General features: G+C 33.4%; 2 protein-coding genes across 10 annotated transcripts; both read left to right on the forward strand.

Moving 5' to 3' along the window:
* The first annotated feature begins 12,749 nt into the window (after positions 1 to 12,749).
* On the forward strand, positions 12,750 to 45,916 carry LOC112727717 (uncharacterized). Of its 9 annotated transcripts, XR_003165960.3 has the most exons (14): positions 12,773 to 13,808; positions 13,912 to 13,992; positions 21,427 to 21,544; positions 24,241 to 27,020; positions 27,769 to 28,023; positions 28,206 to 28,922; positions 29,676 to 30,497; positions 32,902 to 33,639; positions 35,268 to 36,098; positions 36,283 to 37,026; positions 37,225 to 38,052; positions 38,595 to 38,671; positions 39,594 to 39,642; positions 45,559 to 45,916. XR_003165960.3 is itself a non-coding variant. In XM_025777588.3 (13 exons), exons 5-13 carry the CDS (start codon positions 24,267 to 24,269, stop codon positions 45,727 to 45,729), a joined length of 7,860 nt encoding a protein of 2,619 aa, XP_025633373.1. In that variant the 5' UTR covers positions 12,767 to 13,808; positions 13,912 to 13,992; positions 18,840 to 19,129; positions 21,427 to 21,544; positions 24,241 to 24,266; the 3' UTR covers positions 45,730 to 45,916. The 9 variants fall into 9 exon arrangements, 7 of the variants coding, with proteins under 7 accessions (XP_072065585.1, XP_025633374.1, XP_025633373.1 ...); XR_011868723.1 differs by lacking the exon at positions 21,427 to 21,544 and having other exon boundaries at positions 12,750 to 13,808; XM_025777588.3 differs by lacking the exons at positions 38,595 to 38,671; positions 39,594 to 39,642 and adding an exon at positions 18,840 to 19,129 and having other exon boundaries at positions 12,767 to 13,808.
* Positions 45,917 to 66,191: 20,275 nt separating this feature from the next.
* LOC112729322 (single-stranded DNA-binding protein, mitochondrial-like) lies at positions 66,192 to 67,968 on the forward strand. Its single transcript, XM_025779575.2, has 5 exons — positions 66,192 to 66,395; positions 66,866 to 67,074; positions 67,156 to 67,256; positions 67,770 to 67,829; positions 67,928 to 67,968. The coding sequence occupies exons 1-5, from the start codon at positions 66,195 to 66,197 to the stop codon at positions 67,942 to 67,944; spliced, it is 588 nt and encodes a 195-aa protein (XP_025635360.2). The 5' UTR covers positions 66,192 to 66,194; the 3' UTR covers positions 67,945 to 67,968.
* The last annotated feature ends 4,121 nt before the right edge of the window (positions 67,969 to 72,089 follow it).

Here is a 72,089-nt window from a genome sequence, read left to right on the forward strand (position 1 = left end):
TGATGACTATGAAAACTTGAGAGTTGATGACATGTTTGTGAAGTCAAGGAATTGATGATGGTTATGACGGGTCGGGGACTCGGAGATGAATGAGACAATTATTGAATACTGAGGGTAATTACTAAGAACCATTGATATACATTGATGTACACTGATACTGTTGAGACGCAATGTGCCTGGCAGGGACAGTAGGTTAATCCCGTCTATCGAGGTCGCGGCGGCGGTGTAAGGGTGGTGGTTAGTCTCGCTTACGTTGAGATGTGAGGTCTGTGGCTGAGTATCCCGCTCGTATCCTTTCGGAATCACAAGAGTGTGCAGGCACTATATCCTGTACCGTGTGCCAGGCATGATATCCCAGGGGGTTCCCATTTATTCATGACCGAAAGGCGACATCTCCATGGGGATGTGTCAGATTGGCAGTTGAACCAACAATGTGATATCACAGCCAAATAGGACAGGCATTCATCATGTGCATATTCTATATGTTTGCTTGCTTTGCTGACTTGTATTATTTGCCTAATTGTATAACATGCTTAATTGCTTCTTGTATTACTTGATATACATGATTATACTTGTGTTTTACTTGCATTGCTATTACTTGTACTTTCTACTGGGATTGAGGAGGCTCGGAAGGTAGTGGCGATGGGATTGCATGGTGGTTAGGCTGGTGAATGCAATGGGACAGCGGTGAACTAATAGTTTAGAATTCCCAAATTTAGATTACCCTTGTTTTATTATGGTTTTAAAGTTATGGTTTTAAATCTAGTTATACTTAAGTTTGAATCTTACATTTGATTGAAGTTCTAGGATTGCCTCTGATGTCCCGAAATATTATATCTTACATTACTGGGCACTGTTACCATACTGAGAACCTCCGGTTCTCATACCGTATTCTGTTGTTGCTTTTTTTATGTAGGTTGTAACCCACCTCGGTGAGTTGCGTGATGGTGACAGAGCGGGGGATCTTTATCATTTGATCTTGATTTTATCTTGAATATTTTGTTGTAGTTCTCTCTATCTTTTGTATCTTTATTACTGTGTTGTCTTAGAGGCTAAATTTGGTGAGAGACAGGTTGTTTATGGTTGTACCCTTATAAAACTCTATTATGTCTGTATATAACTAGTCGGCCTAAACTCTGCAGGCTGCGGCTAGTATTCTATGACTATTATGCTTATATATCTACATATACTTTGTTATCTTGTACCGGTATCTTATCCTTTATGGTTTTAGTTATCATGTGAACGCCTCGCACTTTTGTATAAAGATTTTTGAGCTGTAATTCTTCATCGGGCTTCTCGTATTATTATTATTCCTTTCTATATATATATATATATATATATATATATATATATATATATATATATATATATATATATATATATATATATATATCGTATAAACCTTAGAACTATCATGGCACTTACTTATCCTTTACTTTACGGCTAGAAGTAAGCCTTAGGGTAATTAGGGTATTACATATGTCCCATATCAAAATTATATATAAAAAATGACTAAAATTTTATATAATTAAGAACATTAATATATTGTAAAATAATTAGGGTATTATATATATATATATATATATATATATATATATATATATATATATATATATATATAATCAAACTAACTCATTAGCTAATGACTTGAGCTTATCCAGGCTCAAACTCGATTCATTTAATTTATGAGCTTAATTCCAGGCTTAAACTCGGCTCACCAGTTCACGAGTTCAACTTATCGAGCTATTAACAAGTCGAGCTCGAGTTGGCTTATGAGCTTGCTTGACTCACTTCCAGCCCTACTTTTAGGCAGTAAATTAATCGCTACTCCTCCATCAACTAGGAAGCAATTGATCATAAGTCCTTCGTGTAACAGCCCAGACCACCCGCTAGCACGATATTGTTTGCTTTGGCACACAAGGCCTTACGGTTTTGCCTTTGACTATAGGGATGATATCTGAAGCCCCCTAGACTCACTCGTCAAAATGCGTCATGCTAGGGAGAGATATCCACACCCTTATAAGGCATGCTTCGTTCCCCTCCCCAACTGATGTGGAACCTTACAATCCACCCCCATAAGGGAGCCCAGCGCCCTCGCTGGCACATCGATCCGAGCTCCGACTCTGATACCATCTGTAACAGCCCAGACCATCCGCTACCATGATATTGCCTGCTTTGGCACACAAGGCCTCACAATTGTACCTTTGACGATAGGGATGATAGCCGAAGTCCCCACACTCACTCGTCAAAACGCATCATGCTAGGGAGAGGTATCCATGAAGCATGCCTTATAAGGGTGTGGATACCTCTCCCTAGCATGACGCGTTTTGACGAGTGAGTGTGGGGGGCTTCGGCTATCATCCCTATCGTCAAAGGCAAAACCGTGAGGCCTTGTGTAACAAAGCGGATAATATCGTGCTAGCGGGTGATTTGGACTATTACAGATGGTATCAGAGCCGGAGCTCGGATCGATGTGCCAGCGAGGGCACTGGGCTCCCTTAGGGGGGTGGATTGTAAGGTAATACATCAGTTGGGGAGGAAAACGAAGCATGCCTTATAAGGGTGTGGATACCTCTCCCTAGCATGACGCATTTTGACGAGTGAGTGTGGGGGGTTTCGACTATCATCCCTATCGTCAAAGGCAAAACTGTGAGGCCTTGTGTGCCAAAATAGACAATATCGTGCTAGCGGGTGGTTTGGGCTGTTACACTTCAACCTCAGGTTTAATGTGCAAGGGTCGAAGAAGACATTTGGTGATTTCATCAGGTTTCTTGAACAACCCCTCTTTAATCAATCCATTCTCGACGAATCTGTATTCGTCTCCTGGAATGACATCATCACAATCTCCTTCGAGACAATCTTAAAGCCCTATAGGGTTACCCTAGAAGTCGAAAGGGAGAACAGACACTGTGGCCAGATATCCAAAACTAGTTTCTCCAAACATCAAATCTAGGCCATTCTCGAATCCGGAATCGAATGTTTCTGTCAATGCCTGCTCCTCTTCTTTCCCTTTGGGACCTGGCTTGGTTAACGAGGTTTCTTTCAACTTGTCTTTCAACTCTTGGCTCTTAATCATCGAGGACCCTTTATCCTCTTCCTGTTCTTGCTTTTAAGGCGACTTGTTCTCTTTGCTCAACTTTGGATATGGACCTTTGAGTCGATATAAGCACCCTGTGCTTGAGCAACAACTCTTAGAATGAAGGAAGCCCCATCCTGAAAGTTGCGTCGAGATTGTACTCGACCACCGCCTCTTTTGATGCCCCTGTCGAGAAGCACCTCTCTTTTGGTTTCCAGCCTAATTTTCGAAACCTCCTCTAGGAATGTTGAAATTATAATTACTTGAGTAGTTTGGAGCGTTGTTCTGAACCCATTTATTATTCGACATGTTCGCAAAAGGAAATCTAGTCCGGTTGATACTCCTTGAGGTTTCTGATTGACCGTGACAACAGTGCGCATCTATTGCTTAATAGGCACGATGGACGAGTCTCGACTCTTACCTCCCTGGTTTAATTGAGCTTGCCTCCATTCCTCTTGGTAAACCCGCTTTCTTCTCTTTTTATAAGAGTCGAAAGCCTTAGCAGTTGATGTGTCAAATAGAGCACTGCATCAAGGACATATGGCGACATTCCCTTTTTCTTCCCTTTACCTGAGCAAAAAATCCAACAAGTCTTCTCTTGCTTTTGGATAGATTGGTCTTTCTATTTCGTACATATCTAGTTCGAACTGATTGTTTTTCCCCAAGGGTTTAACAGAGGCCATATTAATCGAGAAAGTTATTTTCTCTGTTTCAGCAAAATTCGACCTGACCTGAAAAGGATCAGAGTCGACTTTCATTTTAGGCTTCTCTGCAAACGTTAGTCGACCATCCTCAATAGCCTTTTGTATCAAGTCCTTAAAATGTACACAATCATTAGTATAATATCCAGTTGCTTGATGGAATTTACAAAACCTTTTATTTCTGATTTCAGAAACAGATGGCATTTTCTTCCTTTTAGGGAGTACAAGCTATTTGTCTTTCAATAACATGTCGAATATTTGTTCAACTTTTGTCAAATCAAAAGAATAGTTTCTCCCTCCCGACAAAGAAGTTTTGCCTTTTGCTGGATTAAGAGATTGAGACACATATGGAAGTCCATCTTTTAATGTCACAGCGAAGGCAAATTCATTGTGGGACTCTTCCTCACTCATACAGTTGACATAATTTACTTTCTTGTTAAAGAAATGTTTTCTTTTACTTGATTCTAGTTCCTCTTTTTCTTTGTTTAATTTTTCAATTTGCTGTATTTTTTCATCTAGTTAGGCCAAATAAAAAATTGCTAATTTACTAACTTCTTTCGAATATTAAAATCGAGACCATAGATGGCCATTCTGACCACTTCAGGTTCAAGAATAAGAGTGAAACATTTGTTTCTCATATTCTTGAATCAAATTAAGTAATCATTGATTGGCTCTGCTTTTTCTCTCTTTATTGTGAACAAATTGGACAATGTTACTTTCATTTCTCTTCTAAAGAACTGATCATGAAAATTTCTTTCTAACTGAGCCCAACTATGGATTGAGTTGGGCTGCAAGTTTGAAAAACAAGTAAAGGCGTTCTTTATGAGAGAAGAAGGAAAGTATCTCATTTTTAAATATTCATTACTAGCTATTTCTCCAATTTCGATTGTGTATCAAGCTACACGCTCAATAGTCGATTCCTCACTCTCATTACCTCTGCAAATTTGGTGAGTGACTTTGAAGTTTTGACTCCTTTGGAGAGTTCATCTTGTAACATAATCGGAAAAAAGGAGATATAAAGTAAGGTTGATTTGTCACCTATATTTAGCCCTGCTCTATTTAAGATTTGTTCGACAACTTGAGTTATATTTTGACCATAAGCTTGAGCAGCATTATTTACTCTAGCCTCATTCAATACCCTGTTTGGGTTATCTCTCCTATTTAGTATTATAGGAGGATTATTGGCATTCATCCCATTTATGGGTGCTACAAAAGGTCGATTGGTTGCTTCTGCAATACTATCGACTCGTCGAGCGACTTGCTCTATTCTAACATTGTTATTCTCTATCATTGGATTCAACACTGTAGCCATCTGCTGAGTAAATATATTAACTAAATCATGATAAATATCCTCGATTTGCTGTCTAAACACGGCCAAGGATTTGACCGTATTAGGAGACGACGTTCCGACAAAAATTTGTCTCGACATTTTCTGGAAAAATCAAAGTACAACCTACGGGCAACCATGTTGCCCCTACGCCTTGTGTCGAAAAGACATTTTGCATTGTTGAGGTAGGTTGTGACATAAGAACTGATCCTAAATATGGAGGGTTCTTCAAATATTGATAAGCATTGTAATTTACCACATTAGAGTTATAATTAGTTGATTTTCCTACTGGAGGGTAACCTAGAGGAGGTGTATGATTGTACAAGGGATTGTTTCTTGTAGTGATTGTGCCTCATAAATATCCCATATTAGAATTTTTTTAATGGTGGGGAATAATTTGGAGTTAACCCATATGGGGCCAAGTAGCGAGTGTAGTCGATAGGATTCCCTCTGTGATGACAGGGTTGATCCTTCGACCTAAAGTACCTACTGACGGAGCAACCTTTGTCTCGGGGCCTTTCGTAGGTTCTCCAGTATCATTATTCGACGTATCAGTCAAAGTTGAGGCTCATCAGACATTATTAATTTGTCACTGCGTAATCGCATACACAGCTTGATTTGTTAGCTTAACCCAGGGACCCACTAGGCGTGCTAATTTGTTTAACTTGATTTTAGGTAACCTCGACAGGGTGTCAAATCAAGATTGTATCAAGATCTCAGTTCGGAGAGCAGATACGACTCCTCTAAAAAAGAGTGAGCTCGACCCAGAAATTACTTAACGTAGGTATCAAAACTATGTATGTCGAAATATTTGTGATAGATTGTAAAATAAGAAAAATAAATAAAACTTAGTAAAAGTTTAAAAATAAAATACTTGAAAGAAAATCATTAAAAATAAATGACGTAAAATAAAATAACAAGAAGAAACAAAAATGGAATAAATAAGAACTAGAACTGAAATAACAAGCAAATTAAAGTTTAAAATAAAAGAACAAAATAAAAGGAATTACCAACGATAAAATAAAATTAAAAAATAAATTAAAATAACGAAGATAAAATGAACAAAGAAAAATGACCCCACACACTCACATGCACTTGCACTCCATAAATCTCTTTAGCGTGAGCGTGACTGTGGATTTACAATGTTTTGTGTGATGTTGTGGTATTTTCAATTGAAGTTCCATTTCACTTTTACTTTTCTTCTATTTATAGACCATAAAGATATATTTGCAAAATATTTCTCTCTTCCGATGATCTAGCTTCCCCCTATTTCTCAGGCCATGACATTGCCTAGATCATGAAAAATTTTGACTCTCAAATTTGATGTCTTATGTCTTCTCTTTACATAAAGTGCTTTGTGGAATTATTTTATTCTAATTTTTAGAAATTATTGACTCGGCTCCTTCTAAGATAAGTTGAACCACCCTTGTGCTAGCATTCTTATAGAATAACCCATGTTATGATATATCGACCTACATTCTTGTAGAACAGTTCACGTGCTATGACATTTTGACTTGCCTATTTATCAAATGATCATGGTCGAATTATTTGAATTGTCGAATTTTTTTTGTACTATAATAGTATATCCTAACAAATGCCTTTTACAAAGTTTTGATTGCACAAGAATTTGAAGTTTTTAATAAAGTTAAATATATTAGCTCTCTTTTTCAATAGAAACCTTTTATTTTTATATCCCTAACAAATGCATTTAACGAAACCATAAATTAAAATATAAGGAAGTGATTATTATACACTTCTAATCTTTTTATATATAAACTTATAAAAGAGTATTGCTTACCCAAATTATAATTTACCCAATTCGTTTTATCTATTTTCCATCCAGTAATGAGTAACTAACAAACAATTGAAGAAGATTGAAGAGGAGTTCTTACCTAAGAAGCTGTCATGTGAAACATAAAGGTAATGCTCATCAGAATCCATCTTTCTAATATGATAATATCAATTAAATCACCAAACCACGTAACACAATCACTCCCTTTACCACTACTATTTACAAGAGAAATTCTTCAAGCACTTGCCTCTGTACTCCTCTAAACCAATTCTCTCTCATCCAACCAAGAATTATATCCGGCACCTTTAGCCCCACCATCTTCACAAACCCATCAGTTATATCTTGTTCTCCCACCTTAATTAGCCCTTCATTGCAAACACAACCTTTGGACCATGCCGGAGTGCTCCATGCCTCTGGCAACTTAGGCCTAAACCCGTTCAAGCACTGACAAACCGCTGTTTGAGTAATTAACAGTTTCCATTAGCTCCACAATAATCAGTTGGCTTTGACGATTACACAACTAGTGTCTCCAATTGCAGGCTCATTGTAACTCTTCCAAGTTTCATTCCCGGAAAAGCATATCGAACATCTAATTAAAGCTTTGCCACACCTAGATGGAATTAATGATCTGCCATAAAAGAAGTCACGCTTATGTCATGTGAGAACCTACCATAACATTATGATTAAGGGGATATAAACTAAAATATCAACCTATTAAATTAGCATCTCACGTACGTATGATATAATAGGACAACTAAAGAGTGAGTTAGTTATTAACTCTAAAATTTATCCTATAATTGAGATTATTCTAAACGATCCTCTATTCCTTTAGAATTAAGAATGGCTTCAGAATTAGGTAAAAATTCATTTAATTTTTCACACATTACTGTTCCTAGTCAAGAATCCATAAAAATTTCTAAATTATTTAAGTTCCCACTTTAAGTAAGTATGAATAACATATATAGGATATGTATATATATATTGAATCTTTTATTTTTAACTGACTTCAATCTTGAAGAAATTACTGGAAAGTGGAAACAAGAAAATAGAAACAAGTTGGCAACACTAGTTGCTTTCGCCATTAGCAATATTAACAATGATGAACTATATATATCTAATTGATTGTTTTCATTTGCTGCACGGAGATTTGAACGAAGCATGCTTATCATTTATCAAGGTTTTTTCTAGCTACAACTTACACGGAATATTTTATACACACAATTATATCTGATATCACGCGTAATATTTATAAATAACATTAAAATATCTTGTTTTGGATACTAGTAATAGGAGAGATGAAGTAATATTGTCACTCCAAAATTATAAACTTTCTAAATTATATATAAACTAATAAATTGTAGTAAAAATATTTTTAATGTCCTAATAGTTATAGTTAAAATTAATTATAACAAAATATTGATACCCCTATAAAAAAACTATAGAATGGCAGTTTTGATACTTTCGATATCCAAATTCTAAAGTTATTTATTTCACAAATTTGATCGAAAGAAATACTTTACGAAGAATTCTTGATGAAAGCAAATAAATGATTTCAAATTTTAAGTAGTTTTAAGTTTTAACGCTATTTTCACTACCGCAAAAATAAGCTAAGAGAGAAATAAAGAGAATTTTTTTTATGAACGGATATTATTGAACATGTGTAAAGCTTTTTGTAGAAAACAATAAAGCTAAGAGATCAATGTGTTTTGTTTTCTTGTAATTATTTTCTTCACTGATTGATTTTCTTTCCACGAAAGGGATGAAAAACGTGTTGGAGAACTATGTGACCACTGACCAATGACCATTCACCAATGTGGAAATGTGTTTTGTTTTCTTTCACTTATTGACTTTTCTTTTCTTGCATGCTTTTTCTTAACAGTTATGAATTATGATAAGAGTATACTATCACAGTACTTAGATTTGTTTTTAGTCTTCTTGATGAGTTGCTGACACAAACACTTATCTATTTATTATCTATTACAAAGAATCAAAGATATCCATTCTCATCATCATTGTTTTAATTTGTTTTCTATTACACTCCTATCACTTTGCTTATTTTTCTTCTTCTTCACCGCTTTTTTTTTTCTATTTTTCTTTGTCGTTGTCCCCACCATCACTATTTCTATCTCTTCATCTTCTTTTTCATCATTTTTTTTATTTAAATTTTTTTATTCTTCTCATTTTTTTTTTCTCCTCCTCATACACTAAAATCTTTTAATGATGACATACAAATAAATTTAGTAGAAAATAAATTCAGACTAAAAATACACTTTATTTAAGTTCAAAATGCACCGAAATTACTTAATAACGACGAGACAAACAAACTCGATTCAAAATAAGTATAAACCAAGTACACTTTATTTAAATCTAGAATATAATACACTAAAAGTACTTAATAATGACAACACACAAATAAATTCAGTTCAAAACAAACACAAACCAAGTGGACTTTATTTAAATTCAGAATGCACCAAAATTATTTAATGATGATAACACACAAACAAACTCAATTCAAAACAGACAAAGATCAATAATACACCTTATTTAAATTTAGAATGTAATAAAATTATTTCTTAATAAATTTTATATAACTCAAATTCTTCCTTCTCTTTCTTCTTTATCATTATGATCTTCTTTTTTTTATTTATTTTTTTTCTCTTATTTTATTTTTTTATAATTTTTTTTATTTTATCTTCTCATAATATATTTTTACCGATTTTCCGTAGCCGTTGTAATAATCATCGATAAAATTAAAACAATTAAACGTAACAAATTTTAATAGATATGTACCTAACTCAAAAAAGGGGAAAAAAAAAGTGGCACTCACCGGCGGTCTTAGGGAAAATAGGTGTCCTAACCTATTTTCAAAATTTTGAATTAAATTTGATTATTTTATCAAGGAATCATAAAACTTGTTTACATTTAAAAAAAAATAAAAAATAAATTTAAATACATTATCTTCTTATAAAAATTGAATTTGATTAATTAATTATTACAACATAAAAATTCTACATTCATATAATTTTTTCATCCAAACTATCCAAGTAACTTCAATCAGACGCACCTCCTCAACCCTCTTACGTGTTTGTTATATACGCGCCTTATATAAAGTAAACCTTGTTCTCTTCTCACTTCTTCTTCTTCTCGTCGTTCTCCTCTGTCCACGTTTTTCTTCTCTGCTCGCATTCTTCATTATTGATCTGCATTGAATTCAACGTAATAAGCTCTGTCGTTCTTCTTCTTCTTCGTTTTCTTCTTCGATCTACACTTCTGAATAGAAACAATAAATGATTCAACTTCAAATCAGTTGAATGAGGTTATTACGTTGAGATAGCTAGGAAATGATTGTTGCATGCTATCACAATAATATTAAACACTGAACAAAGTAAAAGGAGGCCACCAAACCGAATAACATTCATTTGGTAAATCAAAATCACAAAGGCCACCGAACCGAACAATGTTCATGTGGTGAATAAATGATGATCAACTTTCAATCAATAAGAATAGTATTTCTCCTCCTCTTCCTCCTCCTCCTCCTTCTTTTAAATTCACGCACGTATGTTCTTCTTCTGCTTCTTCTTCTTCGCGCACGCAGATTCTTCTTCTTCTTCTTTCGTTATAATCATCACCAACAACAGCAACATTTTGCTCGGTTAAGTGGAGTTGCTCATTTTGATTCACTTGATTGTTAATGTATTCAGATGAGTCCTTGTGCATGCAGAAATATTTTTTTTACTGATTGAATGTTTATCACGTTTTATTCAGCACATGATTGGTGTTCAGTTCAGTGGTGTTGGTCATTTCGGTTCACCTGATTGTTATGTGTTCAGTTGACTTCTTTTGCATGGAAAAATGCTATTCTTGATTATTGAATGTTTATGACGTTTTATTCAGCACATGAATGTTGTTCGGTTAAGTGGAGTTGCTCATTTTGATTTACTTGATTGTTAGTGTGTTCAATTGAGTCCTTGTGCATGTAGAAATATTTTTCTTGATGAATAAATGTTTATGACGTTTTATTCAACACATGAATGATGTTCGGTTCAGTGGAGTTGGCCATTTCGGTTCATTTCTGTTCTGCACAATTTAAAACTCTTCCTCCTCACCTTCTACTGCTTCTTCACTAGGGAGAGAAAGATGAAAAGACAAAAAAATAATAGCAATAACAACAAAAGAATGAAGATACGGAGAACACATGTGAAGAAGAAGGAATGTGAAAAAGAAGGAGGAGAATGAGGAGGAGGATGAAGGCGAATCTCTATTGCTGTTTTCGTTTATTTATGGTTGTTCCTTGCCAAATCTTCTCGTGATTCTTCTCCAGTAGTGATTTTCGCAGAGAATGTGGCTGAAGTTTGAGTGATTTTGAGAGAGATTCGAAGAGAAGAAGCGATTTCGTGTTGAAGAAGAAGTAACGTTTTTTCATAATGAGCGCGAAGTAACGAAGGGTTTTCGAGCGCGTATTTTCACTCATCATTAATGCGCGTGACTCTATATGAACTTTGCCAACTTGGTTACATGGTTACATGGATGTGTAGTGCGTTCGGACGGAAAGAATTATTTTACTTTAATAGGATTCTAAATCTAATAGGTTTCTTTAGCATATGATGAATAAAGATCGAATGATATTTAAATTTATTTGTCATAATTTTTTATAGTTTAATAAAAATATTTGACAAACTAAAGAAATGAATTATATGTCTTTTGAAATTTTAAAAATGTAAAAACTCAATAATACCTGTTTCAAGAAAAATTAAAGATTTATTTAACTATTCTGAAATTTAAAGACCAATTTATCAAGTTTTTCTGTTAAAAACTGATTTATCATATACAAAAAGGCTAATTTAAAATATCAACCGAACAAATAAATTTCAATTAGTTTGTTGGTCTTCTCAATTCTTTTATTAAATTTTTTGAATTTAAAAGCTTATAATTAAATTTATATTCTAAAAAAGTTTAATTAAGTCCTTATTATTGTTATTTTAAATGATAAAATATATAATAATTTTAAAATAATTACTTCTAAATTATTCTACTGTTTATTTTACATCAATAATAAAAATAAATATTTAAAGAATATTTCTTATTTTTTATACAAAATTATTAAAAATCTAATTGAAATTTTTTTGCAATATAAAAATCTAATTTTAAAATTTTAAATTATAAAAATTTAATTAAAAATTTAATAAAATTATAAGATTCATTAACCATATAGTTCTTGCAAACTATTTATAAAGGACTGAAATCCACTCTCATTCTCATTCTTGAGTCTCTTATTTAAGACTATAGGTGAAAATGATACGAATTGAACCGAGTTTTGCTTTAATTTTAACGAGCCATACCTATGTTATAAATTGATGGTTTAAGTTTAGGTCTATTATCTCTCATAGATTTTTTTTAGGCCTGTTTACAATCTGACAAGCCCACAAACCTATTTAAAAAATTTATTTCGTGAACTAGAACTCAAAATAATACACTCAAGATATCTAAATTGACATTAAATGATTCTAAAATTTATAATTTATAATATGTAAAGCATAATTCATTTATATATTAATCGTTAGTCACATATCATAACTTTATTTATAATTTATAAATTTTTTAATAAAAAAATTACAATATTAACTAGTCTTGAATATTGATTATTTTTTTTATTTTGTTTTATATTAAATATAAGTAAATAATTAAAAGTATAAACTAAGAATAATTTATTATTACAAAAAAATATTTTGATAAGCCAATCCAATAAATTTCTAAATTTTTTTAAATCTATAACTTAACTTTTTTTAACTAATAGATTTTTTAAAAAATTCAACGTTAACTTAATAATTTGTTTAATAAAACAAACCGAACTGAACCCACAACAAGCCGAGCCATGAAAATCCCGGCCCACTTCCAACCATCTCGAGCTTATTAAGATCTCCACTATTTTCCCACTTTAGTCTCATATTCCACATTTTAGTAAAAATCACCGAAAAAGAAGAACGTTTGCTGCTGAGTGTTGTGTTTTCCGTTGCAGTTTTCAGTATTCATAACTTTCCTTTTCAACTTGGGTGTTCCGCTTACAACCCAAAATCCCCCTTAAAAAAAAATTAAATGCAATCTCTGGTGTTGTATTTCTCTTGATTTGTGTCACAAAAATTTGTCTTTCACTTTCTTTGTCTCGTTACCTGTGAGTTTATTGTTTCTCAGCTCATAAAACCCACAAAAACCAAAAAAAGAAGAAAGAAAAAAGAAAAAAAATATTTGGTGCTGCGGATTGATTTCTCTTTTGTAATCTTGTTTTTACTCCCAGTTACTGTTTCGTCTGTTCTTCAGTTGATTTTGAAAAAAAAAAAAGAGTGCCTTTCGTTTTTGCTTTTTCAACGTATTCTTGAGTTTATTGTAATTTTGTTTAGTCGTCTTTCACATCCCTTTGTTTTTCCTCCTGGTTACTGTTTCGTCTGTTCTTGTTCCAATTCATTTTGAAAGAAAAAGAAAAAAAAGGAAGAAACTTTGCTGCTGTGTGTGTTGTTTCCTCTCTCTGTTTTCAGTATTCATAAGTCATAACTTGTGTGTGGTGTGTTCCGCGATTGCTTCTTGTTTTTCAGTTCTTACTACCCAAAATCCCCCCTTAGAAAGTTAAAAAATAACATATCTCAGGTGGATTTTCTTCTCTTGATTTGCGTTGTAAAATTTGTGTTCCACTTTCTGTGTCTTTTACCTGTGAGTATATCGTGTCTCAGTTCATAAACCCATAAAAAAAAAACACAAAAAGAAAACTTAAGTTTTGAATCTGGCAATCATATTGTTTTTGTATTGGTTCGGAGTTGTGATCAGTGAAAGTTGTTTGGCCTTTTGCTTTCAAGTCTTCATTACTGCTGCCTTGTGTCGAATCATCTTGTTTCAGTTGCCTTTATTTTGTTTTCATTCCCAGTAAGTGTTTCATTTGTTATTCTCTTTTCTGTTTAAACTTCTTCAAGAAAAGAGATAAGTTATTGCATTTTTATTTGTCTTATGGTTTTGGTGTTTGGTGAAGGAACTAGAAGAAAGAATCCCTAAATCAAGTAATTGCTTAAGCCTTTGGATTCGGTCAACACCAAAGTCAAGAGATTCAGAGGTAACACACTTCTTGCATTTTTTATTTTAATAAATAAATTAATTATAATAATTACTAAAATAAATAATTTAAAAAATATTTATCAAAATAAATATTTCTCTCTTATCTTGTTTATACTATACTGTAAACAAGATAATTTGACATGTATCTCATTTATAGTGTAAACGAGATAAGAGAGGTGGACGCAACACATGTATATATTGGTTACACTGTAATTAATTAGTATTCAAAAAGAGTACATAAAAATTTTTAAATTAAATTATGATCCAATTGGATTGATTTAAATTTGAAAAATAAAAAATTCTTCAAGGTCTATGATTGAGAATAAATATGAAAGGAAAAGTTTAGGGGCCAGCAACTTTTGTGTTTTCTGGCCAGCACTTAACCATCAAAATAAAAGTGAGTGATCTCCCACCATTAGATGTAATCTCACACCATTAAAAACACTATTGATGGCCAATTGATGGTTACAAAACACCAAAATTGCAGCCCCTACCATTTCTCAATATGAAAAATGCACGATAAATAAAACAGAATAAGAATAGGAGAATAGGAGATAACTGTTTGCCCATTGTTAAGAGAGATTGACGGGATAAATAAAACAGAAGAAGAGTAGGAGATAAATATAACGGTTATCTTCCACTCCACAAAAAATGTTGATGGGATAAACTCTTGCTTATTTTAAATGGACATTGCATTTTCTCTATTATTTAAAATGAACCATTATTTAAAATGGACTGTTTATTTTTTTTATTATTTAAAATTATTCATCTTTTTTATTATTTGAAACATTCTATTTTTAAGAATTTGATCCAATTTAAATTATTAATATTTTTTATTATTTTAAAAAATTATATTTAATTATTTATAAATACATATATCTCGTTTATAGTGTAAACGAGATAACATGTATTTCGTTTATACTGTAAAAAAGATATATGAAAATTGAAAAACTACACATATCTAGTTTATAGTGTAAACGAGATAAGAAAATGGTATTTATTTCAGTAAATATTTTTTAAATTATTTATTTCAGTAATTATTATAATTAATTTATTTATTAAAATAAAAAATCCCACATTTCTTTCTTTTTTGGTGAAAACTCAGTAACTTCACGTGAAGTTGATAGTTGAGAGCGGTTAAATAATTTGATTGATTTGACTAAATTTTCATCTAATGGCTCTCAGTTATCAACTTTACGTGAAGTTGAATGCACCTGAGTTTTCACCAAGTTTTTTTAAATATAAGAGTAATTATCCAAATCAGTCTCCAAAGATTTTAAAAATGGACAGTTTAGTTCCAAAAAAATCAATACATAGGTCAATTCCCAAGTTTTTACTCCTGTAGACAAATAAGTTCTTAGTTTAATTTTCGGCAGATTAATTTTCCAGATCAGTTTCCAAAGATTTTAAAAACGGATATTTTAGTCCCTAAAAAAAATTAATATACAGATCAATTCCCAACATTTTTTCTTCGTTAGACATAACAATTCTCCATAAAAAATATTATTAATTGCACAATAATATTGTATCGTAATTTTTTTGTATTGTTTGGACAAAAATAATAATAAATTTATTCATTAAATTCTTATGTATGTATTTCTAATATAAAAAGTATATATATATATATAGTCACTCAATAATAATAATAATAATAATAATTTTATTTTTTTTTTGATGGAAGACTGTTATGTTTGACAAAAAAAAACATTAGAAATCGATCTGTATATTAATTTTTTTGGAATTAAAATATCCATTTTTAAAATTCTTAGATACTAATATGGATAATTACTCTGTCAAAAAAAGAACTGGATACTGATTTATCAGCCAGAATAAAACTTTGGAGATTAATTTGTGTATTAATTTTTCTTAAAAACTAAAATATCCACTTTTAAAATTCTCAAAGACTGATTTGATAATTACTCTAAACATAATTTTGGGTGGTCTTTGAAGCTGTTTTTGGTTGGCAAAATTCGTAGGTTCTTGACAAGTTATCTCATTGAGTTTTTATGAACAACTTCAATAATTACAAAGTGATTCCTATTTTTAAATTTTATATATAAATCTACGTTCAAACAAAATATTTAATCAAGTCTAACCAAATTTATATAATCACTTTTTAAATTACGTGCCTTCTTCTCCGTTTTCTTCTCCTTCTCTTATTTCTTCTATTCTTTGGTTTTCATTTACTTTTTTTTTTTTCTGTTTCCTTCTTCTCTTTCTCTTCTTCTTACTAATATATTAGTTGTTTTTTTTCCTTCTTTTTTCTTTTTTTTTCCTTATCATCGTCACTGTTACCATCACTACCTTCTCCTCTTTCTCTTGTCTTTTTTTTTTTCATTTGATTTTTTTTTTATTCATTTTCATCTTCCTCCATCTCCATTATCATCAACTTCATTATCATTATATTGTCATTGTTATTTTCTTTATTGTTATCGTCGTTATTATTATTGTTATTGTTGAGTTTTTGTCATATTAATGACGTTTGATCCAAAATTAATTTGGATGTGTTTTTGTTCATAATTCAGTCTTGTTTGTGTGCTTGTTTTCAAATTGAGTTTGTGTGTCGCACTCATTAAGTAATTTCGATGTAAAAACTAAGAAATTTATGTGTATTTGTTAAAAAATTTTGTTGTATTTTTATTTTGATAAATTTTGTATAATTCAAAATTCAGTACAACAATGAGGGGTTTAACCATTCCTTCTTCAAGGTGAGAGAGAATATTATCTACAATCCGAACAAAAAGTACACAATTTATCTGATTATTCCTACACATTAACTTGCTAATGAGATTTCGCAGTACTAAAGTGTTAATCATTTCATAATTACTTGCGTTAAGCCATGATAAATTATTCTTGGTCTTGCAACTGCTTCTTCTTTTTCATTATCATTATCTTTTTTTTATTTATCTTTTTCTTTTTATTTTACCTTTTTAAGTTTTTTCTTATTTTACTCTCTTAACAAAAATAAAAACAATTAACGTACATTTATTCAACTAAAAAAAAAGAAAAAAAGAAAAAAAATGTAGTATTAAAAAAGACATTATTTTGTTTTTGTAGTAAAGTTTCGATGTACAAACTAAAAAATTTATATGTATTTGTTAAAAAATTTCGGTGTATTTTTATTCTGATAAATTTTACATAATTTAAAACTCTTTTTCTCCTTCCTCCTCATCTTCTGTTGATGTTATTGCTTCTACTTCTTTTTCATCATCTTTTTTTTTTCTTGTTTTATCTTCTAAAGTTTTCTCTTATTTTACTCTCTTAACAATAATAAAAACTAAAAAAAAATTAAACAATGAAAAAAAATACATAATGCAGCAAAATTACTAGGAAGAGAATAAACCTACGTTCATTCAACTAAAAGAGAGAAAGAAATAAGAAAAAAAGAGAAAAAAATACAACATTAAAGAATATATTTTTGTGTTTTTGTAACTAAGTTTTGGTATAAAAACTAATAAATTTATGTGTATTTATTAATAAATTTTGGTGTATTTTTATTCTAATAAGTTTTGCATAATTCAAAATTCTTTCTCTTTCTCCTCATCTTATGTTGTTTCTTCTTCTTCTTTTTTATTATCATCATTTTTTTTTATTCATTTTTTTTCTTGTTTTATCTTTTCAAGTTTTTTTTATTTTACTCTCTTAACAAGAATAAAAAAATTAAACAAAAAAAAAAAAAAGAAAAAACACATAATGTTGCAAAATTAATAGAAAGGGGATAAACCTACATTCATTCAACTAATATAGAGAAAGAAATAAGGAAAAGAAAAGCACAGTATTAAAGAAGACATTTGTGTACTTTTGTAGCAAAGTTTCGATGTAACAACTAAGAAATTTATGTGTATTTGTTAATAAATTTTGGTGTGTTTTTATTATGATAAATTCTGCATAATTTAAAACTTTTTTTCTTCTTCTTCATCTTTTGGTGTTTCTTTTTTTTATCATCTTTTTTTATTCAACTTTTTCTTCTTGTTTTACCTTATCAAGTTTTTTTTGTTTTACTCTCTTAACAAGAATAAAAACAAAAAGAAATCAAACAAAAAAGAAGAAAAAACACATAATGCTGCAAAATTACTAGAAAGATGATGAACTTATATTCATTCAACTAAAAGAAAGAAAGAAATAAGAACAAAAAAAATACAACATTAAAGAAGACATTTTTGTGCCTTTGTAGCAAAATTTCGGTTAAAAACTAAGAATTTATGTGTATTTGTGAAGAAATATCGATGTATATTTATTCTAATAAGTTTTGCATAATTCAAAATTCTTCTTTTTTCTCCTCATATTTTGCTGTTGCTTCTTTATTTTCTTTTTTTTCTTATTTTTTTATAATTCTTTTTGTTCCACTCTCTTAAGAGGAATAAAAAAAAATTAATGCTGCAAAAGAAGAAACGCAGCAACAATAGTAGCAATAAAAGAACAACGATTGAGAGAAAATACGCGAAGAAGAAGAAAGAACGCGACGAAAAAGAAGGAGGAATGCGAAGAAGAAGAAGGAAGAACGCGAAGAAGAAGAAGGAACATGAAGACGAAGAAGGATATGTTTGCGTAGAAGGATATGTTTGCGTTAGTGAAGCGCGCATGTGTACGTGTTGCGTGTAATAAAAATAGTTTTTGTTGAGTTTGGGCCAACTTAATTGGATTTAGTTGCTAAAAAGACTTGGAGGTGTACTATGACTGATATTTTAATTCATTTGTTAACTTTAGAAGTGAATAAAAAATATTAAATAATCAATATTTCTTATTTAATTCAACATTAGTCAACTTTTAATTTTTTCACTAAAGGAATTATTTTAAGTCTTTAACATTCCAAAAAGAAAAATGATTTTTTTTCTGTATTTCTAGAACACATATTTCCCTCTAGAGGAGTTGCATGAGGAGTTGAAGGAGAAAGGCACAACATCTGACGTGGGGAGTTGCAGGAGGAGGTGCGACTAGCACATCGATGAAAGGATTTGGAGGGGTAGAGTCGCGACGCGCAACAAGCATGACGGAGCCAAGGTGGTCGGGATGAGACTGACAGAGGAGACACAGACGCAGAGGAAGCAGAGTTGAGCAAACACTGACGGCATGAGAACAAGGCAGATGAGTTGGCGAGGAGAATGACGAGTGACAACCGGCAATGAGTTAGAGAGGTGAGAAGGGTAGAGTGGGAGGACACATTTTTTTAGCGCAAACCTAATTTTTTGAAATTTAAAAACTAGAATTTTTGAAAAGTTGGCTCCACTTGACTGCATATAGAATTAGTTACGTATACTTTTTCTATCTTTTCATCATTATCACTTTTTTTCTTCTTTCTAATACTATAATTTCACCTACACTACCACCAAGCATCCACCACCACTGCTCCCTGTCATTCAGTTGTTCTGCCACCAATCAGTCACCCTCAACTTAACAAAAAAGAGATATCCAAATTCATTTTAAATAAAATTCAAAACCTAACAAAAAAGACATCCAACATTATTGAAAAAAGAACATCTAAAAACAAAAAAAAAACATCTAAAACTATTAAAAAAAGAGTAAAATCCCACCCCGATCTCTAACTATTTCGCTAACTCTCATTCCATCCTACATCGATTGGAAAATGATATTGCGGCCCCTAACAATTAACTCTGTCAGACATTCTACCCCATCATTAATGTTTTGTCCAGAACTAACGGATTTTGCCTATGTATCATGTTAGAATATAATTAGGATCAATTAGAATTATTTAATATATCTGAATATTTTATTATAGAATATTACGTCTTTATTATTACGATTCTCTTAGCCTCTATAAATACCCTTCTATATTGTATCATTCAAAACAACTTGAATAGACAACTTGATTACACGACATAATACACAAAAACACTTTCCTCAGCTTGGTCTCTTGTTTCTAACATGGTATCAAGAGCCTAAAGTTTTTTTTTTCAAAGAAATTTTGTTCATAGCCTCTTTATTTTTTTCTTCCGACAGTGTTTGCTCTCATTTTTCGATCTGTTTCTGATGCTTTGGTTCGTCACCTCCGGCAACATCGTGACCTTCTCTTCGTCAGCTTTCCAACGTCGCCAACATCGCCGCCAGACGCCTCCAGACGTGCCGTCACGCGCCGCAGAACCTTGCTGGCCACCTCTATTGTTTTGCCTTCCAGAAGCTTCAGCAGCCGTTGGATCTTGGATGCGATCGGACGATCCTGGCGCTTCCACGTGTCGCAGCGCAAGGCATCCTTGGTATCCACTGACCGTGAACGACCCGACCCGGCCCGCCGTCGACCCGCGTGCCACCTCGTCGCCACGCTGTCTTCTCGCTCCTCTCAGGTACCGCCACATGTCATCGTTCGTTGACGTGGCATTGACGTCACTGCTGACGTGGTGCTGACGTGGCAGACAAGCGGGACCCTCCCTAAGATTTTTTGGTGAGCTCTTTCCGATTCTGTTTTCTGTTTTCTCATTTTCTGTCCCGAATTTGCAGTTTCTTCTCCCTTTTGCCATGGTATCCTCCTTGAAGAGGATATGTTGTTTTCTTTGCGGTGAAATCACCGTAGTTTTTGTATTTTTTTTCTATGCCATTTTTCTTTATCTTTTGTCACTCCTTTGATGCTTTTTTTCACCTCACCGACTAGCCTATTTTCTCTGTCTTGTGTTTTTCCGAGTTGAAAAATCAAACATCATTGTCATCCGCTGCTTACCTATTCTCATGAAAAAATCATATAGTTTTTGCTCTCTTTCGATAGTTTCATCTGTGTTCTCTTGTGGCAGTTCCGTTTGTGTTCTCTCGTGACAGTTCCATCTGCGTTTTCTCGTGGGAGTTCTGTCTACGTTTCTTTCTGCCAGTTCCGTCTGCACTTCCTTCAAATAGCAGCAGTTCCGTCTGCACCCGTTTTATCAATTTATGCAGTTTTTTTTTCTATTTATTTCGTTGTTTTAAATGTTTCAAACTCAAGTTGTCACTTGAGTTTGAGGGGGGATGTTAGAATATAATTAGGATCAATTAGAATTATTTAGTATATCTGAATATTTATTATAGAATATTACGTCTTTATTATTACGATTTTCTTAGCCTCTATAAATACTCTTCTATATTGTATCATTCAAAATAACTTGAATAAACAACTTGAATACACGGCATAATACACAAAAACACTTTCCTCAGCTTGGTCTCTTGTTTCTAACATATCACATTAGTTGATGAGGTGTCAAAAAACCATTCCAAAGGACAAAACACCCCCTACCGTGTTAGCAATATGTTGTAGTAAAATAAGACAATTAAACGCCTGAAAAAATTTTTAGGAGACACTTAAACCTCTAACTAATTTAAACATAAACACAAACCTATAATGAACTATGAAGTAGGACAAGTATCCTTAAATTTTAACAAGTCATTATACCTACTATTGCACTGGTTGTTGGCCTTGGTTGGTAGTAACCTTAGTTCCTTTCTTATGTTGCAGAAATTTTGTTTGATGACACATGTAAGAAAGGATTGGTCTCGAATGGTATTATTTTCACCACTTTGATTGATGGACAACGTAAATATGGAAAATTGATTTGGCCTGGAAGAATTTTCAGGTAATGATCAATCAAGACATTAGACTGAACTTGATCACGTACATCAATCAAGACATTAGGCCGAACTTGATCATGCACAATGTGCTAAGAAAGGGTCTTTTCTTATTATTATTATTATTATTATTATTATTATTATTATTATTATTATTATTATATTGTAGAGTTTTATTTTGATGACACGTGCAAGAAAGGGTTGGTATTGAATGGTGTTATTTTTACCATTTTGATTGATGGGCAACGCAAATATAAAAAATTGATTTGGCTTGGAAGAATCTATTTATAATATATAAAAGCTGATATCAACTCTCTCCAATGAGTTTATGTCATCTTTTTTTTGCTAATGATGCCACATCAGCAATTCTAATGACTTGGTGACTTGGCAAAAGATGAAAATCAAACCAATCACTATTTAGTAAAATAAAATATTTTAAAAAAAATAAAATAAAAAATTCTTATCTATTATTATTCAATTGAAACATCAAGTACTAATTAAATGCAATAAACATACATTAAAAGTGCCATAATAATAATAATTATAAAAAATTTCAGTTACAAATATTCAAATTTTACAACTTATATATTAAAACTCTTATTATTCTTCATTTCTTAATCTCTCATACTAATTGTAAAAGATTTCTTAAATTTAATATAACATTTTTATTTACAAACAAACAAAGTAAGAAAAGACAAAGTGTAGCAATTAATGCAAAATGAAAAATAAAAAAAAAATAAAAATGGAGTTTTATATAACTCTAATATAAATAACCTATGTCTTTTTAAAAAATAAATAAATTCAAAATCTATTTATAATATGTTCTCTAACATATTTTTAATATAACATTTATTAAAATACATTATATAGTATAAATAATCTACCTCTTTGCGCATTGCGCGAGTCTCACTCTAATTTTCAGGTAATAATCAATCAAGGCATTAAGCTGGATTTGATCACATACAATGTGCTAATCAATGGCTTTTGCAAGATCTGCGATTTAAAGGAAGTTAGGAAACTTGTGGATGAGATGAGTGAGAGAGGTTTAAAATATGACAAAATCATGTTCATAACACTAATAGATGGATGTTGCAAAGATGGGGGACATGAAATTTGTATCGTAGATCCAGAAGAAAATGATTGAAAGGGATTGAACTTGATGAGGTAGCTTTTACTAACCTCATATTAGGAGTTTGTAGAGAAAAAGAAAGAGAAGGAGGAGCAAGGAACTGAGGTTGCCGCCAACCAAGGCCAGCAACCAGTGCAGCAAATATAATAACTTGTTGAATTTTAGGGATATTTGTCCTACTTTATGTGTCTATGTTTAAATTAGTTAGGAGTTTAAGTTTCTCCTAAAAATTTTTTTAGGAGTTTAATTGTCCTATTTTACTACAGCGTATTGCTGACACAGCAAGGAACGTTTTGTTCCTTGGAATAGTTTGTTGACACATTATCAGCTAATGTGACACGTAGGCAAAATCCGTTAGCTCTAGACGGAGACATTAACGGAGGGAGTAAAATGTTTGATGGAGTTAATTGTTAGGGGTCGCAATATCATTTTCCAATCGATGAGGGTCGGGATGAGATTTAGCGAAATAGTTAGGAGCCGGAGTGAAGTTTTACTCTAAAAAAATCATCCAAAACTTAAGAAAAAACATCTAAATGATATAAAAAAGACACATCCGAAATCAAGGAGACAGAAACATCCTAAACTAGAAAAAAGAACAAAACAAGACATTTAACATTATTGAAAAAAGAACGTCTGAAAGCTAAGAAATTTTTTTTAAAATTATTTAAAAAATATTCCAAAATTAAAAAAAAAAACATAAAAATTATATATAAAAGACACACCCAAGACCTGAGTGACAAAAACATCCTAAATTAGAAAAAAAAAATCATCCAACACCTACAAGAAGAAGAAGAAGTATCACGTGTGGCATAATCGCTGTAGTCTCTCGTGCGTCGTCAACTGTGGAGGACGCACTGCTTCTGCCGTGGCACGACGGCTGCTCCGAGTGGAGGAGATAGCAAATGGCGTCGCAGTGAGAGAAGGAGTTGCTGGGGTGCGTGGCGTCGTGTGGCATCGTGTTTTCTGGAGCGCAATATTGAGGGACACAACGTCGTATTTTTGGAGGAAAAAACTATTTTTGAAATTTAATACTAGATTTTTAAAAAAATTAGCTGCTAGCTAACCAAATTGACTTACCTACTTTTTCTCTTAAACAAACTGTGATTATGTAGTTTTGATAATTTAACTGTGGGAATTGTTTCCTTTACTTCTTTTTAATTGATTGAATTAAAATGATGACATAGACCGTAAGTGATGACTCAAAAATAAAAATAAAACTCAACATCAAATGCTATCTATGATCAAGAAGCAACTAAAGTAAGAGAAGTTTTTTCTTTTTTTTTAAAAAAAAAAAAGATAAGATAAAATGAGTTGTTAAAAGTGTTACTCTACCAACTTTATGGGGACAGCAACTTCTGTGATTTTAGCCATCAAATAGCCATCAATAATTATTTTAATGGTGGGAGATTTCATCCAATGGCTCACTTTTCTTTACTGATTACATGCTGGCCATAATTTAATAAAGTTGCTGTTAGGAGAAGGTATCAACATTTAACATTTGTGTATGTTTTTCTTTTTACAATGTTTCCCATGAACTCTTTTCTTTATTTAAAATTTTCCTACTTTTGCTTGTAGTTTGAACTCTTGAATCAAAAGGATCAATGGATATTCTCATTTCAGTTGCTGCAAAAATAGCTGAGTACACTGTAGCACCTATTGGAAGGCAAGTTGGTTATCTAATTTTCTACAAAGCCAAATTTAAAGAGCTAAGGGACCGTGTCAGTGATCTTGAATACAAAAGAGACGAAATCAAGCAACGTGTTGAAGAAGAAAGAAGGAATGGGAAAACAACTTCTGATGTTGTGCAGAATTGGTTGAAGAATGTGGATGAAGCCATTGGAGACGTAACTCAACTTCAAAATGATCCTAGTCATGCAAAGGCTGGATGTTCTAGGTGGTCATTTCCTAATGTGGTGACACGCCATCAACTCAGTAGAAAAGCTACAAAAGTTGCCAAAAAAGTTGTTGAAGTACGGGGAGAAGGGGACTTTTCCCAGGTAGCTTACCGTCCTAAACTTGATGCAGTGTCAGCATTTACTACAAGGAGTAGTCAAAACTTGGAGTCAAGGAAACTAATTATGGAGAATATCATGCATGCTCTAAGAGACCCCAAAGTAAGCATGGTTGGAGTCTACGGGCTTGGTGGTGTTGGTAAGACCACTCTCGTTGAAGAAGTTTATCAAATAGCTAAGGAAAACCAGTTGTTTGATGAGGTGGTTATGGCCACCATTTCCAAAACACCAGACATCAAAACCGTTCAAGAGGAGATTGCTGATCAGTTGGGTCTTCGTTTTGAAGAGGTAACTGTTGCTGGTAGAGCACCTCGCCTATACGAGAGAATCAAAAAGGAGAAAACCATCCTTCTCATACTGGATGATCTTTGGGAAGCCCTTGACTTGAAGAAAGTAGGCATTTCCTCTGATGGTGAACATAATGGCTGCAAATTATTGATGACTTCTAGAACCTTAGATTTGCTACGACAGATGGGAGTCAAAGAACATTTTAGACTAGAAGTTTTAAATGAAGAAGAATCGTGGAGCTTGTTCCAATCTAGGGCTAATAATTTAGACAAAGAACCCGACAAGCATCAAATTGCATTCCAGGTGGCAAAAAAGTGTGCAGGATTGCCTATTCTCATAGTTACTATGGCGCGCTCATTGATAGATCAAAACATTCATGCGTGGAAAGATGCTTTGAGCCAATTAGAAAAGGTTGATAATGAAGAGTTGCAGGAGATAACTTATTCAGCTTTGGAGTTAAGTTACAAAAGGCTAAAAGGCAATGAAATGAAAGCTTTTTTCTTGCTCTGTGCAACAATTGGTAAAAAGCCTTTTGTTGATGACCTATTCAAATATGGAATGGGTCTAGGTATATTCAACAGAACAAATACAATGGAAGGTGCCAGAAATAGGCTTCACAACATGATAAGTGCATTAAAGGCATCTTGTTTGTTGTTAGAAGATGACAAAAGCACAACAAGGGTCAAAATGCATGATGATGTTCGTGAAGTGGCTATCTCCATCGCTTATAGGGATTATCACATATTAGCCAAGTACGGAGATAAGTTGAGGGAATTTCCCAAAATGGATATTCTTAGCAACTGCTCCCAGATCATTCTGCACAATGGTGGTTTTCGCCAGCTTCCTGAAAAGTTAGATGGTCATAATCTAAAATTTTTCCACTTGCGTCATTTTGACCTATCTCTGGAAATCCCTAATTTCTTTTTTGCGGAAACAAAATTCCTTCAAGTTTTAGATTTAACAGGCTTGAACTTGACTTCACTGCCCACTTCTTTTCTTTCCCTAACTAATCTTAAAACTTTGTGTTTGGATCATTGTGTTCTGGAAAGTATTGATGCAGTAGGAGCTTTAAAAAATTTAGAAATACTGAGTCTCTTAAAGTCATCGATGATAAAACTTTCAAGCGAAATAGGAAAATTGAGTCATTTAAGAATGCTCGATTTGAGTCATTCAGGGATTGAAATCATCCCAGCAGGCGTCATATCAAGCTTGATCAAATTGGAGGAGTTGTACATGGGCAATACCTCCATTAAGTGGAAGATTGAGAATTCAGACAATCAAGATGAAAATGCCAGCCTTGATGAACTTCGTCAGTTGTCAAACCTAACAACTCTAGAGCTACAGATACAAGAGGCATGGATGTTGCCAAGAGACTTGATGTTTGATAAATTAGAAAGGTTCAAAATTGTTATTGGAGACGTTTGGGAATGGGCTGATATTGACGACGTCACATTGAAAACATTGAAGCTCAAGCTTGGCACCAATATTCACTTGGAGCATGGGATCAAAGGATTGATCAGAAGAGCAGAGAATTTGTATTTGGATGAAGTTGAAGGCATTTCGAATGTACTCTATCAATTGAATGGGGATGGATTTCCTCAACTGAAGCACCTCCACATCCAAAATAATGCCTTAATTCAGCACATCATTGATTTTACAGAGAGGTCTCATATTCCAACCCCATTTCCAAACCTGGAAAAACTGGTGATTCAGAATCTTGGTAAGATGGAGAAAATTTGTCATGGGCCACTTGCAGTTGGTTTCTTCTCCAAGCTCCGAGCCATCAAAGTTGAAAAATGTAATAAAGTAAAATATCTTCTCTCTGTATCCATGCTTAAAGGGATGCCTCAGCTTGCAGAGTTGGAAATTTCTGAATGCAATCTTATGGAAAAGGTAGTGTTTGAAGATGATGATGCAAGTGCAATGAATGACGAAACTGGCGAAACCATTCAGTTTCCATTGCTCCATTCTCTGACTCTACAACATTTGGATGCGCTTGAATGCTTCTATTCTCATCAGCCAACATCTTCCCCAATATCCCTTTTCAATAATCAAGTAAGTGTTTTAGCTTCTATACTTGATGCATATAAGTAAGGGTTCTTTAGTTCATTTATTTCTTTCATTTTATGGAGTATCGGTGGATCTGAATAATTCTGACTCAACATAAAAAAAAAGTAGTTAAATTAGTAAAATTAGTATCGGTAGTTGCTACATTTTATAAACTAATAAATATTAAATATATAAAAACTAATAAATATACTTATATTAACTTTGTTAACATACTGAATTAGTAAATTATTTTGTTAATATTTTTTAATTACATTTCTATATAGTATATTAAGTTAATATAAATCTCAAGAAATATCTCATCATGAACCAATTTATAATACCAAATTGAAAATGCATTTCACTTAGTGTGCGTGAGAGAGATCGAGAATACCTTAAAACATTTTTTAATAAAAATTATAGAAACTAATTATTGATCGTGATGAATACTACTAAGTATTTTATTTAGAATTAATGATCGATAATAATACTGTACTAAAATAACATTTAAATGATCATAGAAACTTCTAATTTTTCTTGTACCGTAAGCATTAGAAATTTATTTATTATCACATGTCATTTAGTTGTTTTAGCTGTTTACTTCTTAGCTAATTTTATTACTTTTATTTTATTGGATTTCCTTTCAATTGTTAGTTTATTACATAATTCGTACAAAGGATGGAATACTATTGAATGCAAAGTATTTTATAATGTTTCTTCAATCTTTTATTAACATTTTTATATTCTATATATGTAGGTTGTATTTCTTAATTTGGACACACTCAAGTTGAGCTCGCTCAATTTGAACAAAATTTGGAAGGATAATCGACACTATTTTTGCAAATTAAGAAATTTGATTGTTGAGAATTGTGATGGTCTAAAGTATTTGTTCTCATCTGCCATGGTGGAGAGTTTTTCCAACCTCATAAAGCTTGAAATAAGTGAATGCCATCTAATGGAAGAGATAATAGCTGTAGAAGATAGTGACAACAATATTGTCACACTAGAAGAGGTATGATAACTAAATGGTGACTATTGTTTTGAAACAAAGAAATTAGGACCTTTGTTCAAATACTATGTATCGAATAGAAATATACATCATATATCTTCACTAATAGCTTTTTTCGGTGCTTATTCTTTATTAACAATTTAATGATAGAAGTTATGTATGGTTTTTTGAATTTTTGAATCCAGGTTCGATTTTTCAAATTGCAAACAATTATCTTGAAGAATATGAAGAGCTTGAAGAAAATATGGCACAAAGAATTTTCTAAAGTAAAGACTTTACAAGTAAAAAATTGTGAGAAAATTAGAGCAATTTTTTCTTCTTCAATGCAAAAGGTATATAATGATCTTGAGACATTAATGGTTACTGACTGTGCTTCGGTAGAAGAGATATTTCAACTGAGTTCTGATGAAAATTATAGTACAGAACAAACACAGCTGAAAAAAATTACTCTAAAAGGATTGTCGAAGTTAAAACAAATATGGAGCAAGGATCCTGAAAAAGCTCTTAATTTTTGCAATCTAGAGGAAATAAGTGTAGAGATTTGCAAAGACTTGGAATTTGTATTTCCATGTTCAGTAGCCACAAGTTGCTCACATCTTAAAGAATTTACAATTAAATGGTGTGAAAACATGAAGGAAATTATTGCATTCAAGGAAGAACCCATGTTCTCATCTATTTCCTTTGAGTTTAACCATTTAAATACTTTGGTGCTTTGGGACTTGCATAAGCTCAAAGGGTTCTATGCACGAAATTACACATTATCATGTCCATCTTTGAGAAAATTAGATATTACTGGATGTGTGAAGTTAAATTTGTACATAACTCTTTCTACAAGTAGTCATCAAAAGCTTTCAGATGAAGAGTATATTATTTCAACACAGCAACATTTGGTAGCTGAACAGGTATGAATTGTTTACATTATTACATATGCTAATTTGCATTAAAGTCCAATGCATATGAACACGATTTTCTATTTTTCATTCAGAATTTGTATTTAAAGACAAATCAAATTTTGCATTTAAAAATTGGAACAGTTAAATCAAAGAGAATATTTTTTCTATTTCCAAAATAGCATTCTCAAGCATGAGTATTGGATTTCGTGTTAACTTTGAAATAAATCTTAGAAACAAAAGGCTTAATATAAGTTTTTGGTGAATATAAAATTCTTATTTTTGTCCAAATAGAAGTATTATCTTTTATTGAAATATAAAAATCATTGTTCTTGTTCTTGTCGTCAAGAGACTTCTTAGATGATCAAAGAGCAAATTAAATATTGTGACAATGTTATTATATTAAATTAGATAACTTTTAAATTTGATTGAAATAAAATAAAAAATTGAACATTTTACAGGTATCCAAAATTTATTTAAGCTTGAAAGAAATTTGATTATATGAAAAGTTGAGAGAAAAACATTAGAAATTAAACCTTTTTATATATGCAATTAATTATTTGAATAATGAGACTAGTGATTGCTGATTTCTAATGATTTTTAAATACCATTAGTGAGTTTGGATTGAATCCAGCAAAGTATAAGATTACTCTGAATTTTGATTAAACATTATATTTGCTTTCTTTATTCTTTTCTTAGGCTATTGTGAATTAAATTTATTGGAAATAGTATCTTATTGTAAATTGCTTTTTGTACATGTTTAAGGTAATGCCTAATTTAGAGCACTTGAGAATAGATGAAAAGGATGCTGCCAACATATTGCAAATTCAAAATATAGGTTCCTTCTTCAACAAAATATCATTTCTTGGTCTATCCAATTACAAGACCGAAGGTTCTGCTTTTCCTGATCAGGTTCTGCAGAATATATGCAGTTTGAAACGGCTAGTTGTTGAGCTGAGTTCCTTTAAGAAGATATTTCAAGATAAAAGGCTTACAAATGAAAAAAATTGTGAAAAGCTCCAAAAGTTAATTCTGAATCAGTTACCAAATCTTCAATATATATGTGAAGAAGGACTGCAAATTGACCCAGTTCTCGAGCTTGTTGAATATTTATATGTTATTGGATGCTCAAGTTTGATAAACATTGTTCCTTCCTCTGTTACCTTCTGCCATTTGACCTATCTTGAGGTAGCAAATTGCAATAGCATGATAAATTTAGTTTCTCCTCATACAGCAAGAAGTCTGGCCAGGCTCACCGTAATGAAGGTAAAACAATGTGATTCACTTGAGGAAATATTGTCCAAAGAAGGAGAGGAGATAACAAATGACATTGCATTTTTCTCTTTGGAAATTTTGGAGTTGGATACTTTACCAAGACTCGGTAGGTTTTGCTCACAAAAGTGCTTCCTAAGGTTCCCATTGTTGAGGAAAGTAGTGGTCAGAGAATGTGCTCGCATGAAGTACTTTTCTGAAGGAGACAGGGTGAGCACACCAAAGCTTCGAAAAGTGCTAACAGCAGAGAATAGTAAAGAATTTTATTGGAAGGGTGACTTGAATGGAACCATAAAAAACATGTTTGAAGATAAGGTATGATTTATTTTATTGATGAGATTTGCTTTGGTTTTTCTAAATTGGATGCAAGATTACTAACTTTGGTGTATAATACTTGTGACTTAAAAAAAAAAGAAACTTCATTATTCTCTATTATATTAGTTATCCCATTTACTTTGCCAAAATAAAAGAAAAATGAAAACAATAAAGTAAGGGGCAAAAGAAAAATATTAGTTATCACATTTGCAGTTTGCGGACGACACTATACTCTTTTGCCCTTCAGAGGAAGAGACAATAATATGGAATTACAAGCGTCTTCTTCGATGTTTTGAATGTCTGGGTTGAGCATTAATTTTGAGAAGTCTAGCTTCATTCCGGTTAATTGTGATCAGCGCTGGGCGCAAAAGATGTGCCGCCTGTTGGGATGTAAGGAGGCCTCCCTTCCTGTTCGGTATCTTGGCATTTCCTTGGGAGCGAATCCGAGGTTAGTGAAGACATGAAAGCCAGTGATTGATAAGGTTGAGGAAAAACTTAGTCTGTGAAAAGCAAAGACTCTCAATAAAGCGGGTAAGTTGGTTCTCATTAAGTCTGTTCTGAACAGCTTGCCTATATACTATCTAAGCTTGTACCAGTTGCCTAAGGCTGTAGCCGAGAAATTGATAGCCTTACAAAGACGGTTCTTGTGGAGTAAAGAAGATGGGAGGTCCGATATGCCACTTGTGCGATGGGAGGTAGTGATGGCGCCGTAAAAGGCGGGTGGGTTGGGAGTGGGAGATGCAGTGCTTCGGAACACGGCCCTTTTGTTTAAATGGTGGTGGCGATTTTCGAAAGAGGACTGCCTCTTATGGAAGAAAGTAGTGTGTTCCTGTAATAGCATGAGTCCGGCTGAGATGCTGTGTGGGCAGCCTGTGCCTCAAAGTGGGGGGCCTTGGAAGGATATATGTCAGCTTCGAATAAGGGATCCACAGATAAGGGAGAAGATGATCCGAGGGCTGTCAATGGACGTAGGGAATGGCAGAACTACCCGATTTTGGGAAGATGTCTGGCTACCTGGTGGGGCCTTAAAGGAGATATTCCCAAGACTGTTTTCGGTCTCGAACCTTAAAGGATCTGTAATTGGGGATTGTGGGTTTTGGGATGGAGTAGAATGGATTTGGAACTTCCAGTGGCGGCGACAACTGTTTCAATGGGAACTGGAGCTTTTGAACCAGCTCCATGAGATCTTACTGACAGTGAAGCTAACGACTGAGAGGGAGGATAGGGTCATCTGGAAGTTTGATAGAACTGGTATTTTCTCAACTAAATCCTTTGTCCAGGTCATGCAAGAAGAGGTTCTCCCGGAGGAAATAACGAGCTATAGCTTCACTAGTGCTGTTTGGAGTGGAGTTGTCCCGCACATGGTCAAACTGTTTACTTGGTTTGTGTTGATTGAGAGGGTGAATACTAAAGAACGACTGTCCAGGCTAGGTGTTATTGATCAGCGTGATAATATTTGTGCTTTATGTAGAAAGGCGGTTGAGTCTGCATTTCATCTGTTTGTTGGTTGCGAGATCACTTGGCAAGTGTGGAATGCGTGGCTGTTTGCTCTTGGAAGGTCATGGACCATACCAGGTACACTGAAACAACACTTTGAGACTTGGTTGCATGCGGCACGGAATAAGGTTGAGAGAAAAAGGTGGCTGGTTGGCTTCTTTGCTGTCATTTGGGCAGTTTAGCTAGAAAGGAATGATCGAGTTTTCAATAATCATGGCTCGGGAGTCGTGGAAATAATCAATAAGTCCTTCATGTTCTCGGACGAGTGGCTGGGTGGTGCTCCCTCTTGTTGTTGATGGCAACGCCGGAGATGACGAAGGGTTGATACTACTATTAGAGTTGTTAGTAATGTTTGTCACTTGATTTTTACTTACATTCTAGACTCTAATTGCTCCACTTTACTGTGTTGAGCGCATGTTAATTCAAAAAAAAAAAATTAAAGTAAGAGGCATAAATCTTTGTTGTAAATCATATTAATAACATTGATTTATAAAGGCCGCCTTCTTTATTTCTCTTTCACATGAATATTAAAAATTTATATTTTTATGATATAAATTATTAGAAGTCAGGGGATTTGTTGCTTACATTTTTACATGAGTATATTGAAATGGCATAGATAAGAATTAATGGTCATTGTTTCCACTGCCTTCTCATTTTCATCATTTCCAATAATCTAAACAAAAGGTCAAAATAAAATTTGATTAAAATAATGTCTGCCATTCTGAAAGTACATAGCAGTTTGACCATTTTGAATTTGCATTTTTCTTGTGGCATGTTGTGAGTTTTCGTCGTTATTCTTTTTCAAAAACATAGCTTAATAGTTAATAGTAAAAAAAGATATAATAATATTAAATATCATTAACGTTTAGTCACGCAGTTATAAATTTACAAACTTTATTGAACGCAGGTGTGTTTTCGTAGTTTCGAGAATTTGAATCTAGCAAAATATCTTGAGCTAAAAGAGTTATGGTATGACCGACTTCAGAACAATATATTTAGCAAATTGAAGAAGCTATTAGTTCACAAGTGTGACTTTTTATCCGATGTGTTATTTTCTCCAAATATAATTGGTCTGCTTGTGAATTTGGAAGAGTTAGATGTAAAAAACTGTAATTCTCTAGTAGCTGTGTTTCATATCTCAACATTTTCTGAAGAAATTGAGACGAGGAAATGTTCTTTCTTGAGAAAGTTGACTCTTTCCAGTCTTCCAAATTTGAAGCATATTTGGAAGGAAGATCCTAACACAACTCTGAGCTTTCAGAATCTATGTGAAGTCTCTGTTGTAGATTGCCCATGTTTGAAAAGTCTCTTTCCATTCTCTGTAGCTACAAATATGGCTCAACTTGAAGATCTTGAAGTATTAAATTGTGGGATTGTGGAAGTAGTTGATAATCAAAGATGGCCAAGAGAGATGATTAAATTTGTGTTTCCTCATTTAAGGAAACTATGCCTAAGAAATATGCTTAATCTGAGGACATTCGTTTCTGGCATCTATTTTATTCAATGTAAATCTTTAAAACATTTAGATGTGTTCGACTGTCCAAGACTGAAGTTATTTCAGACTACATATCCCAGTTGCCAAGAAAGAGCTATGAATGACAAAATTTCTGTTCCAACACATCAACCTCTTCTTAAGGTTGAAGAGGTATGGACAATATTATATTTCATCTCAGTTACTCTCTTAATATTTTTTCACATGTTGAAAACTTTTTCTAAACACGAACGTTAATTTAAAAAAAAAAAAAACAATTCTTCGTGAAACATTTAATTTATGCCATTGCATCAATATTTTTCTCTATGACATTATAGATCTCATTTATAGAACAATCTTTTTCAAATTGGATGATTGGGATATTTTTTATTTTATTTTATCTTGCACACACTATACATACCAGATAGCTTTTGTTAATAAATCCATGAAGATAAAATATATTATTAGTAATTTAATTTCTTAATGCGGTTACGGGATGAGAGTCTTACGTTAACTCGAATAATACTTGTGTGCAAAAATATACAAATATATTATTACGTATGGTAGAAACAATAAAAAAGTAATTAAAATACTAATTATTCATAGTAATATAAAAGTTTGGTAACATAAAAGAAAAAGAAGGTAGTTGAATTCAAAGTGTAGTAATTATTTTTTACATGTCTTATTTGAGCATGTATTGTTTCATATTTTAATTAATTACTAAATATTCAAGATCAAAATAATACTTTATTTTAAAATTATTTTTTTATTTCGTTATTTCAGTAAATTAGTAGAATAGAGAAAAACTATATATCTTAAATCTTGATATAATCATCAAAATTTTTGTACTTAGTAATTTATTCTCTTAATGCAATATTGTAAACTTAAAATATAGCTAAGTAAAACTAAAGTATATAGGCATATGTATATTTGTCTTTTGTTTTTTATTTCATTAAAAATAATATTTGATATTTATGATATTATTAGTTATATAATTTTACTTTTCAAAAAAATCAATTTATTTTTGTTTATATAGGAAGAAAGTGTTGTATGCTTATAGAAATAAAAGATGTCTTGTACATTTACTCTCACTTGTTCATTGTTGTTATTTTTTGTTAAACTTTCTTGTTTGGTGAGAAGTTGATTTTTTAGGTTACTAAATGTCTCCTGGATTTGATACTTACTGGAGGATTAGTCATTTAATTTTTTTAAATGAAAAATATATAGGCGTGGGTTTATATTTTATAGGTTTCCAAGATAATAATCGAAATGGTTGTAATTTAACTAATTAGAAGAAAGAGTGATTTGACGAAAGTAGTACAACATCTATAAATACTGAGAGGTTATATATATTTTTTTTAAAAATTCTTATTACTCCCTCCATATTTGATTATAGCTATTTGTTTACGGTTCCGCTACGTTACCAACAGCATATCTGCCAACTTCTGCCAACTCTTATTTATAATTGTGTTTCATAGAAGTGTGTTCGTGGATGTGTTTAATAAAAATGTCTTTTTTATAGCTGTGTTTAATAGAAGTGTCTTTATAGATATATTTTCTGGATGTGTCTCTTTATATATGTATTTAAAATATATTAATTATTAGACACATCTACGAACACACTTCCATGAAACACAATTATAAATAAGAGTTGGGAGAAGTTGGCAGATATGCTGTTAGTAACGTAAACTTTTCCATTTGTTTATCTTGTGTTTTTATTATATATTTTCTTTTTTTAATTATTCTCGTGGTGTATATAAAAATACCTCTAAAATACTCATATTTGTTTTTCTATTCAACAGGTACTTGGGAATTTGAAAGTTTTGGGAGTAAACAATAATAATGTTGAGGATATAATGCAAAGCATGTATTCACAAGACCAATACGACAAACTTGAACATCTGAGTGTGTCTTTATTTGAAAGTGAAGGCACCACATTTCCATATTGGTTTTTGGAAAATGCGCAGAATTTGGAAAAACTAAATGTTGAATGGAGTTCTTTTGTAGAGATATTTCATGATCAAAGCATTGGTATTGAGGAGGGACAAGTCACAATTAGCACACGACTAAAGGACCTTACTCTAGCTCAGCTACATGACCTTCGTCATATATGTAAAGAAGGATTTCAAATTGACCCTGTTCTCCAACATCTTGAACAGTTAGCTGTTGGCCATTGTTCTAGTTTGGTAAACTTGGTGCCTTCTTCTGTTACCTTTGCTTACTTGAGACATTTGAAGGTAGCAAACTGCAATGGAATGATCAATCTGATAACATGCTCAACAGCAAAGAGTCTTGTCAACCTCGCAACAATGAAAATTGAGTCATGCAATTTACTACAGGATATAATGAATGCAAATGAAAATGAGAAAGACAAAGAAATTGCATTCTCCAGCTTGGAGAAACTTGAACTTGTGTCTTTACCAAGGTTGCGTAGCTTTTGTTCATGCAAATGCTCCCTTCTCTTCCCACTGTTGGAGAATGTATTGGTGAAAGAATGTCCTCGAATGGAAATTTTCTCTACAGGAGACACAAGCACACCAGATCTTCAGCAAGTTCAAATAGAAGAAAACAATAAACAAAATTTTTGGACAGGAGACTTGAATGGAACAATAAACAAGTTGTTTGAGGATAAGGTTTGTCTTAATTTTGGTTTAGTTTAAATTTCTACTATATCTATCATTAACTATTAGTTAAGGAGAAATGATAGCAACAAAATCCACACACATGCATTCTTAAATGTTATTGGCCCATACTTTTTCTTGTTATTATGTTTTTTCCCATTTTTATGTCCATTGATATTTTATTTTTATTGAACAGGTATCATTTTGTAGATTCAGACATTTGACCTTGTCTGATTATCCAGAGTTGAGAGACTTTTGGTATGACAAAGAATACCATAATTTATTTGGCAATTTAAAATCTCTAGTGGTGCAAAAATGTGAGTTTTTGTCAGACGTTCTTTTTACGTCAAACACAATACAAGTTCTACATGGATTAGAAGAACTGGAGGTACGGAATTGTGATTCATTAATAACACTGTTTGACGTGAAAGAAATGAAGTCTAATGGAGCAATGGTGAAACGTGCTAGCAAATTGAAAAAACTAACCTTGTCTAGCTTACCAAAATTAAGGCACATATGGAATGCAGACTCGTACCAAATTGTGAGTTTTGAAAACTTGTGCACAGTGGATGTTGTTGAGTGCAAAAGTCTGTTGTATCTATTTCCACCCTCAATATGCCTTGATCTCCCATATATTGAAAAGTTGAATATAGAGTCTTGTGGAGTTGAAGAAATTGTTTCAATGGAGAAAGAGTCAACTGAAATCAACTTTAGCTTTCCTCACTTGAGTTTCTTGAGATTTATTCGACTGGAAAAACTCAAGAGTTTCTATTTGGGAAGATTTACTTTAGAGTGCCCTTCATTAAAGACATTAAATGTATATCGCTGTGAGACACTACAAATGTTTACCTTCAACCATTCAAGTCTTCAACAGCATCATCAGATAGAAGAAATTAATGATTCGCCGCCTATTCCTCAAGCACTCTTTTCTATTGAAAAGGTAATCACTAGTCTTGGTTACATTATTGTTGCTATGTTTTATTATGACTTTGTGTTTATCTTCATATGCATTGATCAAAATAAATTAGGACTATACTTATAAAATAAACAAAATAAAACAAACTAGGACAAATTTTTTTCACTCTATCTTTGACACTAAATGAGATTTTTTTTTTGCTTTGGGTGCTTGGTATTTCAGCTAAGCGGCAACTCATTGGAAGAATTGGCACTAAATGGCAAGGATGCAATGATGATGATCAATGGCCATATAAAAGAAGCTAAATTTTTGAAAGTAGAATTTCTTCGCATGCAATGCCTTTATGACACACAACTTACTTGTTGGAATGATTTGCTTGAAATATTTCCCAATGTAGTGACTCTTCAAGTAAGACAAAGTTCTATGCAAATATTATTTCCTATTGAAGAAACTACTCATTGCAGTCCAAGAATTGCTCAGCAAGTGAGGGAATTGTGGCTTTTTGAAATGGAACATCTCGAACATATTTGGCATGAAGAATTTCTATCTGATCAACTTGCCCCTCAAAATCTTGAGGATTTAACTGTTATCGCTTGTCCTAATATGGCAAGCGTGGTGTCATCTTCAGTGTCATTCCAAAGTTTGAAACAGTTGTATGTTGAAAACTGCAAAGGGATGACTCATTTGATAACATCCTCCATTGCTAAAAGTTTAATGCAACTAGAAAAGTTGACAGTAATAAATTGTGAGATGATAAAGGATGTTGTGAATGTTGATGAAGAAGAAGCAGAGGAAGATATCATATTTGAGAACTTGGAATACTTACAACTCTCTACTCTAATTAGTTTGAGAAGCTTTTGCTATGGGAAACATGCACTCATATTCCCATCTTTGATATCGTTCATTGTCGAAGCATGTCCTCAAATGGAGGTTTTCTCACCAGGATCCATTATAGCACCATTTCTGAGGACAGTTGAAGTGGAAAATCAAAGAAAGCGGTGGAAAGGTGATCTTAATACTACTATTGAACAATTATTCAAAGAAAATCAGGTATGCAATAAATTTTGAAACTATACCATTAAAGTTATTTATATTTTCCCTTAAAGTTAAAATCCTCGTTGTTGCAAGTGTGTCATATGCAGTTAAAGGATCATAAAGTCTGCCAATTATATACCCTTAATTTTTATTTATTTTTTATTTATTCCTTTTGCATTACTCTAAATCTCTGATTAAGTGGTAAGTAGGAAGAAGGCTACTAATCATGATCATGACTAATATACAGAGCATAATCTTAATTACAAAATTCATTAATTGTGATTTTTGCATCGCATACACTATCTTAGAAATTTGTAAAATTCTCATTCTTTTTATCTAACTATAAAATTTACATATGTAAGAGGCAGTAAGACAATTAGACTAGTTTAAATTTTCTTTCTATATATATCTTCTAACTTTCTCCTATTTAGTAGGTTTATAGAGGTTTTAAATCAAAATAGTGAACTGATAAAAACCGTGCAATAGAAATTACAATTTTATATACTAAGGGCAGATATATATTTTGATTTTTTTTTTTTTTTTTTTTTTGTGAATAGGTAGTCTCACATTCTAATAAAAATTAAGGTCTTCTGCAAAGTCAAGTCCTCTATTTGCATGCAGTATGTATGTGCAAGTAAGTTTTTTTTTGAATCGCCACTTATTGAGAATACCATTTGGACACATTTCTCAGTTCATTAGCAAATTCTTGTTAGTACATAGAGTATTTGATTATCTTATAGTGGAATGTTTTTCTCACCCTTCAATTTCGAAAAGAACTATATTTTGACCGCACAACATGCACATATATTTTATACATTTATATAATAAATTAGACAATGGGGGGCCATCCCACCCCCCACCCCCCACACCCCCTTCCCCGTCCCCCTCCAATTTTTTGAAAAAAAATTAGTAGTTTTGATATATGTAGTATTAGTTGTTCAATTGTTTGATATTTTTAGTTTTCTAACTCAATTATCTTAGAGAATTTGGATTCAAATCCAAACTCAATTGTAATAATATATAACATATTGGATTAATAGATGAGATGAACTCAGATAAGTGGCCTTCTTAAATTTTCACTAACTAAAAAACTCAATAAAATAAACATAAACCCACAAAACCCTTCCAAAATTTCATTAATTTTCTAAATTCTGAATTTTGTCATTTTTTTCTTATCTACTTAACTTAGTATTATTTTATTCTTTATGAATTGATTTTTTTTTTTTGGCTAAACAAAGACATTCAAATATTCTACGATTATTGCAATTTTTAATGATTATTATTTTAACTATAATTTTTTAATATTTTATAATTTACATATTCCAAATTTTTACAACTATAAATTATTTAACCACTGTTACTGTTGTGAATATTACGTCCAAATTCATACATGAGAGTTGACAATGATATATAACTATCTTTTTGTTATTTGACAATGATATATTCCTTTTGTAAGTTACTATATGTTGTTATTATTAAAAATTATCATACCCTTTTGAATTTATTAAGTTCATAAACTAATGGCTATGACTTTGGAAAAATGATTTGTTTCACAGTTTTTGAATGGTGTTCATCATGCTTTGATCCCAATGAAGCTATGTCCATGTGAGTTTTTGTGATTTTTTTTCTTTTTATTTTTTTAAAAGCTTACATAATTGCTTATATCTCCCATTTGTATTGATTAAAAATACTTTGTTGTGTGTATGTAAGTTGACATGATTTTTGTGTTATTTTTTTGATATAAATGCTTTAAAGTTGTAAGACTGTTAGAAACAAGAGATTAAATTGAAGAAAGTAAGGTATACTATTTAGTGTGGTGACTAATAATACAATATACAAGGCTATATACAGATGCTAGAAGAATTAAAATAATAAAAAAATAATATTCTATAATAAATATACAGATATGTTAAATAATTATAATTGATGCTAATTGATCCTAATTATACTCTACCAATTTTTCTCAAACTCAAGTGGGAGCTAAGGATACCATCTTGAGTTTGGACACTAGAGTCCGAAAACGAGTAGAATGATGAGCCTTTGTGAAAATATCAGCAGTTTGATCCAGAGTCCCAATAGCTACGAGACAAACAGCATCAATAAGGAGACGTTACCGAACAAAGTGACAATCAATCTCAATATTTTGGTGCGTTCATAAAAAATGTCATTATGGGCAATCTGAATAACACTGCAGTTGTCACAATAAACATCAATTGGGGACGACTGAGGGGCATCCAAGTTTTCGAGAAGCCAACAAAGTGAGACAACCTCAGCAGTAGTGTCAGCGAGAGCAGGTATTCAGTTTCGATGCTTGATCGAGTAGTAAACGTTTGCTTCTTGGCTCGCTAGGAAATAAGAGTCACCAAGAAACAAACAATAACTAGTAGTAGAACGACGATCAGTGGAATCACTGGCTCAATCAACACCTAAGTACGCTTGAAGGTTTAAAGATGAATGGGCAGAAAAATGAAGGCCATGAAATAAAGTGCCTTTGATATAGCAAAGAATGCGAAAAACTGCCGCATAATGAGTAGTAGGAGAAGATGACAAGAACTGACTAAGAACATGAACTAGATAGACGATGTCTGGTCGTGTGATAGTGAAGTAGACGAGACCTCTAACTAACTATCGATAAAGAGTAGGATTATCCAAAACAGTGTCATCCATAAGAGTAAACTGAACATTAGGCTCAAGAGAAGTAGACTCAGTGTGACTATCGATAATGTCGGCTCGAGTAAAAATAGCAGAAGCATACTTAGCTTGGGAGAGATAGATACTGTCATCAGAGGATATGACTTCAAGGCCAAGAAAATAATTGAGAGAATTAAGATCTTTCATCTCAAAAGTTTAGTGAAGGGATGCTTTAAGATCAATGATACCATCAACATCATCTCCAGCTAGAACATGTCATCAACATACAAAAGTAGAAGAACAACTCTACGTTTACTTTTACGAATAAAGAGAGCATTCTCATGAAGGTTGCAAGTAAAATCGAGATTGCATATAGTGGTACTAAACTTTTCAAACCATTCACGAGGAGCTTGCTTAAGGCCATAAAGTGTCTTACAAAGAAGACAAACTTTGCTAGAAGGACAAGGATATCTCGAAGCTGATTTCATATAGACCTTCTTTTTCAATTCCCCATTAAGAAAAGCATTCTTCATATCCATCTAATTGAGAGACCATTTTTTGACCACAACAATAGCAACAAGAGCACAAACAGAAGTGAGACGAGCAACATGAGCAAAAGTTTCTTCATAATCAATACCATACTCTTGCGTACATCCTTGAGCAACCAATCATGCCTTATAATAGTCAATAGAACCATCAGAGCGAGTCTTGATCTTGTATACCCATCTACTACCCACAATTTCTTTATCAAAAGGAGGATCAACCAAGTCCCAAGTGTGTAATTTTTCTAATGCTTGGACTTCTTCCTGCATTGCTTAATGCCAATTAAGATTGATGCAGGCTTCACAGAATGACTCAAGTTCATGGTGACAAAGAACAGTAGAAAAACAATGATAATCAAGAAGATGATGAGGTGAATTTCTTACTCTAGAAAAACGAGTGGAGAGAGGAGCCATGGTAGCAAGAGCAAGATCATCGTCCGGTCTGGAATTATCAAGAGGTGGAGAAAGCGGAAGAATGAAAGGCTTGAGAGGATGACTTGACATAAACCTGTATAATCATCGCTAGGAAAAAGATCAATATTGAAGTTAGTGAAAAACGGTGGCTGAGTAGAGGGAATGGACACAAATGAGGAGAAATTAGAGAACATGTGATGCTCCCAAAATACAACATGATGAGATATACGAATATGTCGAGAGATAGGATCCCAACAATGGTAACCCTTGTGTTCAATGCCTTAACCAAGGAAACAACACATGCGATCCCGAGGTTCAAGTTTATTATGTTCATAAGGATGAAGAAGAACAAAACGGACACAACCAAAAACTCAAAGAGAGTTGTAATCTAGAGAAGTATGATAAAGATGCTCAAAGGGAGTAATGTTAACAAGAACAGAAGAAGGAAGTCTATTGATAACATGGACAGCCGAGAAAACAGCTTCACCCCAAATATGCTTAGGACACGAAGAAGAAATAAGCATTGCACAATCAGAGTCAAGAATGTGACGGTGTTTGCGTTTAGCCCGTCCATTTTATTGAAATGTACCAGGGTAAGAAAACTCAGACAAAGTACCCTGTTTAGCAAGAAAATTTAAAAGTTTGGAGTTACGGTATTCCATAGCATTACGCGTCGAAAAAGTTTAATGACATTGGAAAACTGAGTTTTAATCATAGTGGTAAAGTTAATATAAATCTGAGGCAACTCATATCGATTAGGCATAAAATAAACCTAAGTAAAACGTAAATGATTATCAATAAAAGCGACAAAGTATCGAACCCCTCCCATAGAAGTCGTGGGAGCGGGCCCCAAACATCAGAGTGAATAAGATCGAAAGGAGAGTAAGCAATCGATGAATTATTATAAAAAGTTAAAGTTGGTTGTTTTGCAATTTGACAAGAGATGCAATCAAAAGACTCATTATTAACTTGACTTAAAACACCCTTAGACATAAGAGGATGCAATTTTTCTAAGGAGCTATGGGCAAGACGGCGGTGCCATAAGTGAAGAATGGACGGAAAAAAAATAACACAGAGATTTGATGTAGAAGGAACATGAAGATTCTCAAGCTCAAACAACCTTCCGACCTTACATCCAGTCCCGATGATCTGTCCCGTCTGATGATCCTGCACACGACAACCAAAAATAAAAAAATTGACATCAAAATCGAGATCAACAAGTTGACCAACAAAGATAAGATTAATCTTTAATTTTGGAGTAAAATAATTATCAGGGAGATTAAGATTTTACTGTGAAATAAAACTCTTATATTGACAGAATGTGTATTTGTAATGGTAGACAAAGTTGAGAAAAAATGACAAAGGAGACATGTGTTTAAAATGACCAAAATCAAAATGCCATTTATAATCACCTAGAGGTGTGGAAAGAGCAGCGGAGGTATTACTAGAAATGAGAGAAGTTACTTAAGAAGAGACTCAATGTTGGATGTCTAGACAGAAGATAGGTTGAGATAAGCAGAGTTGGTGGATTCATTAGTAGAGTAGAAGCAGGCATATTCTTAGAGTAGTTTGGACAAGAATGATATTATTCTTATCTGAATGTGGTGGGTGAGGAGAACAGGCAGTATTCAAGTGTCCTAAAACCTTGCAATAATGGTAGCACAATTTTGGACAATTGGAGCCAATGTGACCTTTCTGTTTGCATTTTCAGACATTTAATAGAAGGACAGTTTGAAAAAAGGTGTCTAAAACAGTTACAGTTTCGACAAAATTTACCCTTTTTGTCTGTGACAACAAAGGCAGTCTCACTCTTAGAGTGAGTCAATCCTAGGCGTGTTTCTTCAGACTTAATATGATTAAGGGCATCTTCAAGACTAGGCAAAAGATTCTGATGAAGAAGAGAAGCTCTAACCGGCTCATAGTCATTAGCAAGTGCTATAAGAAACTGTATGAGATGTGTTTGGTTGCGATAATCCTCATATGCCTTACCATCAGTTGAATCTTTAAGAACAGGCTCATAAGAGATCAATTGATCCCAAATAATTTTTATCTGAGCAAGAAAATAAAAAATCGCTTGTCCACATTCTTGCTTAAGGCTATGAAGCTCCTTTAGCAGTTGGTACTGATGGGAGAGGTCAGAAATAGTGTAACGTTTTGCCAAATAATCTCATACTTCTTTAGCAGTTTTAAAATGCCCAAACTGTAAATTAATGTCTAGAGTAGAGGTGTTGCAAAACCAAGTGACAATCTGATGATTTTTACTATCCCAATCTTTCAATTTCTCTGCAAAGTCTTTCTCAACATCCTCCTTAGATTTGGAGGTCCCATCTTTTGATTGTTCAGTCACAGTTGGCTTAATAGGACAAACAACATCACCAGTTACATAGCAACATAACTTGCACCCTTTAAGAAATCCTCTCATACCTTCAACCCAATGAGCATAGTTAAAGCCATTGAGAATAATAGGAATAGGCTGAAAAATATCTGATTTTTCTATAGAGACAAAGAAAGGAAAGAAACTGCAATATTAGAGTAAAAAATGAGGAAACGGAAGAAAAAATTGGAAAGATCTCACAAAAAAATCTTAGGAGGGGTCCTACTATATGCGACGTCAGCAGACACGTCAACGAGTGACTTGGCATGTGGGTCAAACCACCGGGTCGGGCTGGCTGACACGCGGGTTTGCATGCGGGTTGGTGGGAGGCGTTGATGCTTGACACATGTGAGGCTTCTGGACCATTGATCATTGCCGCAGATCCAACGGTACTAGAAGCGTCTAGAGAGAGAGAAACGATGAGAGCGGACAATGACCTTGCGGCGGGGTATGGCGGCGCGTCCAGCAGTATTCGGTGACAGGGCTAGGCTCTGTGTACTTCGAACGATGAGATGAAGACAATGGTATGGTTGGTGACGAAGGAAAATGTCAAGAAAGTGAGCGAAAATAAGAACAGAATACTGTCGGAAGAGAAAAAAAAAACAAAAACTATAAACTAATTTTCATGGAAAGAAAAAGAAAACAGGCTTTGATACTATGTTGGAAACAAGAGACTAAACTGAAGAAAGTAAGGTCTATTATTTAGTGTGGTGACCAATGATATAATATACAAGGCTATATATAGATGCTAGATGAATCAAAGTAATAAAGAAATAATATCCTACAATAAAGGATATACTAAATAATTATAATTGATCCTAATTATATTATAATAAATACTATTTTTGTGAAGAATGGAAAATAATCTTAGTGCTTATCCGTTCTCAGAAATTGTCTTTATGCCATTATTATTTACTTAGAACTATCTGAAAGTGTACGGGTATCACATGTGAAGGATATCTTTCTTGATTTAAAACATGATTCTTTTATTTAGTATCTATTAATACTTAGCTTTTTTCCTTTCTTTTGTATTATCGATAACATGTCCTCTAAGTGTGACAGATCTTCAGGTGCCAGAGATAGTGAAATTTTGTCTCAAACTTAGATGTCTTTAAATATGTTAGTGATAAAGAATACAGGCACAATCTGCACACTTGGGAAATTTTTGCTCTTTGGAAATAAGAGCTTACATTTCTGTCCTTGGAGTTCTTCTTGAGTTCTTTGCAAGATGTTTACAAATTTCAAAGCTTAGTTTATTGTTATTAGGATATCTAAACAATCTTGATCTTTTTCTCAAATGCAATCATTAGGTGAAACTGCAAATTCATTAGTTCCACCAAAAAAAAAAAAGAAATTGAAATAGAAATTACTCAAACTTATAAAGAAGAAATAATATTTAATTTTAGAATGTTTTGTATTCTGCAATTGTCATTGATACATTTCTCTTTTCACCTAATAATAATAAATTTATCATATCAAATGATCTTTATTTAGATACATATATTTTTTTTTCATAAAAATTGACCAGAAACTCAAAGTAATTGAATTGTTCCATCCCAGGTTGAGCAGTCTTTGTGTCTTGACTGTATGAGTGTATTGTCTGAAAAGCTTCTTGATAAGGAGATTGAAGATGTTAACAGGGATATTGAAGCATATGCTTCCTGTTTTAAATTTTTTGTGGGAAAAGCTAGAGATGTTCTCAGTGAGGCTGACTTTCTTAGGAGAAATTGAAGGTAGTCATCATGTTTACTATTTCTATTGTGTTCATTGGTGGTAATAATTGTCAATATAAATCCAAATAATAAAGAATAATTGCTGCCAGTGTATGCATGATATATTGGTTGATTATGCTGTAATACTCTAGCTCATTACAATTTGTCATCAATTCTAATTTATTTTTAGTCCACATTATTTATAAGATTTTGTTACTTTTGTTTTAACAATAGCTTATAAGTGTTGTCTGCTTTATAATAAAGTTAAAATTAATAAATTAGTGGCCTCTACTTTTGAAGGAAGTATTTTTTTTTTCTTTTTACTCTGTTGCCATAATATATAGATTGTTGTGATGGAACTGATAAAAATAACGGTAAAGTAGCATACCCAAATAGTGAAGCATGTTGAATTTACTCTTTTATGGCGAACTATTGTGATTAAAATTGAACTTTTTATTTTATTTTAAATCAACTTTAAAATTCTGATCTTTTGGTATGTGCATAAAAGGAAAAAAAAGGGAATAAAGGGGAAAAAAAGAACTTTTGATCCTTTTGTTATATACTTTTTTGTTCTTGGTTGTTGTTCATGTCCGCAATACAAAAGTGGTTTAATGATGTTCATTCGGCTGAAGTCTCTCACAAATGTGAGGATGCTCTGAATCTATTGACAAAGGTCTATGATTGTGAAGTAACTTCATCATAATTTCGTGTAATTCATGATTAATTCAAGCAATTATAAATAGTATACAATTCTTTGATATTTGCATATAATAGAGATTGTTAAACCAGGGTTTCATGAGATGCGAAATATCCATGTTGTATATCAATACTCCGGTTATTGATCTAATTCTGTTATAATAAAATACAATGTGTTACATATAAAACCTAAAAAGAAAAAACATCCAATATATATAAAAAAAATATCCAAAAACATATAAAAAAGCTACTTTGGAGACCTAAGAGAATGACATATCCAAAATTAGTAAAAAAAAATCATCCAAAACCTATAAGAAGAAGAAGAAAAGAAGATTTGGCAAAGAAAATGATGGAAACGTCGAAAGATTGGGCAGCAACACAACGAGAGGATTTGGTGAGAGAGGCGGCAGTAGTGCAACAAGAGGAGTTAGAGGAGGAAGGCACGGCATTCGGCGAGTGGATTTGCAGGAAAAGGCACAGCCAGTATAGCAATGAGAGGATTCGGAGGGGCAAAGTAGCGACGTCGCGGCGACCACGACAGAGCCAAGGCGGTTGGGATCACACTAACAGAGGAGGCACAGGCGCAGAGGAAGCAGAGGAGAGCAAACACTGATAGCACAGAAACGAAGCAGATGAGCTAGTGAGGAGAATGACGAGTGACGATCAGCAATAAGAGATGTGAGAAGGATGAAGTGGAAAGGCGCGTGTTATTTGAGCGGAAACCTAGTTTTTTGAAATTTAAAAACTAGATTTTTTGAAAAGTTGGCTCCTCTTGGTTGCATATGGAGTTGATTACTTATACTTTTTCTATCTTTTCATCCTTTTTTCCCATCTTTCTAATACTATAATTTCACCCATACCACCAACCATCCACCACCACTACTGCCGCCCGCCATCCCATTGCTATCGTCATCGGTCAGCCACCCTCAACCCTAAATTCTAAATTTTAAATCCAAAATTATAAATTCTAAATCCTAAATTATAAATTATAAATTCAATGCTGAAATTAGTTTTTTTTTTTTTCACTTTCAAATGTTTTTTTTCACTTTAATTTTGGATGTTTTGATTGTCTTTGAATTTTTTTTAGAAGTTCTTTCTTTTCCATCTATTTATTATCTAATTTTCAAGTTTTTGGCTGAATTAATGTGGACTTCTTAATCTTTTTCCTCTCCAAATAATCCTCTATGTGAAATGTCCCCTATGCAACATAAGAACAATGATCATAATATGGACTACAAACTATGTAATCTGAATCCGATATATCATGCAATAAAAGGGACTCTTCACATTAAGTAATTGGCGGCTTCACCAAATATAAGCTTTAATAACTCCAAATAAGTACCGATGCTTTTTGTGTTTGGGATGCCCGATATTTCAAGTGTCATCCTTTCAAGTATTTCATGCAATGTCTTGTCTAGTTACTACAAGACATATTAGCTCTCATATAATCATGACTCAATGAGCTGCTCTACCACATTGAGGTTATCAACTTATCATCACTACTCGTCTCAACCGGTTCTATCTAAAAAGATATTTGGACTTCAGAAGCATAGCAACCTTACCTAAAAGCCATCCTCATCAATAGTTGTGATTCACCTTCAATGATCTTCATAAGATTTGCAAGTAATTTTCTTAATTTTCCTACAAGACAAAGAAACATGTGTTATAGCACTACAAATAACTCAAAGTTATGATCCAAATACAAAACAATTCTGCAAAAATTTTCAGTAAAGCTCAAATTGATGTCCAAATTTAATTGTAAAATAAATAACATGTTTATCATAAATAGTGATATAAATTTCATATAATTTCAACACACCACATCACATCACATGCATTATGTTATTTTCCAACACATTTTTTCACTTCGTGTTGTTTGATGTCTACCATAAAAAATGATGTCATTTTGTGAAATTTAACCATGCATATTAGCATGAGTCAAATGACATGATGAAAATCAAAAGTTGAATTAGGGAACAACTTGATTGAATACTTATTGGCCACCTTTAATTTATTAATTGTCACTTGGGTAAAATGACAGAAATATTTATTTTAATTTTATTTTCTTTTGGCAAGTTATTTGCATTGCTCTTAATATTCGTATGCCACTAACAGTTGAAGCACTTCCAATGTCTTTCTTCATTTTTGTATAAGGAATCTAATTAGATAAGATAAAGTAGCTAAATTATGTTGCTAAATATTCATAAGAAAACTATATTGATAATATTTATATGAGAATTATGAACTTCACTATTTTTATTTAGTGTAGCTGTCATTTTTTCTTAAAGCCAAATATAGTAATAACTTAATGTCATTTCTCTTTGATTATCTTATGGTAATCAATTAATTACTTGAAGAAAAAATCACTCATTCCGTAAAAAAAAAGTATTTTGGAAACTCTGAAGATAAATAATATATCGTGTTAGAGAATTGGAGATATCTATATTCTTTGCTGTTGTATATATTCACACGATAATTAATGGAATATAAACTTCTATAGGTCCTAACCTGTATTGTTTTTTTTTTATTCATCAGGTATTTCCAAACTTGAATGCTTTGATAGTGAACAATAATGATGTTGAGGTTATATTACAAAACAAGACCAATACAAGAACCTTGAACATCTTACAGTGTCCGAATTTGATATTGAAGTCATCACATTTCCATATTGGTTTTTGGAATCACCAACTGTTGAATAATGGAGTTATTTTACAGAAATATTTCAAGATATCATAGAGTTTCTAGTGAAGAAGGACAAGTCACAACTAGCACACAAATAAAGGATCTTACTCTATATATCATTATGTCTCCGCCTTAGCCTCTAATAACATACATCAAACAAACTCTGCCTTGAATAACAGATGATTTACTACCAGAATCAATTTGTTTCCAAATGTTACCCAAAATTGGATCTTCAAAAGGTCTACGGAAAGACTTGACACGTATCTTATCTTTTAAATCTAATCCATCAACAAAGAAAATAGGATAAATATAATTCAAAATTCAGTAGTATGGAAGCGACTGAAAAAGCAAAGCATAATTATAATATCAGAGTAATTTTTTTAAAACAAAAGATAAATCAAATATTAAAGCCAGAGAGTAGAGAGACATAAAAAAATGATTCAACAAAAATATCTATAATACATACCTTCTCTTGACACATGGCAAAATAATATCAAGAATAATCTTTTGTAAGAACTCGTCAATGACTTCATCAACATGTGTCAACGTAAACTATACAACACTAAGAGCAACAAGTGAGTTATTAATAAAACCAATAAATACAAAAGCATCAAAGAATACATTTTCCATCGGATACCTTGTGCACTCCTCGAAATCCCCAAACCCTCTTTGGATCCACACCCTGCAATTCTAGATCTGTCTTGCTACCAAGAAAATAATCAAATTCATCATCCAGCTCTTCATTTTTTCGATCATCATTAACTATATTATTTAAGCCCTCATCATTGAACATAATCTCAAGCAGCAAGTCAGTTTTCCCAGCGCATGTCGTTGAAATTCTCCTTTGAACAAACAAGATTAGCTCAAACATATTTAGTTGAAGTGCAATCTAAATAATTCTAAGAAAAACAAAACTAGGGATTAATTAAAAAAAATCTAAGTTTAATTAATAAAAAAAACATGAGAAAACATTTTAGTTCATCCATTGGCCAATAAGAAAACATTTGGCTTTAATTGTTAGTTCAGGAATCTACATTAGTAATCTTACAGTGACTTTAAAATAAGGTTACGACATAAAATGAGTAAATGTGTTCTAGTAATGAGAACAACAGAAACCTATTCAAAGAGGTTACACACTTAAAATGAAATAATAATAAAAGAATGGAAAAAATGGAAAGTATAACACACACCATGGGAAGAGGAGCTCAGAGAAGATATACGAAAATGCTTCGCAAGTCTAACACCCAGCGAATTCATTTTCTGCAAAAACCTGCAAATAACAACAAAGAAGAAAAAGAAGACGAGGAGGTGGAGCAAGGGTTTAAACACTTTCTCAGGGTCTAGTGGAAAATGGGGAAGAGAGAGAGGGTTTATGCAATCATGTTACACATGCTACAAAATTTGGACTCATCTTAAATGGGCCGGACCCATTTGTTCGTACAATAGAACCAAAAGATAACGATAACTAGTAGGTTTTGGGCCCATTCCAAACCCAAAAACAAAACCGAGGGAACATTATTGAACAACAATGTCTTCCTCTGTCGTGCCACGGCGGAATCTTCCTTAGTGGTGGGGTGGTTGGTACTACTACTACTCTAAGGAAGTTGTATAGAATTTGGAGTTTGTATAAAGAAGGATATAATTGTAATTTTTATTTTATAAAAAAATTTTCATGTAAAGAAAATTTTTATGATTTCTTTTCACCGGCACATTAGGCATTTTTGTAGCAATTCTAATTTTAGATATTTCGAGCTCTGGAATTCGATGGAAGAACTTTGGAATCCAATGCATAATCAACTAAATAGAAATATATGAATAAAAAAATAAGTCAATTTAGTAAAACCATCTTACATTATATTGAAAGAAACATCCGCAATACCAACCCCATCAAGTATCCAATTTCGGACTACCAAATATCATAAATCAGGAAGAAACATCCAACATGCATGAAACAACTACCTAAAATCAAAAAAACATTAATCTAAAAGCAAAGTAACGTCCATCTAAAATCAAATAAACATCCATCTAGAAAAAAGAAACATCCATGTAAAATCAGGAAGAAATGTCCAATCCATCGAAAAAAAGAAACATCCATCTAAAGCCAGGAAGAAATATCTAGTATATCTAAAAAAGAAAGCATCCATATAAAATCAGGAGAAAACATCCATATAAAAGCAAAGAAACATCCAATCCATCTTAAATCAAAGAAACATTCATGTAATATTTACTTTTCTTTTAGATGGATGTTTCTTTGATTTTGGATGAATTGGATGTTTCTTCATGATTTTCGATTGATGTTTAGTTTTTTAGATGTACTAGATATTTCTTCTTGATTGTAGAGGGATGTTTATTTGATTTTAGGTGGATGTTTCATGCATGTTGGATGTTTCTTCTTGATTTAGGCTATTTTGGTAGTCCGAGGTTGGATACTTGTTGGGATTTGGTATTGCGAATGTTTCTTTTGTGTAATGTAGGATGGTTTTATTAAATCGATTTATTTTTTTATTCATGTAGTTCTATTTAGTTGGTTATGCGTTGGATTCCGAAGATCTTTCATCAGATTCCAGAGCCTGAAATGTCTAAAATTAGAATTGGTACCAAAATGCCTAATGTGCTAGGTGGAAAGAAATCATAAATATTTTTCTCACATGACAATTTTATTATAAAATAGAAATTAAAGTTGTATCATTCTTTATACAAACCTCAAATTCTATATAACTTTATTATAGTAGTAACAGTACCAACTGCCCTACCACTAAAGAAGATTCCGCCGTGGTACGATAGAAGAAGACGTTGTCATTCGATACTATTCCCTCAGTTTTGTTTTGGGCATGGAATAGGCCTAAAACCTACTACTTATCATTATCTTTTGATTTTATTTTACTGAAAAATGGATCCGGCCCATTTAAAATGAGTCCAAAGTTTGCAACATGAGTGACTGTGATTGCATAAACCCTCTTTCTCTTATCCATTTTCCACTAGATCTTGAGAAAGTGTTTAAACCATAGTTATGAAAATTTGGCTCGACTCGGCCGGTTTGATCGAAATTCGGTCACTCAGTCACTTGGTTAGACCAAGCCACTCGTTTGATCGTCCAAGCATCGGATCGCTGAACTCTAGTTGACTGGGCCGATTTTTAGCAAAACCAGTGAGGCAGTGACCCAACTGGTTTCTATAACCCGGACTGGGTCATTATATTTTTTTTTTTAGTATTTACCTAAATTGGACCCCAAGAAATTTTGAAGTGGATATCTTAGCCCCCAAGAAAAATAATCATCAATTTTGCCCCAACTTTTAACGATGTCCGTCAAATTGGTCCTTCGAAAATGGATCCATCCTACGCGTGTCGTTAAGCTACTGAGTCACATAATGAAGGAGCACAAATTGGCCCCTTCTACCTAACACAAAATGTAGTGTTTTAGGGGCAATTTGCGACGTCATTTCGTATGCTTAGAACCCCCTTTTTACTCACCTTGTATATCATCTTCCCTCCCCCAACTTGTTTTCACATAGGTGTTTCGAAGAAAGCCCTAACCTTGTCAACCGTCGTCGTCATGCTACGTCGCTACACATTGCCGCCGGAGTAGTTCGTAGCAAACGGTGAAGGGTAGCAGAAGCTACTGTTGGAGTATCGATTGCCACTCATATTGATAGTGAAACCAAGCAAAGCTGGAAGTGGTTTCTAAAGCTTCTCCAAGATGACCTCGACGACTGCAAAGTGGAATGATGGAACTTCATTTCCGACCAGCAAAAGGTACCCTAAATCTTATACATATGTATTTGTTAGTGATAGTTTAATTACTATGTTAGTTATGTATTGTAAGAATCCAATTTTTGGTAAATACTTTTCTGGCTATTTTGTAACTTATTCTGCAAAATCTTGAACTTCGACCCAATAACTATTAATGAGGCAATCCCAATGGTAAAAAAAATAAAAATAAATTAGAAAATAGTAATTAATAGGTCAAACTTGACTTTATAAGGGTAATTAATTTCTCTAAGTCAAATTTGACTAGTAAAAAGTAAACACTTGCTTGCCATTGGTTTATTTTTTTCACTAGAGACTTTTTGAGCCGAAAATTCACTTTTAATTACGGTTTTACATGAGTTGGAAAAAAGCTAGTAACCAAAATCAGTGGCAAAAGTAATTTTTACCTTAGTAATTGTGTCCCAAGATTAATATTAGCTATCCATTCATGATTTATTTCTTTAAAAATAAATCTTAACCATTAATTATTTTATCACATGGTAAAAGTTACCTCGAATTTCTGACTAGTATTCTGCAAATGACTCTTAGAGATCTCAAATTCCCTTGCTTGTTTCCCAAGCAACACACTCCTCCCTCTTAGCCTCTCACCCCTCTCTGCTATGTTTTTAACCCTGAGTAACTAACTGCGGTTAACTGTGGATAAGCTCGACACGCAAGCACTGACCAAGCTTCCTCATTTTCACGCCCCTTTTTCATTAATTCTCATACCTTGACCACAAAATTCTCAATCTTTTTTACCATAATTAATTCAGCTAAGACTCATATTTTTATTTAAGGAAACATTGATAAAAAAAATTAACAAAAACACTATGCATTTTGTGAGTTTTTTACCGTGTTTTCAAGAGAGGAAAAAAATAAAATTCTGCATTTCTTCTCTATGTCCCAGCCTCATTTCTACTGTTCTTCCATTATTCTTCAAGTGTTCTTTGATGACAAGTCATCTTAGCCTAGTTTCACTAGTTCTTTTTACTTGTTTTCAATTGATTTTATGCACTTTCTTAAGCCATAAGCAAGCCAATTGGGTAGATTTCCATGTTTCATTTGATTCAATCAACCATGTATGAATTCATGCACTTTCATGAGATTTTATGCTATAATTATCATATATTATGAAAGAAACACAATCTCATGATTTGGGGCATAGCTTTGATTGTTTTGATTGATTGATGATAGGTGGAAAGAGTTTTGAAGAAGGTTGAAGGAAGAAGGAATGGCTAGGAGCAAGAGAGAACAAAAAGTTTGAGCCAAAGTTTGCCTCAAACTTTAGCTCAAACTTTTAGAAGAGTTGAAAACATGCCAGAGGAAAAAAGCTTGAGCCAAAGTTTGCCTCAAACTTTAGCTCAAACTTTTGGAAGAATTGAAAACACTCCAGAGGAAAAAAAGCTTGAGCAAAAGTTTGCCTCAAACTTTAGCTCAAACTTTTGGGGGAAAAGCTTGAGCCAACGTTTGCCTCAAACTTTTTGGCAAACATTGGCATCACAAAACCAACACCCTCGAAGAGAAAAGTTTGCGCCAACGTTTGCCTCAAGCTTTTTGGCAAACGTTGGCGCCACACATATACACAAGGGGCCAACGTTTGAGCAAAAGTTTGACCTCAAACTTTAGCCCAAACGTTGGTAGCAGCAAGTGAAGCCATCTGGTATAAAAAGTTTGAGTAAAAGTTTGCCTCAAACTTTTACTCAAACTTTTATGATTTCAACCCGGTTCATAATGGATCTTTCTCCAACTCCAAGAGCAATCAACCAAGGCCCTTATCAACCCAATTCCATCAAGAGCAAAGGCCCAATTCAAAGCTTGAAGACCATTTGAAGAAAGTGTATAAATAGCTTAGGATTTAAGTTTTAGGGGAGCTTTTCTTTGGAGAGAATTTGGGAACACTTACAGAGAGCTCACCTTTGGATTTTTGAGTTGTTGCTTTAGAATTCTAAAGAATTGGGAAGGAGAATTGATCTCTCTTCTTCCTTGTTCTTGCTCAGCACTCTTTACTTTTCTTGCTTCGGATCTTGGGTGGAGAATTGAAGAACTTCTGTTTCAATCTCACCTTGAGATCTTGTTTAATTTTCTGCTTAATTGAATTTCCTTTTCTGTTAATTGCTTCTTCTTCTATTCTCTCTGCAATTTACACTTCTTTATTTTCTTTGCAATTGTTCTTGCTGGATCTAGGAAGGCAGTGAGATCTAGACTCAGCTATCTAGTCTCTTGAGTCCTGAGATCTACAGTTTTAAATTTCAATTTCTTTATTTCATTGCTACACCAAGCTTTCTCTCATTTCCGTTTTAGATCCGGTTTAATTCAAGTCATCTTCTACTTTTCTGTTTATTGCATTTTACTTTTCCTTGTTTGATTTCTGCAAATCCCATTCCCAATTCCCTTTACAATTCAAGTCATTTACATTTCTTGCACTTTAAGATTCTGAAATTTACATTTCTTGCAATCTAAGTTTCTGCCATTTAATTTCTTGTTCTTTAAGATTCAACACTTTATTTTCTGTTCTCTTTAATTTCATGCAATTTACTCATTTCCTTTACTTTCCATGCAATTTAAATTCTGTTAATCACAAATCACTCAACCAAATCTTGATTCGCTTGACTAAATCAACCACTAAACTAAAATTGCTCAATCCTTCAATCCCTGTGGGATCGACCTCACTCCCGTGAGTTTTATTACTTGATGCGACCCGGTGCACTTGCCGGTTAGTTTTGTGTGTTTGGAATTCGTTTTCCGAAAATACACATCAAATTTTTGGCGTCGTTGCCGGGGATTGAAATAGATTGACAATGATTAAGTGAAGTGGAGATCTAGATCAAGCACTTTTTCTTTTCTGTTTCTCTAATTTTTGACTGACACACTAACTGTTTGAATTTTTGCTTGAATTAACTGAAACCTCACTTTAGCAATAAAGTGAAGTTTTCTTGGTTCCTCTGGCTTCCTATGATTCTCATATTTCAGCTTGTTGAATATACGAGAGAAGCAATTCTCTCTTACTAATCTTTCAAATCTATCAACTGTTTGATACATTGTGTCAGCTAAACCTTTTAACCACATTTTGGACATGAATGTATTCAATCTTCATTTGGACTATTTGTGATTGTGCAGATCATGGAGAAGAACCCAACAAACTCCAGTAAGCATGGGAGTAATACCCCCACCTTAGATGACGAGCAACCACTCATCACCATGAGCGACATTGCTCAGTGGTTTGAAGCTTTCCTACAAGGAAACATCATCGGATGGGAAGAACTAATGAGTGAACTCCTAGCCAAGCTGAAGCCACCTCAGAGAACTGTTAAACCAGAGGCAGGAGTGCAACCATTCGCACAAGAGAAGGAAATTGAAGGTATTCGTGCAATCATGGCCCAAAGCGAGCAGATACATCAACAGCTTAAGCAACAGTTGGAGCTGATTAACAGAAAAATAGATGAACTGCAACATGCTGTGGCAAATGCACAGAACTCACCTCAAAATCCCCATTGTTGGAATCAACCTGAAAAAGGTTCTGGAGTAATTAACTATGAGCAACCAAGTCATGAGCGATCACACTCTCCAGACAGCTCCTCAAGCATGTTCCAACGTAGGACTCAGAATGATGTGTACAACCCACCCCGGAGAACTCAATCCAACTGGAGAGGGGTTGAAAACCAAAATCAAAAACCAAGGGACTTCAACTGCAATAACCCCTACTTCAAAAATCAACATAAAAACCACCCCCACAACAACAATCATCACACACCATCCCAATACACACACTTCCAATCCCGTCCTATCTCACCACTCGCCCAAAATGACTCTCATCAACCATCACAGTTGACACAACCACAACTAATTCCAAACTCTCAAAGACTCTATGTTTTAGAAATGATGGTGGAAAGATTCATGAAAGTTCAAGAAATGATAACAATAGAGCAGGAAGAAATAAGGAAAAATCAAGAGATGATAAGCAAGAACCAAGAGGCCTCACTCAGAAGAGTTGAAAGGCAAATGGAACAACTGGTTCAAAACCTTGCTGAATTGGGCGAGAGAGAGGCAAATATATCCCTAAGGGCCATTGAAGATGACCCAAAGAACAGTGAAAAAGCTGCTGGGTTGAAAGGGAAAGCAGTTATGGAAAAAAGTGAGAAGGCTATGGGAAAAGAAATAATCATCAAGGAAAAGCCCACGGTGAGAGGGGGAAACCAAAGGCAACAGAAGCCTCAACTTCCATGATCAGAGGATGAAGGATGTCAAGCTAATGACAATAAAAGAGCGCTTGTTGGGAGGCAACCCAACCTGAGGTAGTTTTCTTTCCATAGTTATTTTAATAAAAAGGTTAATTAACTTCATCTATATTGCAAGAAGCTAAGTTTGGTGTTACACACCAAAACAATATAAAGGAGAATGAAGGATTCTAAGTTTGGTGTTCCACCAAAATCCCATCATAAAACACATTCTCATCTTCTGCATAATGCTAGCTTCAAGCATCTAGACGAACTAGTTAACTATTCTGCTGTTTCCTAGTCTTTAGTTCTATTGCTTTTGAAAAAAAAAAAAAAAAGAAAAAGAGTTCCACACATGGTTAATCTGATGCATGAGAACCATTGGCAAGGTACTAAGTTTGGTGTTTCCACACCAAAGTAAGTTCAAAGACCCACAAATAAATCATGCAGGCTAACCATTGTTTCTAAGTGCTTGGGGAACAAGCAACTTTCAATATCACTGCAGAGTACCATACAAACTTTTGGAAAAATTTAGCATCATCAATCAAAGAGATGAAAGAGGAATGTGAAGACCAGCAATGATGATGAGGAAGAGGACAGCAAGTAGACTCCAAAAGGTTGTATTATTCATTATCAGCTATTGCTGTGATTGAAAGTTATATTATACCCCTACCTGTCCTTCTGTCTAATATAGTTTTTCTGCAATTCAATAAGCAAGATGCTTGATCATTTACAACACTATCTTCAAAACTTGTTTGCACTCAATAATTCAAAAAAATGCATCACATGAAAGTTCTTTGAAAAGAAGGGTTGAGGAATTAAACAATTTTGAGGCAAGCAAAAGATTAGGAGAAGTGGTGGTTCTGGTTGTGTGATTACGTATTGAGGTTGCATGCTTATGAAAACTTGCATGGGAGCTCATAGGCGGGACATAGAGTTCAAAGAAGTGTTGTGGAGATTCTCAAACATTTATTGATCCAAGAAGCAGCAAACAAAACAAAAGAAAATAAAGAAAATACAAAAACAAAAAGAACATGTCCCAAGGCTCTGAGCATCAATTACTAGGCAGAAAAGAAAGAAGAAACAAAAACTCAAAGAGTTGTTATCCTAGTAAATGCTTGTGGTCGAATTGTGTCAAAGAGAGAGGCTTGAGTAAGTAAATCCTTAGGGGTGCTTTAACACCTAATACCTTAAAACCAACTGGTTTAGGAGTATTGATTGAAAGCTTATCTAAAGAGCCGCTTTGAGACATGACACTTAGAGTCAAGGCCAAAGCACAAGAACTATAAGCTGCTTCAAGGTGATTACCTATAGAGAGATCTCCATGATATCATTTGGATGAAAGCCCTAAGACTTAAGACTTCCAAGATGTAGGGAATAGTAAGCACTGAAGCCCTTGCATGAGCATATAATTTAGAGTCCACCCCACTGTCACTTGATCACTTCACTCACAGGATAGTACATGTAATTTTTCAAATCCATTCTGATTGAAAGAACCTTTGAGCATAATTCCTTTCTTGCTTGGGGACAAGCAAGTTTTAAGTTTGGTGTTGTGATGACAAGTCATCTTAGCCTAGTTTCACTAGTTCTTTTTACTTGTTTTCAATTGATTTTATGCACTTTCTTAAGCCATAAGCAAGCCAATTGGGTAGATTTCCATGTTTCCTTTGATTCAATCAACCATGTATGAATTCATGCACTTTCATGAGATTTTATGCTATAATTATCATATATTATGAAAGAAACACAATCTCATGATTTGGGGCATAGCTTTGATTGTTTTGATTGATTGATGATAGGTGGAAAGAGTTTTGAAGAAGGTTGAAGGAAGAAGAAATGGCTAGGAGCAAGAGAGAACAAAAAGTTTGAGCCAAAGTTCGCCTCAAACTTTAGCTCAAACTTTTAGAAGAGTTGAAAACATGCCAGAGGAAAAAAGCTTGAGCCAAAGTTTGCCTCAAACTTTAGCTCAAACTTTTGGAAGAATTGAAAACACTCCAGAGGAAAAAAAGCTTGAGCAAAAGTTTGCCTCAAACTTTAGCTCAAACTTTTGGGGGAAAAGCTTGAGCTAACGTTTGCCTCAAACTTTTTGGCAAACGTTGGCATCACAAAACCAACACCCTGGAGGAGAAAAGTTTGCGCCAATGTTTGCCTCAAGCTTTTTGGCAAACGTTGGCGCCACACATATACACAAGGGGCCAACGTTTGAGCAAAAGTTTGACCTCAAACTTTAGCCCAAACGTTGGTAGCAGCAAGTGAAGCCATCTGGTATAAAAAGTTTGAGTAAAAGTTTGCCTCAAACTTTTACTCAAACTTTTATGATTTCAACCCGGTTCAAAATGGATCTTTCTCCAACACCAAGAGCAATCAACCAAGGCCTTTATCAACCCAATTCCATCAAGAGCAAAGGCCCAATTCAAAGCTTGAAGACCATTTGAAGAAAGTGTATAAATAGCTTAGGATTTAAGTTTTAGGGGAGCTTTTCTTTGGAGAGAATTTGGGAACACTTACAGAGAGCTCACCTTTGGATTTTTGAATTGTTGCTTTAGAATTCTAGAGAATTGGGAAGGAGAATTGATCTCTCTTCTTCCTTGTTCTTGCTCAGCACTCTTTACTTTTCTTGCTTCGGATCTTGGGTGGAGAATTGAAGAACTTCTGTTTCAATCTCACCTTGAGATCTTGTTTAATTTTCTGCTTAATTGAATTTCCTTTTCTGTTAATTGCTTCTTCTTCTATTCTCTCTGCAATTTACACTTCTTTATTTTCTTTGCAATTGTTCTTGCTGGATCTAGGAAGGCAGTGAGATCTAGACTCAGCTATCTAGTCTCTTGAGTCCTGAGATCTACAGTTTTAAATTTCAATTTCTTTATTTCATTGCTACACCAAGCTTTCTCTCATTTCCGTTTTGGATCCGGTTTAATTCAAGTCATCTTCTACTTTTCTGTTTATTGCATTTTACTTTTCCTTGTTTGATTTCTGCAAATCCCATTCCCAATTCCCTTTACAATTCAAGTCATTTACATTCCTTGCACTTTAAGATTCTGCAATTTACATTTCTTGCAATCTAAGTTTCTGCCATTTAATTTCTTGTTCTTTAAGATTCAGCACTTTATTTTCTGTTCTCTTTAATTTCATGCAATTTACCCATTCCCTTTACTTTCCATGCAATTTAAATTCTGTTAATCACAAATCACTCAACCAAATCTTGATTCGCTTGACTAAATCAACCACTAAACTAAAATTGCTCAATCCTTCAATCCCTGTGGGATCGACCTCACTCCCGTGAGTTTTATTACTTGATGCGACCCGGTGCACTTGCCGGTTAGTTTTGTGTGTTTGGATTTCATTTTCCGAAAATACACATCATTCTTCAAGAATCCAAGCCATACAAACACAATTCCTTGCTCGTTTTCCCTAATTATCGCGTTTTTATCGAAAATTCAGCAATGTGAGCTCTTGTTCCTTCTCTATTTGTTTATTTTTTAGCAGTGATCATGATAAATTCTTGTCCTCTTATGTGTCTAGAAAATCTCTTTTGAAGCCCATATGGAGCACACCTAAGGAGCTATACAAAATTCAACCTCAAAGTGATCAAATTTTAACACTTTTTGCGACGCTTTTGGCCAAACAAAACCTACACTACAGCCAACATGTTCCAGCCTTTGTGAGAGCATTCTTTGGTGGTTGAGAGGTCTAGTGACTAAATTAAACAAGAGGTAAGGGTTAGGATTAGTTAGAATATGGTTGTGGTTGCTTTTGATGTTCATATGAGCCGCTTTATGGTGAATTTGTGCTTGTTTTATAAATATGAAAATTCTGTGAGTTATCTCTATTTTGGCTTGCTAAATATGTGTAATATGCAATATATTTTCCTCTGGATTTTGTGCGGTAACATCCAAAAATATGAAAGCACTTGGGGTTAAGTTTCAAGCCTTAAAAGTCACTAAAAGTGGAAAAAATGTAAAAACTACACCTCTAAAAATTTTAGCCACTAAGATCATGAAAATTATGGTGATAAAGATTTAAAAAGAAGTTATAAAAATAGATTTAATCCTATGAAACAAGTAGATAAAAATAAAACAGGTGTTATAGTCATTTTTTGATAAAAAAAAAAGGGTTAAAAATGTGATTTAATTAAAAGTACAGTAAAATTCTGAAATTAGTGTTATCATGGATAAAATAATAATTATATAAAATTATTTAGGTCAAAATTATAATTAAAATAAAATTTCGGGTCTAAATAAAAACTGTAGTAAAAATTAGAAGTAAAACGGTAAAAAGTAGTAACTAAAACAAGTAAATAAATTAAGAAAAGATAAAATGGTATTTTAGGTTCCTAGGGGTAAAATTGGTATTTAATAAAAAATTAGGGATAATTGGGTCATAGAAAAATATTAGAATCAGTCCGGTAAAATCTTGATGTTAAATAAGGTTAAACGAAAAAACTAGAGAACTTAGAGGTAAAATGAAAATTTTGGACATAAAGTAAATGCAAAAATGGTTAATTAACTTAATAAAGAATAAAAAGATATATTAGGAAGGATATGAGGATAAAATGATAAGTAATAACATGAGTGGTGAAAGCATCACTAAAGCCTAAAGAAAATAGTAAAAAAATTACGTACAAAAGGGTAAAATTAGAATATATAAAAATAGCAAGGGCAAAATAGTAAATGTGACAAAGGATGAGAGATTTAAAGAGAAGAGACCGGACACAAGTTTTTATAAAATTAAAGTAAAGGGCAGAGAAGTCCTTTAGAAATAAAGTTTATTTGAAAAATGTTGCAGAAAAAGGAAACGGTAAACCCCAAGGTGCTAAGAGATTATCTGGGGAGGAGGAATGTCTGCTCCAACGGAACCGGAACCATTCTAAGAAATTGTTTGGGGAGGAGGAGTTTTTGCTCCGACAGAACCAGAACCACGTTAAGATGTGGGGATGCCCACTTTATGTTGAAACCTGTTTCTCCAACTGTTAGTATTCTATGGCGTTAAGCTCTACGACGATTGCTAGTTGCCAGAATGTACATGGCTTTGTCCGTTAGGCATGTATGCAGAACGTACGCAGTTGAAAAACTATATTCAGGCTTAGTCTTGGGTAACGTCCGGTTGCAGGTAGTCAACCGATGCATGAGCTCATGGCCTGCATAGGACCAGACATGTATCATACTTGGTTGCTGCATTTCTCTGTGATTGTGATTTATCTCTACTTTTTGTACTCTGTGCTTATTTATTATTCTGCTATATACTTGTCTTGTACTTATTTGTGTGGCTTACCGACACAACTATGTGAACTATTAGGCTGCGGAACTCCCTAGTTTTCTGTTTAGTGCCTTGTTGGAAACCTTAGGTTCACACCCTTTACTTCTCCCATTCCGCAGATGCAAACCGGTGAGATATTCTTTGAGTTTCCACCCTTGGGACGGGCGTGTAGCAGTAGTATTACCGGTGGGTCGTGCGACTTCTTTTTCTTTCACACAACACTTCTGTGTTTCTTCAACTACTAGGGATTGATGACCAGCAGTAGTTATAATAGTAGCAGCAGTTGTAGTAGTAGTCTTTACCCTCATTCTGTATAGACTTTTAGAGGGCTAGGTGCTTTTGTAAATATCTATATAAATAAGTTAGAACGGGTCCCAGACTAGGGTGACTCTTGTGAGTCGAGGCTTGTTAGTATAAATATAGAGTCTGTAAATATTTTCATGAATAAGCAATGATGTAACCTGGTGTGAACTATAACAACCCGAGTTTTTAAAAATTAAATAATGAGTTATTCATGATTTATTATTTTATTTAAAAAAAATTATTTTTCTAAAAGTAATTAAATTAAATTTTATGATACTTTAAATTTAAAATTTATTAAAATTTTTAAATTATTTTTATTACAATGAGATGTTTCAAAAAAATAATATAAAAGAATTACTATTATTATTACTATATTACCATTATTACTATCATTATTATTATTATTATATTATCATTACTATGTTATTACTTGGTTTCAAGCAACTAGCGGAAACCATTGAATGGAACAAAGGAAAAAGAAAGTTAAACATGGTTTATATATATTTCACATAACCATTTATTACATTAATTGGTCATTTCTAAATCATTCATCATCATCACCACCGAATCATGCACAAAAGGAAAAGAAAATTAGGAAACGTTATATATATATATATATAAAAGCATGACACATGCTTGCTTTCATTAATTGGCCATGCTACCTAATAAAGTTTACATTACAAATTCCCATTAATCATAACAGTCACTTATTCCTTTCCATTCATTTATTTTTGTCACGGACAAGAAAAAGAAAGAAACACCAAGAGAGAGAATGTGAGCTTCCATGGAACCCTGACTTCTACACGTTGGTGTTACTTTTATTTGGTAGAAGTTGACGATGACGTAGCTCCTCTTTCTTTTAAGTTCGGCCAATTGAAATTCTAGAAGGCACAGACAATTTTTGACATTTTTCTCTTCAGCAGTTCGATCAGAAAGCTTTTCCAGAATTTTCGTTGATTCTGATTTTGTATGGAAGTAGGGGATTCGTTTTTAAAACTATAAGTTTTTAATTTATGAATGCTCAAAATCTTAATGAGTAATTGCAAATAATTTATAACTGTCTAGACTAGTTGAATAACGAATTTGTGTTGGATTTGTGACTATGAAAATAACTGAATTTCATGAATATGTGTTTGGTTCCCTAAATGTTTGAGGATGCTAAAAATTCTGATTTCTAGCTGATTATGATGAGAATTGTCGAAACTGTAGCTGTCTGCTGATGAGAATTAATGAATTATCATATGCTTGATTGATGATGAATATAGCTTTATTTTAAGCTTGGATGATGATCAAAGTATATGAATTGTTATGTTTGACATAGTGCAGAAAAGTGAAAGCTTGATTATAATTAAGTACTTAAATTTGTGAAAATTGTTAAATTTGGGTTCTTGGGCTGTGAAGGAAACTTAGAATAACTGAAGAAAAGGTTAGATATGTGATTTTAGAAGGGTTATAAGTTTAGATGTGGGTTATGGTATGTAAGGTTATTGAAAAAGTTCAAGGCAGAAATTCTACATAATTGACAGGCAAGTAAATCAGTTTCTGGGAGCCGTCCCGGTCATAATTTTGAATGAAACTATTTTTCCATGAAATTTTAAGGTGTTTTGAGCATCTCATAAAAAACTCAGAGTTTATTGATGAGTGGTTTGAGAGAAACGAATTTTTGAAGATTGATGGTTTCTGCAGAAAATTCTATTTTTTTACTGCAGAAGCACCAACTACCAATCCACATAATTTTCAATTCTGGTCAGTGTCTAATGCCAAGGCATCATGCTCTGTTTTTCTATACTTTTTCACCTTTAATTTTCACTACTCATGCTTAATTATTGAGTATTTTGGTGCTTAAATCATATATTACTTTCATCTCTTTGAGTTAATTTATTTTACAGAAATTAGTGGAAAAAGAAAGTAAAAAGGCACAAAACAAGCATGAAAGAAAAAGGAGTTTAAAAGGCTAAGTAGAAGCAGAGGAAAGCAAAGTTGGAGAACCAACGTTGGTGGCAAAGTTGGAGTGAACGTTGGTGATACACCAACGTTGATATGAAGAAATGCTGAACCAACGTTAGAGGGAACGTTGGTAAACCAACGTTACCCCCAACGTTCTCGATACCTCTCAAAAATTGGAAGCCGGAGGAATCACCATTTGTGCGTACGCATGGAGCAGTGTGCGTGCACACAAGAAGAGAATTCGCATGCGTACGTACGCACAAGTGAGTGTGCGTACGCACAAGCAGAACGTTAGCCCACCAACGCTACCTCCAACGCTCAGTGTGCGTACGCACAAGCAAGTGTGCATACGCACAAGAGGAAATTTTGCCAGTGTGCCTGCGCACACTGCCTTGTGCGCACGCACACGAGGAAGAGCATTGGAGTGCACGTTTGCATGCCAACGTTGACGAAAATGTTGAAGAAAGGTCTGGGAGCAATTTTTAAACGCTACAACACCAGTAAAGGCCCCAATACACCCCTGGATCATGCAAGCAAGCAAAGTCCATCAACATCACTCAATCCAAGGCACAAGAAGCATCTAGATTAGGAATTTTAATTCATTTGTAACTTCATCTTTGTAAGCCTATATATAAGCATTAGCTGGATTGGAGGAATCATTCTGGATTGGAGGGGAGTCCAGAATCACGCACCCACATCCCTTGACACACACCATTCATGCACTCTTTTTCCTTTTCTTTTCTTTTCTTCCTTAGTAGTTCAGTTTTAATTTGTACTTTTCAGTTATGAATTTTGAACTTTTATTTCCAGTTTTGAATTCTTAATCTTCTTCTTTATTTTTCTGCACTTTCTTTTTTTTTTCTGTTTGAGTAGAGCAATGAACAACTAACTCTTTTCATTGGGTTAGAGAACTCTATTGTTATTTGATGGATCAATTGTAGTTTTCATCCTTCTTTCTCTGTCTTTTCTCTTGATTTTACTAGAAAGCTTTCAATCTTCATTCAATTGAATAATTATCTCGACGGAGAAATTCTTCATAATTGGATTTCCTCTTAACCTTGGGAGAGGAATGAGGAAATCATGCTAGAAATGCTTTCTCACATTGGATTAGGTTGGGAGTTGGATGGATATTGTGACATTTAATCCTACCAATAATTTGATCTATAAATGTGTGTGGTATAATTAGTGACCAAACTTCATCTCTTTCCATGAACAATTAAACCAAGACATTGGGCAATTGTTCAAGTTTAGAGAGATTGGTGAGCCAAGACATTGGGATCCAATCACCTAAGATTGCCAAGCAAGATCAATGAATGCATTGATTGAGGAAGAGATGAGAATGAACTTGATCCGGATAATTCAATATCTCTTGATCCCAATGTTCGTTTTATTTTTCGTTCTTACATTTACTTTATGTCATTTATTTTCTTGTACTTTACATTCTTGTCATTTTACTTCTCTGCACTTTATTGCTTCCCTTTACTTTTATGCAATTTACATTTACGATGCACTAAATATGTTTGAGCTGATCTTGTTTATTCAAAGGAGAATTTCGACGACATGCGCTGGGGAAACTGGCTTGCTGCTTGAGATTATGTTTAACTGTGATTTTTATTCATTGAATTTTCAGCAGTTGGAATGACGAGGACGGGAACACAGTGGTACTCAACATTGTTAACTCAAAGTGACAATGATGAGGGCTTAAATGATAGAGTTAATGATGATCGAAAGAACGAAGAACTGGATGATGAATTTGATGATTTTCTTGGTAGCAAGCCCGATCTAGAACTGCAGGGTGTGGATCCAAAGAGGGGTTGGGGATTTCGGGGAGTGCACAAGGTATCCGATGGTACTCATTGTTTAATTGTTTATGGTTGTTATTTATTACTATAGACATTGCTAGAGATGGAATTTTGGTTTGGTATCTGCAGAAAACCTAATCCACAGATATTATATACTTGATGCCTTTGAAATGCTATGATTGCATTAAAGTTTTCATTCTGCACAATACAAGGTTTTAAGAGGGAATTAATTTTTAAGTATCATTAAAGCTGGTAATGTTTAAGCATGAAAAATTGAATTGATTCTGAATATAATTGTGCTGAAGCCAATTAAAGAGAGTTCTTCACTAAATGGAGGTCGAGTCTTTGAAGCCGAAGAAAAATTACCAGAACTTAGAATAGTTTCTTTTTATTTATTCATTTTTTTTATCTATGTCATTCTTCCCGAGCTTAAAATGATAATCAATGATATGTTTTCCTGTTGCACTTTGTATAAAAATATTTGATCACAAGAATGGTTTGAATTAGGCAATAATATGTGGAAAAGTTGGCCAAGTCCCTGTACAAAAGATATTGAGGAATGGGAAGAATGTAACAATCTTTACGGTTGGGACTGGGGGAATGTCTGACCAGAGAATCACGAGAGAAGTGGATATGCCAAGACCTGCTCAATGGCATCGCATTGCTGTGCATAATCACATCCTTGGGGCCTATGCAGTACAACAACTTTCTAAAAAGTAAGCATCAAGTATGCATAAAAGAGGATACTTGAATTTTGGTGTAAATGTTTCTGGCTCATGTTTGAAGCATCATTGCAGCTCTTCAGTTTATGTTGAGGGTGACATTGAGACTAGAGTTTATAATGATAGCATCAATGGTGAAGTCAAAAGCATTCCTGAGATATGTGTACGTCGTGATGGTATGGCAACCTTTTCTCTCCCCAATTGTTCTCCCACATGTACATTAATCTTTTTCTTTTCCTTTCTTTTTTTTATGTTTTTATTTTTTTATTTTTATTTTTTTAATTAAAATGCTGCCCGTGATTAGATAAGAAAGACTGAAAGCTAGGTCCCCATACGGTGCACTGGCTCTTCCTGGCGTTCAGAAAGTACCTACAGTGGTTATGTTTATTAAAGAAAGGAGGGGAATTCTCGGGAGAAGGATGGTTTATCCAAAATTTAATCCAACTCATATCTTAGATGATTTGTTTCATCATCATGAGTGAAAGCTAATTGCTTATTTACAGTTAATTTTCTCATTCTAGCAATCACGAGCATTATGGTTCACTCATCATTTAGTTAATTTATGGGTAAAAGAAAGCATTTTGCCATTCAATGTTATTGTTCCTTGTGTTCATGTTCATTTTTATTAATTTTTTTCCTTAAGCTCCTATCAAACTCAGGCTGTTCTTTTACCTCTATTTTATCTCCAGGGAAACTTCGTCTCATAAAGGGAGGAGAGAGCATTGATACAAATTCATTGGATGGATTGCGTAAGTCCTTTTAACTATAGTTCAATATTCCGCTCTGTACTTTTTGTCATTGATTTGCATTTCTTTGGTCTGACGCCATAATCAATTCATGCTGGCAGGAGAAGGGTTGTTTTAACTGAAACCTGGAAAGTGGAAAGATGAAAGGTGAAAATGTTATTCATGGAATGGAAGCACGTGCTTTGTAAGAATCACATCTTTGTAGTGAGTAGCAGCATTTTTAATGAACAATATAAAGAATGCTTTGCCTTGTTCATTATTTTTTTATCTTCAGCGTTCTGGATTTCAGTTTCCCATATTCTTTTAATATATGGGAAAGTGCAGAACAGTTTTTTCCCCCTATAACAAATCATGTAAACATGAATATGAATGATACTAATCAAGTAACACTTAACGTCTACACGTGTGTAATTAGAATCTCCTTACCCCGAAAAGTTTATCTGTGAATGTTTTATTTAGTCTATGAAAGCTCTATTTCATGTGTTATGCGTCACTCATATCCGGATAATTAGAATGGTAGACCAAATTTTAAGAGTGAATATGCAATTTAGTTCTTAAAAAGATGTATGATATGATGTCATTTACATCATTCATTGTCTAAAGTGATGTCGTATTTTGACTTTCATCAAGTTATTTGATGTTAAAAAACTTTCAGAAGCTAATGCAATGTTATATTCAATTTGCCAAGGATCCTTTGATTTTAAAATTCATTTAAGGAGTAAATAGATGCTAGGAACATACTGTGGTAAAAATTACATATTTACTCATTTTCAGAAAACATGGCCTAATATAAAAGACCAACATATAATCATGCACTAGTCAAAATATAACGGTGGAGCAAAACAGTTGTTGTATTGAAATTGTGCGTAGTCACTTTTGGTGCTGCCTAGAATGATATAAAATATGGGTGTAACTCGTTAGAGAGGTTCTACTTCTACATACATCATAATTTAATTTGAAAAAGCAATTGAATAAATATATTAAACTTGAGCTGACTTATTTTTATACTTTTTATCAATCACTTGACTCACTTGACGTACGTATAGTTTCTATCATTTGATTATAACTTTCATATTTAAACCTAAACTATATTTGATCCATCTCATTGTGATTTGTATCAAGTCGGCATATATATATATGTTGGTACAAAAAATAGATTTTTATCGATAAGAAGGCGCTTCGACTACAGAAGAAGAAACAGGTATGGTGCAAAGAGCGTCGAAGTTGAAAGATAGTTATTACCTTTTCTTGAGCAGCAAAGCTTGCTACTAGATCTTTAAGCTGCGTGGAGGACATAGGTGCGAAATTTGAGGAACAAGTTGAAGAATCGTGGGACTTAAAGATCAAGGAAGACGTGGATGTCAAAACATGAGTCAAGATTTTTTATGGTCAAGACAAGGTCATAGCTGAGAAAAATGAGGAAGTAAGATAGTGGACAACATACTCTATGACAAGACCATCTCCATGGCCTATAAATAGTAGAAACTCATAAGAGTTGTGGAACTTCTTCGAAAATACTTTTATTTGCTTTTTCTTTTATTTTCTTTTTCCATTTCTTTTCATTTATTTGCTTTACACATTTTATTTTTACTTTTGTTCTCCAAGGAAGACGTGGATGTCAAAACATGAGAGTCAAGATTTTTTATGGTCAAGGCAAGGTCATAGCTGAAAAAAATGAGAAAGTAAGATAGTGGACAACATGCTCTATGACAAGACCATCTCCATGGCCTATAAATAGTAGAAACTCATAAGAGTTGTGGAACTTCTTCGAAAACACTTTTATTTGCTTTTTCTTTTATTTTCTTTTTCCGTTTCTTTTCATTTATTTGCTTTACACATTTTATTTTTACTTCTGTTCTTCAAGCATTTTGCTTATTTTCAATTACAATTTTAAAGTTTCATCTATTTTATTGCAATTCTTTATTATTTGCCATAATTCAAGCATCTCAAACATTTTGACATGAACGTTAAGTAATTCCCAGATCGAACTCTCTCTTTTTCAGAAAAGTCGTATCTGCTCATCGATACTTGAGATCTTAATACAAGCTTGATTCGACACCTTCTTGAGGTTACCAAAAATCAAGTCAAACAAATTGGCACGTCCGGTAGAACATTGGATTAAGTAACGTGTCAAATTTTGTATGCGATTACGCAATGGCAAGTTAATAATGACTGATAGAGCCTCTACTTCGACAGATACGTCGAATAATAACACTGGTAAAAACACAAGAGGCCAAGAGGTAGTGGCTGGCCCATCAAGTTGAACGACGAACCTTGTTATCACAGAAGGAGTTCCTTTGACTGTGCCCAATACATGGCCTCCATATAGAGTATGGCCTACATACGGATTGCCTCTAAATTACTCTCCACCATTGGAGAATCCCAACATGGGATATATAGGAGGTACAACCACGATAAGGAATAATCCCTTGTATAATCCTAAACCTCCTATAGGATATCCTCCAGTGGGTATGCCAGCCAATCATAACCCTAATATGACAAATTATAATGCTTATCAATATTTAATGAATAATTCCCCATATTTAGGGTCGATACTTATGTCTTTGCAACCTAATATAGCAGTGCCAAATATCGTTTCGACACAAGGTACAACGGCAACCCCAGTAAGGTTGCCAGTTGATAGAGGACGTGCTTTCATATTTCCAGAGATATCGAGATAAGTTTCTGTCGGAACAATGTCTCCCAACACAGTCAAATCTTTGGCCATGTTTAGACAGCAAATTGAGGATAACATGATTTGGTTAACATGCTTACACAACAGATGGCTACAGTGTTAAATCCTATAATGAAAAATAATAATGCAAGGATAGAGCAGATAGCTCGAGTGTCGATGATATTATAGGAGTAGTCAATCGACCGTTTATACTACTAATAAGTGGAATACAGGGTAATAATCCTCCCCTAATGTTAAATAGAGGAGATGATCCAAATAGAATTTTGAATGAGGCTAGAGCAAATAATGCTGCTCAAGCTTATGGTGAGAATATAACCCAAGCTGCCAAAAAGATTTTGAATCGAGCAAGGTTAAATATTGGGATTACAAATAAACCTTATTTCATATATCCCCTTTCACATTATGTCTTGCAGGCCGAACTCCCTAGAGGAGTCAAAACTCCCAAATTCCTCACTAAGTTTGCAGGTAAGAGTGGAGAGTCGACAATCGAGTACATAGCTTGCTATATAGTCGAAATCGATGAGTGAGCTGGTAATAAATATTTGAAAATGAGATATTTTCCCTCTTCTTTGACAAAGAATGCATTCGCATGGTTTTCAAATTGGTTTGATTCATGGTACTAGACAGAATGATAAAACAAAAAGAGATGATATCTAAGCCATACAATTGAAAAGTAAAAGGTAAAAAAATTGCAATTGGTGACTTAGTATTGAAATTAATTAGTACTTCCGACTGAGCAAGTCAAAGGTAGATGGTCTTCTTTATGGGAAGAACCCTTTGAAATAGAAAAAAGTTTTCGATGGCAATGTGTATGGAGTAAGAGATACAAATAGCAGTTGAACCATGCATGTAAATGGTAAGTATCTCAAAAAATACCATTGTCACTAAAGCAAAGTAAGTCGAGAATACTAAACAAAATAAGAGCAAAGGAGAGCTAGAGCAAGCTCTTAAACATGAGTTTTAGATCTTCTTGACATTGGTCCAGACTTGAGGACTTATGCACTGCTTCTTAGGTATTGGTGGCTCGAGTGACTGCTTCGACTAAAGCACCTCGACTCGAAAGTTTGGAAGAATGAGCCTTCTCAATCATTTGCATAAAAAGAGAGAGAACATCATTGGTGGATGCGACTTTGCCATTGGGTAAGGTAAGGTTTCACTAAACCTTTATGTTTAGTTGTTTTTGTGAACCCTAGGTTTGATGTTGATATGTTGTATGATGTTAGATTGAGTTTTGGTGTTTATTGGAGTTGGTTTGAGGCTTTTGGATCAAGCTTGGTGGCTTTGTTTTGGTGTTTGGTGTATTTTGGGAATCAACCAAGGTATGATTTCAGTTTCCTTTATAAAATATATAATGCTTCGTGAACCTTAGGCTAGTGGCCTTTAAAATAGGATTGAATGATGTTGGTATATGCTTGATTGGATGTGAATGTTATGTTTGATGATGAATATGATGAAGGTTGAAATAATTATATGTGGAGGAGTATGAGTATTGATTATGATAAGTGATGATGATTATTAATGCTTATGATGATTGATGATGGATATTGATGATTATGATGAGTGATGAT

Source organism: Arachis hypogaea, chromosome 12, assembly GCF_003086295.3.
Source record: "Arachis hypogaea cultivar Tifrunner chromosome 12, arahy.Tifrunner.gnm2.J5K5, whole genome shotgun sequence".
Taxonomy (NCBI): domain Eukaryota; kingdom Viridiplantae; phylum Streptophyta; class Magnoliopsida; order Fabales; family Fabaceae; genus Arachis; species Arachis hypogaea.

Coding starts and splice junctions, on each gene's coding strand:
- LOC112727717 (XM_025777589.3), top strand. CDS start 24,267: ATGGATATTCTCATTTCAGTTGCTGCAAAAATAGCTGAGTACACTGTA. Junction 36,099..36,282: donor ACAAGTTGTTTGAGGATAAG/GTTTGTCTTAAT, acceptor TTTATTGAACAG/GTATCATTTTGTAGATTCAG. Junction 37,027..37,224: donor CACTCTTTTCTATTGAAAAG/GTAATCACTAGT, acceptor TTGGTATTTCAG/CTAAGCGGCAACTCATTGGA.
- LOC112729322 (XM_025779575.2), top strand. CDS start 66,195: ATGACGAGGACGGGAACACAGTGGTACTCAACATTGTTAACTCAAAGT. Junction 67,075..67,155: donor GTACAACAACTTTCTAAAAA/GTAAGCATCAAG, acceptor GCATCATTGCAG/CTCTTCAGTTTATGTTGAGG. Junction 67,257..67,769: donor GATATGTGTACGTCGTGATG/GTATGGCAACCT, acceptor TTTTATCTCCAG/GGAAACTTCGTCTCATAAAG.